Source organism: Xenopus laevis, chromosome 9_10S (genome assembly GCF_017654675.1).
Source record: "Xenopus laevis strain J_2021 chromosome 9_10S, Xenopus_laevis_v10.1, whole genome shotgun sequence".
NCBI classification, from domain to species: Eukaryota; Metazoa; Chordata; class Amphibia; order Anura; family Pipidae; genus Xenopus; species Xenopus laevis.
In genome coordinates this window covers 66,208,896-66,269,843 of record NC_054388.1, presented here as the reverse complement: position 1 = coordinate 66,269,843, position 60,948 = coordinate 66,208,896, and the positions used below count along the sequence as shown (strand labels likewise).

At 38.5% G+C, this 60,948-nt stretch overlaps 1 protein-coding gene across 1 annotated transcript; it reads right to left on the bottom strand.

Annotated features, from left to right (window-relative positions):
- Positions 1-1,221: 1,221 nt before the first annotated feature.
- On the bottom strand, positions 1,222-39,185 carry gad1.1.S (glutamate decarboxylase 1 S homeolog). The gene is made up of 17 exons (XM_018238851.2): positions 38,779-39,185; positions 37,367-37,517; positions 29,995-30,057; positions 23,102-23,257; positions 21,456-21,698; positions 19,783-19,873; positions 14,643-14,755; positions 13,439-13,554; positions 12,764-12,843; positions 12,514-12,568; positions 10,627-10,743; positions 10,448-10,512; positions 7,884-7,962; positions 6,908-7,057; positions 6,689-6,796; positions 6,300-6,389; positions 1,222-5,782 (listed from the first exon to the last, which is right to left on the bottom strand). Exons 2-17 carry the CDS (start codon positions 37,434-37,436, stop codon positions 5,609-5,611), a joined length of 1,770 nt encoding a protein of 589 aa, XP_018094340.1. The 5' UTR covers positions 37,437-37,517; positions 38,779-39,185; the 3' UTR covers positions 1,222-5,608.
- Between the last annotated feature and the right edge of the window lie 21,763 nt (positions 39,186-60,948).

Here is a 60,948-nt window from a genome sequence, read left to right as displayed (position 1 = left end):
TTTACCCAACCTTTGGCCTAGGGGCTACTAACGCCTGCATTTTTACAGTCCCTTCTGCTACTTGGAACAGTGAAACCCTACTATATTTGATAGAGTAAAGAAAAAAACCACCATAGAGTAGTCTGTTTCTTTTTGTACCATAGGTATAATTTTACAGCCCATATAAGACCTTCAGTCACATAGCTTATTCAGTACATAAATTAAACTTTCCATTGGTCCCTCTTTCTTGTCAATCCTTTCCCTACATGACACAGAAGCTTTTTGAGAGATACCACAGACCCAGACCTAAGTCTTCTTAAAGCATTTATCTCTGAAGTATCCCAGAAAAAATGGGATGAGGCGATTTACAACCCCACTTTGAATCAAGTTTATTTAAAGGGGACCCGTCACCCAAACAAAATTATTCCAAATCCTATGTTATCATGTTAGTCAAGCAAAATGAACTTTAATTACACTGTATAAATTATCTGAATATTGTTTCCATCTGTCTGGGAATTCATAATTATAACAAGCAGGCAGGAGCCATTTTGTGGACACTGTTATTAAGGCAAGTCTTGTATCATCTCAGAATCTTGTTTGTGCACCAGGGGACAGGGACCCAATGTCCATCCCCATGGACTGGTTACACAATTAAATCGTTAACAGAGCTGGGGGAATGTGGGGAGAGCAGTGACATCTAGGAAGTGCTGAATGGAAAGTGAAAGTAATTGTTTGCCCCGCCTCTATGCCTAGGCATAGAGGCGGGGTAGGCAATATTTGATTGACAGCTGATATTTTTAAATGAGTTAACAACAGCTATGAATGCTTTAATAAAAAAAAGAAATTGGCTTTCATGTTTAATTTAAAAAGGACTTTTATTATACAGATTTTTATGTCTGGGTGACGGGTCCACTTTAATACAAGAAATACCACTTATTACCCAGATGAAGCTAATTGGCAACATCATTCGGTTTGGGAATGCTAACACTTTACATCGTTTTGCAGGTTCTGAATGGCCTGCCGGGATACCAGGGAATACCCTGGTGGGCAGAATTCACCACAGAGGTCAGTGACTATAAGGTTATATTCTATTGGCTGATTTGTTATCCCAAAATTATGCTTAAAGAATTGTCATAATGATAAACCACGTAAAGAGCCTGTATTAGAGATGCCACCTTCCCTAGTAATAATCCCAGAATACTGGCTTCTTAGAAAACGATCAAATGAAAGTCACAAAGAACATGTTTTTAAGGTAGAATTTTATTAACAAAATTAGAACTGCATTGCATATCTGTAATAATGAAATCTTTTTTTGTCAGTCACAGAATAGCGAGAACCCAATTATCACAAAACAACACATTTTGTCATTTTTTCAAACACACGGTGCCCTGATAAAAAGAAATAAAGCTAAGTGGCTATTGCTACAGTCCCTGACTTTCCTCCTGAGTCAACATCATTTTATTTTTTTTCTTCTTTGTTTATTACTTTACAATTTTGCTTGAGAGGGGAGGGGTAGAGATGATTAGGAGGACCATGTGATAAACCTGATCGGGGCCTGTCCTGGGAAATGGATAAATGAGATTAGGAAATTCTTTAGTGGCTTCAGAGTAAGTTGTGTTCTTAGAGGCACATCTCCTGCTCAGCACAACTGCTACTCATTTCCATCCATGGACAGTATGTTTCTGGCCCCATACAATGCTATGTTGCTTTTTATAGGGCCCTAGAAAACCCAAGAAAGCCTGCAGCCACTGGGTACAAAGATTTACCATCTCCCTGGCTACAGCAAATATGATTGTTTGAATGTTGTCTAAATATATATATATATATTGAATACTGAACAGCACTCACAGCTCTTTTGAATTCTGGATTATTGGTCCCTAGGAACCAGATTTTAAGCCAGGGTTAAGCCAGGCAGTCGTCATCAGAAGGAACTACATGTGGGTACTGCTCATAGATACTTCTATTACTAGCCTAATGGTAATGTGGCATAAATAACCATCATTCCCATGTACTTTTATGTATTGCGATTTGCCAGACATAATGCCTGGCCCTATTCTTCTCTGTTCTCCCCCATCTGCACACAGAATAACCCTTTAGATACCCCTAAGCACACCATTCACAATGAGCACAAAGATCTTAGAATAAGAAGAGAGTTCTGGGTAAAATTTCTAATGTATCAGTAAATGGGGGCATTTAATTATAAATTAATAAATTAATTCCATTGTTTTTTAAGATCTATATATATATAGATATATATATATAGTACATACATATATACTGTGCTTTAAGGAAGCATTTGTTTTAGTCACCAACTTTTTACTCAAAATCTAAATTGTGCTTATTTCTATGGGCTACAAAATCAGCCAACTGAAATCAGAATTCTTGATCTGGAACATGAAACTTCTCACTGAAATCCCACAACTCCCCATGGCATTCCACGAACAACAGGACTCATCAGCTAGCTACCATATCATAATTTGAACATGAGCCCTATTGTGAAATGGATAGATAGACAGATAGATAACTGATAGATACAGTATATACTTTACTTACACCCAGAGGGTCACCAACAACTTTTAACATATTTAGAAATGTGCCTCAGTAACCAGAGGGGAAAACTAATGTCCATAAGTGGTCCAAGGTGGATAAAGGATAACAGTAAGTTAAGTAAGGGTGGAGAAGGCAGTGCATGAGCAGGGTGCAACATATTTAACACAACCTTCGATTCTGAAAGCCATCACTATTTAGAAATCTGGAGACAGTTTAGTAAATTCCTATGAATGCTAAAGGGCAGGAGAACCTTCCATATTGTGCTTGCTGTTGGGAGTGTAAAATTATATAGAAGATGTTTGACTTGAGTCAAACTAATATATTTAGGTTAATTGAACATCCCCACAAAAGGGATAGGTACACATCATAACAATTATTCTTGTGTAAATATGTTTAATAAACACTGACTTTTGAAACTTTTGCCCTTGCAATAAAAAAATACCCTTAAAAGCCTATGACTGTACAATTCTGTACAATTAATGCAACTGTTGAAGACAGAGCAAATGTAATTGCAAGTATGTTTTTTTAGTAGGAATCATACAATGATATACCAATTCAGATACAGCAGAATGGCAATTATCTGTACAAATAAACAATTGGTTTATAATGTTCAATGATGAATATAAAGTGCTTTGCTATAGAATAAAGTAATATTTAATAAATTGTCTCTGTAAGGGCAATGTAATAACTCATAACAACCAATTAGGTGCTTGCTTACAAACAGTATAACCATATCTGCCGCTTGCAATGTTGCAGTGGATTACTAGACCTATGTACCTGTTAGAACATTACCCCTTATTTTACTATGAATTCCCCATCTGTGCCATGAAAACCTTTTTTTTAAACTTTGGGAAATCTAAACTCAGCTCCTTTGCATTGAGCACCATTTATGTAGGGTCAACCAACTGTGAATACTTACTGATCTTTTAGACCAGTGATCCACAAGCAATAATGAGGTTCTATTAAAAACTAAAAGGAAAAAAAATATCCAAATAACCTGGTTTGGAGAATAGTCACAAGTTTGATTTCTGCAAACATACCAGTTTGTACATGTTAAGAAATTACTGAAACATGACCTGCCCAACTTTTTGCCAATGTTTAATGCAAAAGTGAGAGGAATTCTCTACATAATAGAGATGCTATCTGCTACACTTCTACTTGTACCTTTTCTTTAACCTAGAACATTGAACTTCAACTGATAGTAAAATGTTGTTCACAGTCCCCTTCTGTTGTTATTCTCAGTGGCCTTCAAGCAAGGAATCATTTATTAATTCCTGGCAAGGAGACAAGCCATAGAGACGTGAGATACAGATTTACTTCAAGTTAAGCCCTCTGCAAGTTGGCAGTATACAAAAGGTTACCAAATAGCCAATCACTAAACCCATAAACTTTTTGTGCTTGTGTGTCTATAAAAGGTCGGGGACCCCATAGCTAAAAATATTTTGTTGCGCCTGCCTAACCCAATGACATATACTGTTCAGGGCACAGGATGTTGAACCATAGTGCAACTCTGTCCACTGCTAATTCTAAAAATAATGGGGTCACTTTATGATTGGCAGAAGCAAAGGGTTTCCTTGCAAAAATTGACTAATACCATTTTTATGCTGTAAATTTCTAGCATTTGATTGAGTTCTGAACTATATACTCATTTTGATTCTTTATATTTTCTGGAATAACTGTTGAGGGCACTATATTCATATCTACAATTTCTACTATATTTTTCGTTTTTCTTTGGCTCACAAAGACACTTAAATACAATAATCATCATTATTTATAACTTACTTCAGTAATATATACTATGTATTTATATATTATATATAAATAGGGTACAATACAAATGGAAGAAAATACAAGACACCTCTTTAACATGGTAAATCGTTGCATATAAATAAGCAAGTATTTCATATAACTATCATATAACATGTTACTGTAAAACTAGGATGTGTATTCTGCTTTCACAAAGTTGTTCAACAATAATGTGCACACTCTACACAAATAAATCTGTAAAAACACAGCGATAATATACCTGTAACAAAGACTGTGCTTACTACTTACTGGGTAATGTTTTTTTTCAGGCTTGTTATGCTACTGATAAAAGCACTTACATCAGGGTCTACTACTAGTAACTGTATATAGGATTTCTATATAGTGCCAGAAACCCGCAAATATTTGTGCAGATAGTAACTTGTCACTGTGTATGTATGAACATTGACAAAGGTCTATGAGGCCTACTTTGTGGGGATGCTCCCTAATATGATAACATTTTCCCATTCCATCATATATTTTTTAACACAAAATAAATCATACCCTAACCCAATACATCTAACATGTTTACCCCAGTAAGGCTTCCAGAATCATTTGGCAGAGAATTCTGCATGTTCTACAGTTAGGATAAATCTGTGATTGTGTATATATACACTGTTGTTGATGGTGTTTATATTTATAATGAACAACAAATCATTATAAAGTGCCATCAAACAGGAATCTACCATTTGTCAGCTAAAACGTGGTGTGTGAGAAACCTTACTTATTGATTATTGTTTGGAACAGACTTTCCATACCGTTGAACCCATGATTCCGAATACTAAGCCGCCATTATTTGCTGCTTTAGACAACTTCTTAACTTGCCTATACCCTGTACATATATATTATATCTGCACACACGCATACACACACACACACATACATACAGTTACACTGTACAACATTCAGGTACATAATGTAGATTGCTAAGCCTTTGAAAGCCAGTGAGTAGTGCAACACACTGCTGTGAGATGTGTCATCAAGACACATTGGCCTTCAGAAGGCCAAAAATACTAATTTAAGGTTCATCTTACACATGAGTTAATATAGTCTTTGTATATGATCTACATATATATTCCAGCAGCTTAAATCATTTAAGGTGCTAGAAGGGAATTGTGCAAGTATTAAGGAAATGTCCTTAAAACTCGACTCTGTACATTGCACAACCCATTTTTTCCTCAAGTGGTTTATCCAGCAATAGAACACTAATAATCCTCCTCTGTGTTTTGGGAAGTTCCACCAGCACAGTAGGGGTTCATGGCACACAACACAACTATTACAATTCTTGACCCAATCTTTCGATTTCTTCTACAAGAAAGTCGATGTCTGACTTGGTAGCTGCTGGGTTTGAGATGACCATTCGGAAGAAATTGACTTTATCTCCATGTGGCTGGTATCCCACCATTGTTGTGCCAGATTCCATCATTAAAGCCTTGATTTTAGGAGCAACCTGTAAAGATACGCATTAATAAACACAGTGGTTAGATTTTGTATACTGGTAGTAACATTAAAAATTTAAAAAAATTGTGTGCATGGCCGGCAAAGCATTAGTGAGAACATTTGACAATGAGTTCTATCATAGCTTCAAATGTTTATAATAATGTTCAGTAGATGGTTTATTTTGTACAAGGTCTGAGTCAGCATGATGTAGCTGGTAATAGGACTCTGAAGTACTTCTTTTACTAAAGGTGGATATATAATCTGTGTAATTATGTAATTATGATTCTTTAAAAAAATGTTTTCATTTCAACTGAAATCGATTGAGTGTGGCAGCCCCATCTGCAAGCTTTACTGGGGGGTACTAAAGATACCAGCATAATGGTAGTGATTTACGGTAGCCTTGCTGTTGGCTCTAGCAGCCTAAAACAAGATCTTCACAAGATCAACCAGGACATAAAATGTTTTTTTATAAAACTGTTTTGATGCAGTTGTAAGATGACTTTTGGATTAGAAACAAGATGGCATACCCTGTGCAGCTTCTCCTGTCTTTCTTCACTATTGGGCATTCCCCTTAGACTTGGAGGGATGTACCAGAAACAGACATTTGTATGTTCAGGCTGGAGAGACAAAAAAAACAGACATTTTAAGTATTAGTTGTGTTAAGGCCACCAGATCATAATACCATCGGGTTTACCTTTATGTTAATTTTCTATGAGTGTTAGACTATTTGGCAGTGGTTAGACTGCACATAGAACCTTGGGCCATGATATGGTAAGGAGGGTGCTTGGTCTTAGTGAGTAATAACTTATGAACAAAACAGTCTACAGGCATGTTAATAGTAGAAGCAACACATCTAAATAAATTTACTAATTTAACATTTGCAGCAAACAAGAGGAACTTAATTAAAATTACATACCTCTCCCTTAAGGACCATTTCAAAGCCGTCCCGGTTATAGATCTTAGAGTAGAGATAGTCTGCAAGCTCCAAGCACTTATTGATCTGAGCTTCAAATCCAACAGTGCCCTTTAAAAATAGATTGGCATGGGTAGAGTAATTAATGAAACAACAATAGATATTTGCAATGTGTTTCTTTTTAACACATATAAGAAACACATATATAACACCAGCATTTACCTTGGCTTTCCACATCAGCCAGAACTTGAATATGTCTACATGTCGACCACACTGTATTGCTTTATCTCCTGTGTCATATGATATATCATATTGTTTGTCTTGTTGGAACAGGTACCCTGCGCACATCTGATTGCAACCTTGTAGTATGCCCTGGTTTGAAAGAAACAAATGTTTTACATAGGAAAACAGGTTAACACAGCACAGATATGTCACAGTATTCATTCTACTGTTTAGCTACACGGCACAGTAACTGAGCCATCGGGTCAGATATTGTATCTTTCCAGTATCTACATAAGTAATACAAGCTGAAAGAAAGTAATGAACAAGAAAAGAGAAATTGGGGTTGAGAATAATACACAATGAAAGAAGGGGAAGAGTAGAAATGGGAAGGGGTGAGGGAAATTAATTGAACAGGACAAGTGGAAAATTGTGAAAATGGGGTTGAGAAATTGAGGAGAAAAGTAAAAGGAAAAAACAAAGTGGTGCAGAAGATACAATAAGGGAGATAGAAAAAGGAAGAGAAAAAAGGAAGAGAAAAGAGGATTAGGAAAAGAAATTGGAACAGAAGCAGGAAAAGAAATTGGAAAAATAGTAGAAAAATAAATTGAAAGAGCAGAAGAGGATAGGGAAAGGGAATTGAAGTAATAAGGAGGAGATAGAAAAACGGGCAGAATCCTATATTGTTAAAAGTGCTGGTGAAAAAGGTTAGGGATGTTGGGCTAGGTGGGCCTTAAATTAATTAATTCTGACCCTAGGTCTCAAGTTGGAGATGAAGATGTTTTAATGTTAATGGGATTCAAATGGAAATTTTCTCTCCCATATTCCAATAAGAAATACATTTATTTCTCCTGACTGATTTGTGTAAAACCTATTGGAAGATTTTTCTGTATTTAAACTAAAAAATCCAGTTACTTTCAGAAAAACTGCACATTCCTTAGCACTTAAGTTTTCTAACACATTCCAAGCTACAGTTTACCTTTTCTCTTAAGAGAATTGCAGAACATTGGAGTAAGACACCCATCATCTTATGAGGATTCCAAGTGACAGAATTAGCCCTAGAAAATATGAGAATGAGTTGAATTTCTGCTTTTTATTCATGGATTAACTAATGCACCATTAACAATGAACAAAATGAACAGTGTGGCCTTAGCAAGGTTCAAGGAGGTTACATTTACTACCTCAAACACAACATGGGTCATTAAATGCAAGTGATATAGTGAAAGCTTGTTGTTCATTGGTTGCTGAAAGGAGAATGAAACAAATGGCTAGTAATGGTTTATTATGAACTGACTGCCCAAGCCTACAAGTTTAGTATCTCTATAACAGTCATGATCCGTTCATTCATGTTGATGGGATTTTTAGCAGTAATATTGAGGATATAATGGGGATAATACACAAAAAAGATATACAGAGTCCAAAAAAAGCAACAGTGTGAGTAAGTGTAAATGTTCAGTGATAGAGATAATACCATAAGAAATAATCTTAATAATAAATTCCCACACAGTTGTTTTGTTCTGTAAATAATCTTAATTCTGTATATTTAGTGCCTATAAAAGACAAACCTTATTTCTCTGAGTGTACATTATGCCTTTCTTTCTTTATTATTATAGAATTTTCATTTTGTCTTCCTGTCCTCCAGCCTGGGGAGTCTGACATATTTTGAGAAATGCATGTGCAATAGTTGTTATGTGGAGAATTCAGAGGAGCGTACTGTGATTGCATTTTGCCTTCAGCCACGCAACTCTCCAAGTTGCACTTCAACAAACCTTCCCGTGTTCATGGCAATACTTGCTCCCTTGTTTAAAATCGAAAGAGCTTTATGTTTACTGACATTTTTTGTCGAGTTTCAGTGGGGCAAATAATGAGGTCATGCCACATTGTGTTTGCCTCAGGCAATGGAAAAAGCCACTGCCTTGACTTTGGTATGTCATCTACTATCTAATCAATGCAAACTAATTGGAAATGGTTGCATTAAAGATGACAATGTGCATTTTGCAGAATATGAATGCTTAAGAGAGGAGACACTATAACAGAGATGATCATTATCTGGTGGTCCTAGAATGGGGTTCTGAGGGTTGCAGGAGAGGTGCACTGGAATGCATTTAGTTGCATGTAATTAATATGTTTTATCAACATAGTTGTATTCCCTAAAAAGTTGATATCCATAGCCAATTTTAAGATAGAGCAGAAAGGCAACCAGTATCACAGGGGCCTTTTGGTTGTAAATATGCCCAGGACATGTTATCATTGATTTGCCACCTTGGTAGGCTGGCCCCTTGTAGATCCAAGGTATGTCATTTTAAATCAGTCTAAAGGCCCATATTAGGGTAAATTTGGGTGGATGCATGTGTGCTATGTAGCCTGAAGGCCAGTTGGGATGCAAGCCAAGAAACCATATTTTGTTTACTGCATGTAGTAGCAGAGTACTGAAATGAGCCTGCAGCCAGGAAGGAAATCTGTTAATGCAAATTAATGTATAGGAATGTGTAACTGTTATTAGATATATTCAATATGTAGGTGGAGCGTGTCCATCTGTCACCTGAACCAAAGGCTACTATATAGCCCACCCTCCCCACACAAGATTTTGAAATTGAAAAGGCAGACACCAGAAGGAAGAGATAAATATGGGAGGTGCTTACTGTACTTAAAGGGGAACTCCGGCTTCCAAAGCAAAATTTGATAAAGAGGTCCACATAACACAGAAACCCCTAAGATACCCATCACAGTTATCGGTTTCTTCAAAAAGTATGAATAAATGTAATTTTCTATGCTGAAATCCAGCTGTTTTACAGTTCTCTTTCTGCATCATTTGAAATCCTGGCAGGGAAGGAGGGACTAAACAATGATGTTACAAATTGTAACAACTTCTCCACAGTTTACAGACAATGTTATGTTCCTTTTTCTCGTGCACATGTGCAGGGAATTGTGGGTTTGGAGGATGCAGGCTCAGGACAGATGGCTGTTGATACAAAGTAATAGTAATCAGCCAGCTCAGCAAAGTAGTCAGACAGATCAGAAGGAGAGTAGGGGGCTAGGCTTAGTTCCAAACCATAGAAATCATGAAAAGTCTGCATATTTTTCAATTAATGTATATTGCAAAGTTACTTTAAATTATGATTAATTTTCAAAAAGCTAAAGTTATGTTTGTATGGAGTTCCCCTTTAATATCTTTAATAAGCAACATACACATTTTAAATGCCACAGACAGTTTTGTACAGCATCAAGGTCAAACAAATTGGGATTTTGACTAAATGAAACCCAGAACAATGGAAAGAAAGGTAAGGCAGGTAACACACAGCAAATAGGGGATACATTGTTAAAAAAAATGGGGTAAAATGGATGTATGAGAACCTTCTACTATAGTTTCACAACATCAAATTCTGCTTTAGTACATAGGAATGCAAATAAGCAATCACTGGTTGTCTCCAGCGTTTCTGCTTTGCCTGGGGGCCTTCTTTTTATTAACTCAGGTCCACTTGGCAAATTCAATTTGCTCTAAAATTGTTAATGCGCACACTTTATTAATAGTTTAAAACAAACCTCTCTATTCCATTTAATTTATGCTGGTGCCTTCTGGACATAAGCAGTCCACCTCCCCACGCAGCCTGTATCAACAAAGATAAAAGAAAGCATGAGAATGGAAGGACTTTAATTCTCCTTGTAATTCTATAGCTTCAGACAGCAATATAATACCTATATTGCAAACATTGAGTACTTACATCAACATGAAGCCAGAGGTTGTATTTTTCACAGATATCAGCTATCTCAGATATTGGATCAAACGCACCATAGACAGTTGTTCCAGCTGTAGCATTAACATATAGAGGAACATAACCCTGCAAATTAAATCATATATGTCTTTAGTGGGCAGCAGAAGAGGCATACATGGTCATTATATCAAGAGTTTTATAAGCTAAACTTAACAAAACATTTATACACCAAAGGCTCATTTGACTCCATTAAGCACAAATCAGTAACCAAAACTATAGTGGAACATGGCCTACATTGTATGCTTTAATGGGGCATCATAAAAAGTGCATAGCAGCCCCCATATATGTAAATCGCCCAACAAGATCTTGTACTAACCTTTGGCTAGTGGTGGGAGCTGGTAAAAGCATAGTCCAGGTGTTTTACATTCAAGTCTATAGGAGGCTGCTTCAGATGCATCATATTTTTGGACTACTATAAGTCATGTTGCCAGAAGCAGCCCTTTATGCTATTTCCCTTGGAACTAGCAGTGGGTTAAAGTACTGCTATGTCACATACTAAGTAGAACCCAGCTATACTTGTTTATATTATATATATATTCTATCTATCTATCTATCTATCTATCTATCTATCTATCTATCTATCTATCTAGCTATCTAGCTATCTATCTATCTATCTATCATCTATCTATCTATCTATCTATCTATCTATCTATCTATCTATCTATCTAGCTATCTAGCTATCTAGCTAACTATCTATCTATCTGTCTATCTGTCTATATATATACACACAGTCCAAGTATTGCACTCTGTTACCTTCCTGGGTGCACTACAAATATATTAGAGGGGATCAGAACTCCAGTTTCTTCATTTAAAGTGATTTATTTTAGGACATGCTGTATCCAATGTTTTGGTCTCTATTGGGATCCATATATATATATATATATATATATATATATATATATATATATATATATATATATATATATATATATATATATTCATCTAAAGGAGTGTTTTGTAGTACAAAAACATGTACAGACTATATGTGTATATGCAAAACAGTATTCATCATAAGTGATAAGAGCATGTCAATACTACTATACCACTATCCTATTGCTCAGTTGCAGTTGAATGTTTATTTACTGCCTTGTGTATTCCTTATACTATAACAGTGACTAATATAACCATATATTAAGGACATTGAAATGAGCCAGGGGGGGGGTCTAAAGTGAAAGTAAATAAAAGATATAGATATAGGTAATCTATTGGGGACAAGAACAATAAAATTAACATTTGTGAACTTTTTACTATTATGTTTAAATGTTATAATACAGTAGTTATTACATTTAATATTTTAATTTTAAAATTAATATTTTAATTTTATAATAATCATTACAATTATTAATGATTTTATAAATAATATTATAATAAAATTTGAATTTCTGCTTTTACTTATTCTCTACAAATATAACTATGCCCATTTAGTCCTGCAAGACATTGTACTCATAACAGAGAACATAACTATTGGGATTAATAATGCTGCTGCAGCATGAGTTGCCCATTTCTTTTTATGTAGTTAAGATTACCATTGGCCCTCTAGCCCTCAAGGTTTGGGCCACCTAGTTAGGAGAGCTGGCAAAGCAATAGTAAAATTCTATGGAAGGTATACATCCCATTTAAATTAGGATTATCTCCTTCTTACTTTATTCTTATTCCTATTTTGGATCATATATGGTTGTATCTAGGCAATTAAACCAGTGTCTGGAAATGCATTGTTATTCAACAGAACATGTAAACAGTGACAACACTCCTATAATTTCAGTGCAAATTGCCTTAAATGTTTCATGTGATAAAGAGCATTTCAGAGACAATAAAAACGATTTCCCTGCTACGAACCTTTTGCTTTGCTTCAAGGATTTTTGCTTCCAAATCAGCAGGAATTAGCTTCCCCCTGTAATTAGTGCAGGAACAGACAGGTGTGAAATAAAATAAATAACAAAAAGAGCATGCCTGGCAGTAGAGCCAGTTTAATGGGGTCTTTTAAATAGCCCATTAGTGATGTGACACTTGGCGCGAAGACCCTCCCTCAGCACAACAAACCAAATTTAACACATGGATACCTTTCATATATCAGAGGAATCCTCACCTTTCATCGCTCTTTACCAGGATTACATTTTCACTTCCAAACCCTAATGCAGCACCAGTTTTCTTTATGGAATAGTGGCTCTTGAAAAGAAGCAAAAAGGGAAAATGATGAGAGCATGTTGAAATATAAACTATTACACATTTATAGCTTAAGGGAATAATGTCCTTATGTGCCAATGGCTATTTGCAATGCTCAAAAATATATTTTAAAGGGCCACTACAATTGTCCTGCAGAATTGTGTCATACCAGAGAATACTGCTGCTGCTATTGTTCTATTATACAGTATCTCTCTGTATGGGCTACGAGAAAACAAAGAGTGCTGTGCTGGTTACTGCTACGACAAGAGTATTACATGGCGGGCCCCAGAAATTGCCTTGAGAGATCTTGTGACCAGACCACCTGATAACAATGGAGATTTTTGGAAGACATGAACAAAAAGGTGATTCTCGCTGCTCATCTCCTAGAATGAAGGTCAAATTGTGCTCATCCAACTCAGCTTGTATAACTATCAGACCTTCCACTACCAAGAAATTGGCTTAATTCTGATGAAGTTATATATAAAAAAAGAAGATATTATGACCAGTTTCTGATCAAACCATAGTGACATGCAGACGTTTTCGCTTTTCAGCCCTATATATACTTTCAAAGGACAGGGTAATATTGACCTGAACTCACATTTTCAGAGGTAAAGAGGACCAATCTGGGGGCTGCCGCCATGCCTTTGGTCTTCACTTCGGGAAAGTATTTGTAGCGGGCAGCCATAATGCTGTACATGTTGGAGATAGCACCACCTGCAAACAAATTGCAAGGAAAATACTAAGCAACGTTGCCTTTAAATATAAATGGAACAGCTGTCACCTACCGTTACAAACCTTGCTCTACTCTAAGTTCTAGAACTATGATTCATGTGATATATATAGCATGTGGCTACAGAGGGATAAATTAAGTGTAATCTTTCAACTTTATCTCCTAGTGCAAATGGAATATACCTTATATGGTACTAAAGATGGGATAAGATAGTTGGATATCCCTGCTGTATTAAAAAAAGAATTATGTTCTTTGTAGTATTATCTACATTTTAACAGACCTATGGTTTTTAGGAGTCTACTATCCACTGATCTTCAGCAATTTGTTGGGTACAATCAAAGCTCCATTGTGTGTATTATTAACACTAGCCAGGAAATGTTTTTGTTATACTGGAAAGGAACTGCATGTTACAAAGGTACACTGGCCTTATTTATAAGCCACTGTTAATGAAAGCTTGCACAGTTCTTTTTAGTTTTATCTTCAATGCCTGTGCTAGCCAGCAGATGGAAGCCAAGTGCCCCCAATGTATTATCACAACTGACTAGTCAGTCTGATTGTACCCATTCTCTAATGATAATGGCACAAGGGTGTTTTGGGTGCTTTAAATGCTTCATTTATATATAAATAACACAGCATTAAAGACCCTCAAATAAGCCCCATAGACTGACATCACACCTATAACAGTGTTTGTGAGGTTATAGCTGCTTGAAAAAGTGTCTGAGTGTGTCCTGGATGAGACATTAAATGGCTGTAGAGGGGGCCTTAACAAAATGTTTTGGGCTACTTAAAGCCAAATCAACCTCCCCCTAAAAATGGTTGAGATATACTCTTTGACTATCCCCAGTCAGTGCAAACTAACATTAGCAACTTGTAGGGTTGAACAAACATCAGAACCATCTGAGTGGTCATAATTCAAGTTTATTTGTCCTTTGTCTTCCGCAAATGTTAGATTTTTAGCCATTTCAATGAAAATTGCTAACTGGAAAATATCAGGTTAGGTCCCATAGTCACATAAGGGAACTCTAGGTTCATTCAGTGCTGTCTTCTACCTTTCAACCCACAGTGAACTCACCTGGAGAAAATATTCCATCTCCGTCTTTTTCTGTCCAGCCAATTATTTCTCTCATTTTCCGAAGTGTAATCTGCTCCATGAGGACGAAAACTGGTGCGATCTCATATGTAAACCTTGGGAAAGGTAATATGCAGTGTAAGGAACTGGATTTCTATCATTTAATGGGAAAGCTCTGTGCTGGTTACATTGCATTACTTTGTATTTGTGCTCTTTCAGAGATAAGTCTGTGCTGTTAAATGGCAAACTTGACTGAATAAATCCAATAAAGGCAATTTTTTTAAAAAAAAATTAAAAAATCTATCTTTTTACATTTTTATTAAACAAGTAATTAAGCATCAGGTAATTAAATATTTTGTTTGCAATGTGCTATTTGGTGCTGTTTATCTGAGATCAGTAGTCACCTATAGGACCATACACTTGGATGAGTGACTCTTTGACAGTAGAAAGATGTGGAGCTTTCAATCAGCTCGCTCCCAAGTTCCCAAAGTGCAGAATAAACCTGGATCCTCTTGGAGCACTATAGTAGGGCGACTACTGACAAAATATTTTGTAACTCTTGTCATAGTGGATTCTAACATAACTATTCCCCAGAGGGAATGGAGATTTGAGAAGGCATGGTGAGAATGAGTGGAGATAAGGTATAGAGAAAAGAGCTCAGTAAATGATTAAGGAAGATGCAAATGAGGGAAACTGTGTTGAGGTGCCTTGTTTTTCTTGCAGTTCATGTGTGTGTTGAGATGTGCCTATTTAAATGTAGATTGTAGACCTACTGGTGTATAGACAATCTCGAGGTGCCAGTATCCTCCTGAAACCCTAGTTTTAGTTATATGATTCCCACTGACTTGGAAACAGTTGTCATATATTTGATGCATCTAGGGCAAGTACACATACCATTAATTGGACTTATATCTTTTGCTGTTCTATACTTTAGAGCAGTGATCTCCAGCCAGTTGCTTGGGAGCAGAATGTTGCTCACCAACCCCATGGATAATTTTTGAATCTCGGGCTTGGAGGCAAGTTTTGGTTGGCTACCAAATGGCCAATCAAATAACTTATTTTTCAACACCCATGAATATTTTCATACTTTTGTTGCTACCCAAATCATTTACATCTGTATGTTGCTCTCTGGTAAAAAAAAAATAAAAGGTCAGGGACCCCCCCCCCCTTAAAGGTTGTGCATAAAATCAGTCAGATCTAATGAATTTAGATTGCGGCAGAGTGCTGTGTGGGTTCTGATTCTTGGGTATCGGTTGAATGTGAGTCCTGCCTACTATACAATTTACTATTTACTACCAAAAGCATGATTACCATGTCATTTTGGCTTGGAGATTTTGCACTGTAACCAGACATCAACAATCTTATGAACAAATGAACAGCAAGCCAAGGCAGCTGGGTGAGTACAGAGGAGGTACAATTCTCACTGGAGGATACTCAAGGCCAATGTCCGTAGTTAAGTATCACTGTTGTTGAAGGCTTGAATATAGTTGTTTATTTAGGTAAATGTTTTAATACATTCAGCACCTTTTCTAGTTTATGAATTAAATATTCTAATGATGATGAAAAGTCAAAACAGCGCTGAAACCACCACAAGTACAAGATAATTGCCAAGACATGACATTATCCATATGCTAGAAAGCAAAATGCCATTTAAATATAAAATGATGCCCTGGAGGAAGGGTTGGCATTTTCTGTCTTATATAATAACCTTATGCTTACAATGTTTATTCTTTGTTAAGTGGTTTGTGCTGATATCGTAAAGATGTAGTATTGCTTACTAAAGTATAGAAAATATTTCATAGCTTTTTTAAAGGTGTTCTGCCTTGTGCAAAAACACTGTAGCCTTTCCCAGCATACAGGTGAAAAGAAGTACTGCATATGAACCGTCTATAAAAGTTAATTTTAACTACAATAGAAACTTGTGCCAGGCATGTCAGACACATTGTTGAACTGAACATCACATGTTGTTGCGTAAAGGTATATTGATGACATTTTTTATATTATAGGAACAAATACAGATGCACAGAGACATTAAAAGACATCAGCCAGAGGCAAAGCAATTTTCTACAACAGTTGTAAATAGTATATATTCCCCAAGGATATGATAGTATATAGGGGGATATTTTCTCTAATAAAAATTGACATTTCCAGAACATGTTCAGAGTACAATTTACAGCTCATTCTCAGCTTTATACCATCTATTATGTGCATAAAGTTAAAAAATTGTTGGTTAACAGCATTCACCAATGAGAATGTTGCTTACCACCACAATGTCAGCCAACTAGGCATATTCGAATTAATTCTTCTGTGCTTAATGCTTCCAACTATAGTTGCAGTAACAACATGGAGCCAAAGTTAATCCGATCACCTGGGATTCTCCCCCTTTTTAATTATCCTATATTTATTTACCATGTTTCTAGTACATTTCAAAACCATCTCCCCATATAATGGACCTTTCTGTCCCATAATGGATATTGGGAGGAACAGATATGTGATCATAATATTGATGAGATGGCATATGTAAAATTTCCCTGTTCCATGAAACCCACTAAATAACTGCAATGTAACATTTTAGAAGGCAAGTCTGGATCAGTAGCCAGAAGGCGCGTAAGTATATACGTAACAAACAACATGAACTTAATTAGAATTATTGAATTTAAAAAATCCAAATGCAATTATTTATGTAGCCTTTTCTCTGCAAACAACCCCCAAGGACAACTTTGTTTCAACAATATCGTTAAGTCAATACTTGTCCAGACTAATTATAAATGATGATTTTCTAATTACCCAGACATAAAAACACAGTGTGAGTGCAGTCAACTGAGTGATTCAGCTAATGGCAATAGAGGACTCCTGAAGTCTTAGAAATAAGGATTGTCATGTTCTACATTTCAGATGAAAGGCGAGTCTGTGTCATTGATGGGGGTTTCACCCTCCCTTCATAAGGATGATACTGATTAATGGAGGGTGAACCCCCCCCCGAAACGTTGATGCACATGGTGTGACAATAAAAGGGGTAAGCCCCCCCCACCTGCAACAATATTGGTGTCGTGCAACTCTTCTTCAAAATTCAAATTGTGTGACTGATGGTGCCGACCGTCTGGAGGGATCAGCACCACCAGGCGGGAGGATAATAGGAGAGGAAAGGGGGTGCGGGCGTGCGGCAATGGGCAAATATACAACTTGTACTTATTGACTGGGCAGAGCCAGGCTAGACAACCCAGGTGACCATGTTGCCCCCCACCCCCCTGTGCATGTGAGTGTGTACACATGAACACGCACACAACACTATTTGGAGTGGAACCTGCTCAGCACTTTCTCAGCTGGACTAAGGGTAGGCAACAGGAAAGGTACTTGCCTAGCACCCCCAAGCTTTGTGCCCTAGGCACTTGCCTCCTCTGCCTACCCCTAGTTCCAGCCCTGATGCTGGGGCACGTATCAACTAGAACAGATGAATACTATATGACCTTTATTACGTTATGTACTCTGTTGGTAATGAAAATAATTAATGCTTATAATTTATATTGAAATGAAAGCTTAATTTGTTATTAATGCATCAGCTACTTGATCTGGACCTTCCAGCCTACTGCTTCCTATCTGTTGTTAAACTACCACCAGCAATCTCCAACAGCCAATGAAATGGCACAAGAACGTTAAAGCTGGAGGCAGTAGATCACTTTAACAGATACATTTGTCTTTATTTCTGGCTGACAGGTTACAGCATTTATATGCGTCAGACATTCTGGATTCTGTTATTTGCTATTGATGTGCGGTTATGGCTAATGTCAAAATTCACCCATACAGAAAAGTGCCTTGTATTCGTATTTTATATGGGATTTTTTTTAGCTGGATTGTATGCAGATCAATAGATAATTTAAAATAGCCAACAGCTGTGTTGTTAGAGTAACTGAGCAGCCTGGGAATGTACAGCATCTGAGATTAGAACATATTTTATTGTCTGTGTATAGGGGGAAAAATCTGTTTTCTAAGAATTCCTCAGGCACCATTGGATTTGGCAGGGGAGTAGCAGTACTGGCATCAGAACCAGTGGTACCACAGGGCCCAGGAATATACTGTAGAATCCCCTCAACTAAGCAATTTTATAGTATGTATGCAATGATTACATGATTTGCTACCAAAGAGTACCCTAACTAGGCAATGTCATAAGAGATGCAACTTGCGATAGGTCTAGCAACCCATTAGCAAATAACATTTACTAGTCATCTATTTGAAAGCTAGGATGTGTTACTAGAAATTAAAACACAGTAAATATAAGAAATGCTATATCATAAAATATCTATGTCTTTTGTTCCCTAATAGAGGCAACAAGATATTTTTAACCTCCAAGCTGCCACTCTACCTGCATTAGATATTCTGAGCCTACAACCTCACCCTTCTTTCCTTTGCATGATAAGACAGCTGTGCAAATATTTTGTCTCCATGTTTACCCTATGGGTGTGCCCTTGATGATTTTAGCTGCCTGTTTCAGCAGAGCTGAGTGATGTCACAACAAGCTCATCAGCCAGTACTAGGATAACATGAACCGATGGGTTAGAACGTGATCTATTCTGTCACCAAGCAATGGAAAACAATAATAATGAAGGATATGACAGGTGCTCATTCATAATGATGAGCACATCAATGGGGACAGCATCAGTCTCTATATCATTAGATACATAAGGCATGCATATTGTAACTAGCAATGTTAGTATGCATGGGGTAATGATTTAGTTATACTAAGGTTCCCGTATTGGTTCGTATTCCGAGAAAAGTCTAGTGATGCCAAACTCTGCAGAAAAAAACATTAATTCAAAAACACTCACTCTTATTTCAGATGACAAAGTCAAAAAAATATTTGGTCCGGCCAATGCCTTTATTGATAATTGCCTGGATTCCGCCAGTGCAATGCAAGAAAAATGGCAATGTGAATTTGCAAATTGCAAGGGTAAGGGAAATCTATTGTGTTATTCCTACATTCTGCCTTGTAAAAAGTCCAGTTTGTGCCTGTATTGCTTCTGTATTTGTAAAGATCTGGTACATGTGCTCCTGGACCCAACATATAGTGTGGTTAGTCTCTACCCTCTTCTATTCACGTGCATGTTTTTTTAGTTCTGTAATGGAAATATCATTGTTTTCTACTCACATGTTAGTGTTGGCAGTTGATGTCAGCCATTCCCCAGCCAAGCCAATAATGTCCAATCCTGTTGAGAGTTGATTGAAAAAACGAGGATGTCCTACAAAATGATGACATACATGTATTGTGACAATCCACACATTAGTTGTTTAGAAGGACAATATTATTTATTTGTTTTTTACAGCCACAATGCTGAGGCTATTTATGCCAAAATATGTGCCAAATCCCTGTATGCTAATGGGGCTCCGGTATTTATATTCAGTGCAATGTCTTGATGGAACAGAAGTTGCTAGTTCCATACAGGAGATACCCACAAGTCTTTTTGATGCCACCCAAATGAGTGTAACTCCTACCACCTACCACTTGGTTAATCACTACCACCAGGTTGGTTGATGCCCTTCCATACATATAAATGAGTAGTACGACTCAGTGTGTCTGGAAAGGCAGTCAGCTATGTGATAGGACTGCAAGATATTTGTAAAAAGTGAAGACTCATGTTCTTTGTTATATGTCATTTTAGGCTCAAATTCACTGTTTTTTCGCAGCAGATTTACGGTGGCCATACTCAGAGCAATAAGGCTGAAACAGGCCAAACCCATTTATCACTTCCTCTATAGCCAAAATACATAATCATAGGCCTCAAACACCTGAACAGTTGACAACACAGACCAGTAGGATTCACTGAGCTACAGAGAAAAGTATCCATGTAATGAGGAATAGCCTGGCCTCTGTTTAGTAATGAAATGTTTGCATATATATTTGGGATTACACAACAATTCCCTCTCACATTTAAATAAATGCTATTTCAGATTTAGCATCCCATTCGTAAATTTCTTTATGTACTGATGGAGCTGTGGCCCATGACTTTATTCCGTGAATGAATTCCAATCTGCCCATAAAAGGCCATAAAAGCCTACGCCATTATATTATGTGCTGCATGGTTTTTATGGCAAGATAAAAAATAGCCATTTGGCAACCAAACAAGGAGAGCTCAGCTGTTTTTGAGTAGAGTATTCATGGAATTAATGGCCCTCTAGAAGATGGAATCCAGTAGAGTGGGTAATTTCATATAGAATATGTTTATAGTCTTTATTGTTCCCAAGAGGTTCTATAGCAGTTAAAATCAGTCAATTAAACAAGCTTGTATGGTTTATTAGATAGCCAGGTTGTAGCCCGACAACAGGAATACCTAACTGTGTAGCCTTCCAGCTTTTGCTGGATCTCAGGGGAAGCTGAAAGGAAGTATGGTGTAAGAGATCCCAGATATACACTGAAATTGTGAGCCCCTTTTCTCTAAACCTTTACTCAGTCTGGCCTATTAATACTTATACTTTCTACAGAGTAAGTATTATATGTTTAAGATTCAAAGTGTTATTTCAATTCTGTCAGTACAGGCCCAATGGTTCTATTGTCGGTGCATTTATATTACATTTATATCTTGGTTCCCCAGTTAGAAACTGGAGTACACATGTTGTCAACACTGTAAGTCTTGATAACAGTCTTTCCTCCCTTAAGGATCATTGCCCGTTAAATGATTTCTCATGTTGGACTTATCATTCTGAAACCATTTTCATTAAGAAATGTAGATTAAACATTTTGAGCATGTATGTATTAAAAATGTGTCTGTCTCAGGCTACATGAGGCAAAATGTGAGCAACACGAGGAAATGTGTTGGCTGATACCTGTTCTCACTCCATACTTGAGGGTATCCCTACAATCCACCAAGATTTGCTCCAAGGACTCTGGGTTGTCAGACAGCTCCAGATTGAAGCCTTCAATGCCCTCTAGAAGTTGGTGAGGATGGTGAAAGTCGAGGACTTTGGTGGATCTATCAAATGTTTTCCTTACGTAGTTTAGGAGAATGTCAACCACCTCCAGTAGGAACTGCATAGTGAACTCTTCCCCATTCTTAGCGGGCAGTAAATCTGCAGAAATAAAATGAACAATTAGCTTACTGGTCTGTAAGAGATGAAGCGGAAGATAGATGAGTGGGAGCGTGGGTGCCTGCCATCTCAGGATCTGTATAAATGTCTGGAGCCACTAGAATACAAATGTCTAAGACACAATCCTAGGTGCACTGTCGCTCATCACTTTGACAGCTGCTTGCTTCCTTATTAGCACACTCCCATCTCCTTATCTGTGTGATGTGCTCTCCTTCTGCTCTTTGCCTTAACAACTATAAAGTTATTACTTGCTCATTCACCAGAGCAGTGCAAAGCACTAAGTTCAAAATAGCACAAAAATTACTGGGGGTCATTCATAAAGTTTGCGCAGCGCATATTTTTCGCAAATGGTTTTATTGCGCATGTATTGCAAATGTATTGCACTGCTGTTTGCAATTCTGTTTGCACCCTCTTATTCAGCTTTATAAATATAACCATGCTTAGGGCAAATATATTCACTTTGCGACCCAATCTGCCCTGCGCGATGTTTATAAATGACCCCCCCCTATGTTTCCTAGAGTTCCATCGTAATAGCATACACCCACAATACTGAGTCAGTTGTGTGTGTAGATATAATGCTAAGAGGTAAAATTTGCTTAATGTAATAAAATTTCAGGGCTGCATTGAGTTAGGACCCTGTACTTTGAATGTTGTGTGCAATTCATTAAAGCAGGCTGAGCCAGAATAGTCAGCAGTTGCAATGAGTGTGTACAGTTGGGAATAACATTTAATTGTGTGAAATTTTGTGATTGGCATTTGTGTTCATAAATAAGCTCCTGTGTTTTATATTTAGTTGCAAGCTCTTTGTGTATAAGTGACATCCAAACAGAAATCAGTTCTACTATCAGACATGAAAAGAAATAGTGGCAAGCATTTATATTTGTATGTTTTGGTGGAACAGTGCAGTTGCTCCTCTTAGAGCCAAAACATGTAGCAGCAGTTTAAAAAAGTACATTTTATTAATATGGTTGACTTCTTTTCTGGTTTGGTGGGAGTGCAGATAAGGGGACATGGGGTAAGATGAGGGAGAACACAAAATGATAAGTAAAAGCTAAATAGAGTCACTGTTATGCCAAATTGAAAGCATGGTATGTTGTTTCATCTCTAGTCGCCCCATAGAAGAGGCGATTAGTCGACGGGCGACTAAATCTCCCCAAATCTCCAGGTGTGACATTAAACCTACAAATGCTGCTTTGGAAATAGCTGCAGATATAACTATCTGGGATGGCCAGGGATATCATACTGAGATAACTCTGGCTACATTCCCTATCTATTTGAGCACTTTGTTTGGTTAAACTACAACTTGTAGCATCCTATAGCTCTTTTACCCTGATCCTCTCACTAGTGAATACAACCCAAAGAACAAAGGAAGTTGTTGTTCTTACCTCTAGCAAAGAGATTGGAGAAGTCTGTCTCAGCATGGCGAAACCGGGAATCCTCAATATTTTCACACACCAAGAGATTTTTGGAAGCATGCCTCTCTTTGAAGGAACTCACAATCCTGCCTTTGTCATCCAAACTGTTATTCCTCTGCAGGAAGCCTACATTGTTGCAATGAGAACAAGTCATTGGCAGGGTGTTTTCTTTCCTGAGCATGGTCAGGCTATCAAGCAATAGATCAGATGGAGATCTTAGCTCACTAATACAACCTTCTAATGAGGCCAGTGGAAAGACTATTTATATGACATGGCCTGCCTTTGGGAGTTTGTGTTGTGAGTGACATCAGGAGACACCCACTCTGGTAATGGAAAGCAGCCATGCAAGTTAAAAACCTAATGTCCATCAATTGATGCAGAGGTAACCACTTATTGAGTTGATCACACAGATTCCACTCCACTAATCAACTGCTGCGAATGAACGAGCCATTAGGAATGTGTCAATGGATTTTAACTGCCTACAGGCACAGTCTGTTGACTGAGCAAACAGATAGAGAAGGGATGTATGATTAATACCAGGCAGGCCCGGACTGGCAATCTGTGGGTTCTGGCAAATGCCAGAGGGGCTGCTATAAGGTGCCATAGAAAGTCAGTATTTAGTGGGCAGGTGGGGCTGTTTGGGCAGGCCCGGACTGGCAATCTGTGAGTTCTGGCAAATGCCAGAGGGGCTGCTATAAGGTGCCATAGAAAGTCGGTATTTAGTGGGCTGGTGGGGGCTGATTGGGCCTCTGTGTACCTGAAATGCCAGGGCCTATTTTAATTCTCAGTCCAGACCTGTGTTTGGGTCTCTGTGTACCTGAAATGCCAGGGCCTATTTTAATTCTCAGTCCGGGCCTGAAACCAGGACCTCTTTCACTAAATCTCCTGTTGCTAATGTTCAGGGAAGGGACAGTATACACAGTCACCTTAACATACAGTCTCTTTCCCCAAATCATCTGTTGTGTCTACAAATGTCCAAAATGCCAGCACATAGGTAAGTATTTTTGTTTTAGAGGGTACATTTCAGGGATACTCTATGGGTGCCAGAAAACCCCCTTTGAATTGAATTTATAGGAGCAGCAGGCAGAACAAGGAATTCATATTTTGTCCATTATGACCTTTAGTGAGACACTTTGACCTTCAAGCTTCGAAATGTGACTGCGAACAATACATGTCTGTTCAAGGATGAAATCCCTTTTTCTTACAAAATCCTTCTCCATTAATGTTTATACCGACATTAGTGCTATTTCTAGTTACTTGAGGATAATTAGTGCATATTAAAAGCGTAAATGCTTGTGCTTTGTATCTAGCCAGCAAATAATCACATTTTGCTCTGTTCCCATGGGAACCCCTTCCCGGTGGAATGGAGAACGTGCTGGTGTGCATGCAAATGCCTGCGTGTGACTGTGTATATACTGACACACACATACATGCATATTCCTATATTTATATATTTGTGTTTGTGCAGAAACATGTAATGTGACAGATAGGATTAGTAATAATTGAGTAAAGGGTTAAATGCAGGGAAGCTATAGTTGTTGTGATGATTTTCCACAATTATAGTGAGTAGATAACAGGACTACGTCACTGGTGTAGGTGCCAAATTGCACCAGTGCAGTAACCTGTGGCAACCAAATATTTGCCCTCATTTTCTAACTTGGAGTAGAGTGATAGTAACTCATTTCTGGACTTGGTACAGGTGTTGGTAAGCAGGACAGCCATCAGATATGCACAGGGGTAGTGCTGTCATAAAGCCATGGCAGAGAGAGGCCCTGAGATTGACAATAGTAGGTAGTGGGTAGTGGGCATGGTTTATTGGGTGGATAATAGGTGAAGTTTTAAAATAATGGCCGGGCAGATCAGGGGCATCAGTCATGTGTGTGAAGGACTTTTCCCCTTTCGTTGGGACCTCATTTTACTTTTTGACAGGATCCTCCAGCCAGGGTAGCCAATGGTGGAGGGCCCTGCTATCTTTATAGAACTACTAATGGAAGCCCTGTTGGTGACCTATGCATTCCTGGGGCCCTAAAATACTTAATACTGATAGTATGACAAAGCCTCGAAGCCTTATACGTGTATGGGGCACAGGTGAGAAAAATGGGTTTCTGAGGGCAGCCTTGCATGTGGTGCTGATCTGGGTGGCACAGTCTGCAGATATGATCTTATACTGTATGCTATGGATACCACTTCTTCCAGCTGATAACAGGGTACTTTTTATTTTGGTCAGGAGGCTGGAAATAGCCTGTGAAAACACTAGCAGAATATCTGAAGCCAGCCTGAAATCCTATGTATTTATCTCAATAGGGAGATGTGCTTATTGTACCTGGCAGCAGATGTGCAGTTTATTAGGAGAATATGGGACAGTGACACAAGGCTGGCTGCCCATTTTTCTTTCTCATTGGTGAACAGACAGCAGGTTTTCTGACAATTACACTCACAAGGCAAAGATTTTTGCCTCTGGAGTTGGAAGGGTTAATGTGTGTATGTGGGTGCCCAGTGCTGGCTTTAGAGAGGTGTCTTGCTGTGTTCGTATCCTCTCTGGAGTCTAAGAGGTTATTGGTTTTGCCTGCTCCAAAGATCCAGTACTCAAGCATGTCTCTAATCCCCCCCAGTCCTAAGCTCTGCTGTGCCTGTACCTACCTCCCAGCACACAGACTCAGTAGGGGTGGGGAGGGATCTCTCAAGCCTTACTAGTATATCTGGAAGGCATGATCTCTGGGCCATCACATTATCAGTTCTGCCTACCTAATAAATTAAAAGATGATGAAAAGGCCCATGCGCCAGACACCGCAGGCTCTGGTACAGTACCGGGCTATTAAACCCCAACCAGATGCTATTTATAGGCCAAACCACTGCACCTAGCAGAACCTGGGTTCTGAAACTCTGACACATACTTTACTGACACCTACCTTACTGACACCTACCTTACTGACGCCTTCCTTACTGACACCTACCTTACTGATGCCTTCCTTACTGACGCCTACCTTACTGACAACTACCTTACTCTACCTTACTGCCTCTTACCTTACTCTACCTTACTGACACCTACCTTACTGACGCCTACCTTACTGACGCCTACCTTACTGACGCCTACCTTACTGACGCCTACTTTACTCTACCTTACTGACACCTACCTTACTGACGCTTTCCTTACTGACGCCTACCTTACTGACACCTACCTTACTCTACCTTACTGACGCCTACCTTACTGACGCCTAACTTACTCTACCTTACTGACGCCTAACTTACTCTACCTTACTGACGCCTAACTTACTCTACCTTACTGACATCTACCTTACTCTACCTTACTGACGCCTACCTTACTGACGCCTAACTTACTCTACCTTACTGACGCCTAACTTACTCTACCTTACTGACATCTACCTTACTCTACCTTACTGATGCCTTCCTTACTGACGCCTACCTTACTGACAACTACCTTACTCTACCTTACTGCCTCTTACCTTACTCTACCTTACTGACACCTACCTTACTGACGGCCTACCTTACTGACACCTACCTTACTCTACCTTACTGACGCCTACCTTACTGACGCCTAACTTACTCTACCTTACTGACGCCTAACTTACTCTACCTTACTGACATCTACCTTACTCTACCTTACTGATGCCTTCCTTACTGACGCCTACCTTACTGACAACTACCTTACTCTACCTTACTGCCTCTTACCTTACTCTACCTTACTGACACCTACCTTACTGACGCCTACCTTACTGACGCCTACCTTACTGACGCCTACCTTACTGACGCCTACTTTACTCTACCTTACTGACACCTACCTTACTGACGCTTTCCTTACTGACGCCTACCTTACTGACACCTACCTTACTATACCTTACTGACGCCTACCTTACTGACGCCTAACTTACTCTACCTTACTGACGCCTAACTTACTCTACCTTACTGACACCTAACTTACTCTACCTTACTGACATCTACCTTACTCTACCTTACTGACACCTACCTTACTGACGCCTACCTTACTGACGCCTACCTTACTGACGCCTACTTTACTCTACCTTACTGACACCTACCTTACTGACGCTTTCCTTACTGACGCCTACCTTACTGACACCTACCTTACTCTACCTTACTGACGCCTACCTTACTGACGCCTAACTTACTCTACCTTACTGACATCTACCTTACTCTACCTTACTGACGCCTTCCTTACTGATGCCTACCTTACTGACACCTACCTTATTCTACCTTATTGACACCTTCCTTACTGACGCCTACCTTACTCTACCTTACTGACACCTACCTTACTCTACCTTACTGACACCTTCCTTACTGACGCCTAATTTACTGACACATACAGCTCCAGCATGGTATAAGCTGGCACCTAATATCTGTTGATTTAACTAATACTTTCCCAGAATGCTGGGACTTCTTACATTTACATGGCTGGCCTGGTCCAACCCGCAGCTCTTCAGCTCTTATTCAACTACAACTGGTCGCACTTTCTTAATTATGAGAATGTCTAAACAACAGATAAACACACACACATTTGCACAAACACACACACAAACACACAGCGAGGCCCTAACAGATTTCCAATACAGATAAAGGGGATGTGGTCATTACAATCCCAATTACCCCCCTTAGCCATTATCAGTTCATCCCAATAAATATCTCATTATGGGACATGAGTAGATTTGTGTGTGTCCCAGTGGATCCCTTGGAAAGTCTATCTCACCAGAACAGGTCTCTCAAGCCCCCTCTCTAATGTGCTGCCATCAATCTTCCTTCCCATGGGATCTGTATTTTCCAGGCAGATAAGCTCGAGAGAATGTAGAGCAGCAATCCCCCCCTCCCCAATCGTATCTCCCACTGACACCAGCTCCCTGGGGGAAGGCGGGGCATTTTACCTGATTCATTATTAACCCGATCACTGCTGAAGACCACAGTGGGGTTGGGATCATAAAACAGACAGTTACTGAGCTGGCAGTCAGTTATCTTATTCTCCATCATTGTCCGGAGTTAGAGCCGGAGGCACAGGGGCTACAGAAAGGTCGGGCCCTCCCGTGTGGTATTATTGGCATAAATGTGATCTGTCCAATAACTGCCGTCCTCCACTGCGGTCTGCGGACCCCCTGTACCTGACATATATGTTGAAGCAATCTAGCCCTCTTACCGAGTGTAATGCATTTTAAAAGAATCGCATGCGACTTAAGATAACATCTTCACAAAACGAAACACTCGATGCTAATTTTACTGATAATAACAACAACAGATAATTGATTTGGATCTGCAGTCTGGGACTTTTCGTTTATTTGTTATTTTCCGCAATTGATTATATGATAGAGAAGAATAATGTGAAAATTTGTTTGCCTCTGATACAAGTAAAACCTGATCGCTTGCAAACCTCTCTGCTCTTTCTCGGGTTTGATAACTGCGACTTTCGTTGAATTCGTATTTTCTGCTGCTGATTAAACCACAGAGAATAAAGCGAGTGAACGAGACCCCAAATCGCTCGTTTGCCCAATCGCTTCCAAATCTCTCTGCTCTTTTTTTTCTTTCGTTTCAAATCACACCAAGCGATAGCAAATAATCGCCTGCATCTCATACAAATCAATCAGACACATTCCGTGTATAGAAAAGAGATGAACAACTGGTAAAATCGAATTGTCCCGTTTGATCAGTAATTTTCGTTGCACTGCTTTATTTAGAGCTGACAAATGTATAAGTGATTCTAATTAATATCAAGGAAAAACTATATTAGCAAGAAATATCCTATCACTGTTACTAGTCTGCAAATAAAGGTAATGTAACATTCTAACTATGCTGAGCCCTGTATCGGGTGATCTCTTGGTTGGGGCCCCTACAGGGAGCTCTGGGAGTGGGGGGCCATTATATAAAATTGGCACCTTAAATAAAAGCCATAGCTGCTCAATGAAATTCATCCTCTGTGTTGTGTATAGAATTGTGTGTATATATATATATATATATATATATATATATATATATATATATATATATATATATATATATATATATACATATCGATCATATCATCTATCTATCAATTATCTATCTATCTATCTATCTATCTATCTATCTATCTATCATCTATCTAATCTCTCTATCATCTATCTATCTATCTATCTATCTATCTATCTATCTATCATCTATCTATCTATCTATCTATCTATCTATCTATCTATCTATCTATCTATCTATTATCTATCTATCTATCTATCTATCTATCTATCTATCTATCTATCTAATCTATCTCTATCTCTATCTCTATCTGTCTCTCTATTTAACATGGTATGTGACACATTCAGTAAGGGGGCTTTATTACTTAATAGAACCGTTTGGAACGTAAACTTTTAATGTTATAGATGTAATGATAACAATAAGCAAGTATTAATAATAAGCGAGTATACATCAAATACAACACACAATTCTGAAATATTTTTCCAACTTCCCATCTGCAGAAGGGACAAAAACCGAAATGGAAAAAAATTCAGATGCAAATGATTCATAGTGATTTCTAATGCAACGTTTTACTGTGTATTTCAACCCAATCCATTCAGTTGAATCAGATTGACAATATTTATATACAAAATATTTTGTGCCCACCAGGTGGCAATAGAGCCCTGTCAGACTGAGATTGTGTGCTTAGGTGTGATTTATTTAATGGCTGTAGTATCATTGTATGCAAGCAATTAATAATGTTTGCTTTATACTGTAAACCACCATTTGGCCGTATAGCATTACACTGTTGATTCTGGTTGGATCACTACCCACCCCAGCCACAGGCTTATATTACATATTAGTCACTTGCAATGATTGCTAGAAACAGTTGAAATAAATCATTCAGGTTTGGTACCTACCAGAGATCTTTAGTCCAAGCTTTTTCGTGCATCCATGTGCCACCCCACACCATGTGTCGTAGGCTGGAAATGGAAATAGTTTATTCAGAAGGAGAACACATTTCCTCAACTGGCAATTTATACTTGTTTTATAGACAGTGCAAGAAGGATGTGTTTAATGGTGATGGGGCCTCACCAAGAAACATATTCTGTATATAGTAGAACAGTCAACCCTACAACATACCATCTCTCCCTACTATACCTGCTATCCCACAGCCACAGTCCCTTCCCAGAGACTATTATCCCACTGCTACTATAGGCACGATCTCTCCATACTATACCTGCTCTCCGACAGCCGCTGTCCCTTTCCAGAGACTGCTACTATAGGCACCATCTCTCCCTACTATACCTGCTATCCCACAGTCACACTCCCTTCCCAGAGACTATTATCCCACTGCTACTATAGGCACCATCTCTCCCTACTATACCTGCTATCCCACAGCCACAGTCCCTTCCCAGAGACTATTATTATCCCCATTAATATTGTGCTGCTGAACAAGTCAAAAGCTGAATCTTCGATGTTGTTGAACTTTGCTTGTTGCTAACAACTGCTAATGTGCTGGGCCCCATAGCCCACAGCAGTTAGACCTGTTTGAATTAATTTATTTATAATAATGAATTATCATTTATTACCAGTGATGGGCGAATATGTGCTTTTTTGCAGAAAAATCCGCGAATTTACTGTGAAATTCATGAAACGGCGAAAAATATGCGAATTGCACTGAAGTCAATGGGCGTCAAAATTATTGTGACGCACGTCAATTTTGATACATGCGACTATTTGGTCCAAATGTATTAAAGCCACTGGGCGTCCACAAATTAGTGTCTGGCGAATTTATTCACCCAACACTACTTATTACATATTTGGCTAAATAAGGTATTATTACTATATTTTTTAAAAAAAATATGCATAATTCATGAATATATATAGCTTGTGGCCCTCAAGCTGCCTTTGAATACTTTATAATCTCACAGACAATACATCTAAAAGACAGAGAGGAAATGAGTGGCACATCTTTGGTACATCTGGCACAGTATATCAGAGATAATGCTTCAGATCTTCTAAAAGTCAGTAAATGTTGGAGCTGGGGGAAGTGCATTATCTGGATTGGCTTCTCTGCATTTTCTTAGTGTTAAAATCTGAAATAATAACGTGGAACTATCTTCCCATCAGTGTAGCCCATCTGGCCCCAGACAGTTTAGATTTCTTGGGACCCTGCCAGCAAAATAACAGCTACAAATAATTTGCCATGAAAATGGGGGTCATGGAGGAGATCAGGAATTAATTGGCTGGGAAATAGCATTTGGCGTCATGATCAGCTCTGCTGCTCAGATACATGTGGCTTGGCTGAAGGATTAAGACTGACTCTTCATATGCACATCCCAGCTTTCCCTTCCAGTCCCTTCCATTGTCTTCTCATTAACTGTGTCATTCCTGGAGGGATCCTAGGGAGGTCTCCGTTCCTATACAAAGTCCAAAAACTGTATTTTGCACAGTGAAAGACTCCATTCTAAGCAACTTTTCAATATACATTGACTGCACATTTCCAATTTATGTGTACATGTAACAACAACTAATAGTAGTATTTGTTTATTCCTTGTTGTTGTGACTCTTAAAACAATGTAGCAGATGCCAAGTTACGTTGTTGCAGGAGTTAGAGGGCATAACTCTTCAACCATAAAAAGAACCTCTAAAACCATTGGAAAGTCTCACAAGTCATTTAAACACAAGAGCTAACCATTTCTCTTCTGGGGAAATCCATTACAAATCCATACAAGGCAGAGTTCCATAATATAAGGTATATATTGTAATTTATCATTGTAAACCACAGACTCCTACACTACATCTTCATAGACCACAGTCCATAGACACCCCAGTCTATCTACATAATGTATTTCATTTCTATTATGCATATAATCCCTTAGTTTTTCTAGAAGTTATTGTTCCCTGAATGTGGGACTGGAAAGTTGAAATCAGGCATGGCCAGTTAGGGTGAGATTTAGAGACAAATCCTAATTTATGAGCTTGTATAGCAATGAAGCTACAGAAAGGGGACTTTTTTTATGTCTTTGTTTTGTGCTATGAGGGAAGGGGAAAGCGGATAAAAGGCAGTGCCCCAAACATTGGCTTTGTATCATAGATCCCTATAATAAGGCATAAACACCACCAGTCTTTAGTAAGCACACCCAGTCTTTTTTGAAAGCATACACATCCCCAATATATAGGAATTGTCTGAGCCCAATTTAATGGTAGTACATGTGTAGCCAAAGGGAGTAAGGATCCGTGATTTGTGACCTTGTGATCTGCAGGTGAATGGTCAGCTTCTTTCAGCCTCTATAAGTACAGGAAACCAACATCATGTACAAATAGCCTGTATACCACCATCTCTTACTTTAAAGGGGAACTTTTCCCAATTTTATGATGCTAATAACCTATAACTCTAAGCAACTTTTCAATACAGATGCTAAATGTTTAATTTATTTGTAAACATAATTGCTATTGAAAGAAGCCATTTTCTCTCCCCTTCTATTCTCTGCAATGGTGGTTCTGATTCTTGAAACATCCAGCCAATAACAGACCTGCAAAGAAGCAGTCATTACATTGTAAAAACTGGAGTCTTGACTGGAGAAAGCAAACTTCTGCTACATTGTTTCAAGGTTCAGAAGCAGATTCACAAAAAGACAACATATACTGCCTTCAGTCACAATTACATTAATAACTTAAAATCCCTTACAATTTTTGAAAATACATTTTTATTGGAAAAGTGCTTAAAGGTAAGGGTAAAGCTTAAAGGAAAAGTTTCTCTCATTATGCAAGATAAGACAAATAGGGTGCAGTTCTCCTATAAGCTATAAAATCATCAATTTCCTTTGTCATAGGCACCCCCACCATCTGTTAGGCACTGACACTAAAATATTTCTTTATTCCATATCTCACTATTGCTCATAGATACCTCATTTCACACTATTAGAAATCATACAGAGTATATAACCTCTCTCCATTCTTTCTCTAACATCTGTGCATAAGGGGTCAAACTGCTGTTGTGGTGTAAATGTGTAGGTCAAAACACTGCAGAATGACTTGCTACAGGTATGTCATAATGCCAAGCTCAGTGATGTTTTTGGCTGGTGCCTACAAATCTTTGTTCTCCCAGAAGCTGTGTGATGGGGAAGAGTAGGACAGAATTAAAATGGACATATTGGGAGAGAGCGAGAGATGTATATGTGTTTGTCGGGGAAGAGGGTATGGCATGAAATCAGATTGAGGGGAGGGGAGAGGAAAAAGAGGCATTATCTTGAAAAGAAGGGATAAAAGAAAGGAGATAAAGTGATAGGAACAGAGGGGAGGGGATACAAGATTTTTTTTTCTTTCAGAAACATGTTTGTTAGAAAAACACAAATAGAAATATATTGGAAGCAGGGGCAAAGAAGAGAAAGAAACAAAAGACAGCCATTAAAGTGGGGAGAGGAGGGGAAGAGAAAGAGAAAAGAGGGTGAGACGGAGGGTGTAATTTGGATGAAGAAAGAAAGAAAAGGTAAGGGGAATGATTGGGAGAGAGAGGGGGGAGGAGTGGAGAAGATGAGTAGAAGGGAGGAGTTAGGGGAAAAAATAAATCCATTTACTCAATTTTTTTTTCTTTCAGAAACATGTTTGTTAATAGAAAAACACAAATACCACGTAATGCTAATATGGATTTTTATGTCCATTTTCTATGAAGATAGCTAGTCATTATGTCCTGGGGTGTTCCATGCTGGATGAATACCGGTCAGACGGACCAGTCCACTACATTCTGCTCTCTAATGCCCAAGGGTCTGTATGGTGCCACTGGCACAACCTCAACTCAGGGTAACAAATTGCTCTGAATAACAGTGGTATATGGGGTCAGGCATATCGCTTGACTTTCCCAGAAAGTGGGCTAGCAGTCACTACACCTAGAGATGATACATAGATAATAGATAGACCTCATTTACATTATATGGATAGACCCATGACAGATGACTTATATTGCAAATATAACTTAATTACAAATATTCTAGATTAAAAAAAATGGCTAATATATAATGGCTAATGTAGCTAAAATTGGAATAAAGAAAACATATAATATTTGCAATACAGATAGACAGTTTGATAATATGTAGGAAATATATACATAAGTATATAGAAAAACAGCTACATCAATGATCAGTAGCACAGTCAGATATTTAGATAGCTCAACTAACAGACAAATATATAATTGACATAGGTAGCTATAGATAGATAGATAGATACTACGTATATGGATATCGTTTTTAAAAAGATAGCTAAATACAATTATGAATATATTAGATACATGATAAAGATGAATAGATGATAATGATAGGTGAATGATAGATAGATAGATAGAGAGATAGAGAGAGAGAGAGAGAGAGAGAGAGAGAGAGAGAGAGAGAGAGAGAGAGAGAGAGACAGACAGACAGACAGATAGATAGATACTAGGTAGAAATATAGACATATATAAATATATAGAAATCCAGATGAACAAATTAACAATAGATCAGACAAATAAAAGACATGACAGGTGATCTATAGTTAGATGACAAAAGGACAAACTCTGATTTAAATGACAAATATAGATACTTACATGACATATACATAACATAATATAGCAAACATATGATGCAGATTACATGATTAAATTAAATCGATTAAATACATAAATAGACATTTTAACATAGCAATTCATGATACAGAATACATATAGGGAGAGGTATGTAACATAAATATATATAGAAATACAACTAAATCAATGATGAACAGCTTAAATAGCTCAGACACAGACAAACAGACATATGGATAACAAATATGAATAGATGATATACCAACAGATAATAGATAAATAGATAAAAACTAGGTGTATATGCTGTAGGCATACATTATATACAGCAAGCTACATCAGTGATCCATATATTTAAGACATAATATAGAGGTATATACTGGGTAGAAATATACATAATTATGGGTTAACAAAATCAAATTTCATTAGGTCAGACAAATAATAATAGATAGATGATGGATAGATTAATAGATAGAGACAGATGATGATAGATGGATAGTAGATAGGTAGATTATAGCTAGGTAGGTGTTAAATAGATATAGATAGATAAACCTGATTTAAATTATATAGATAGATCCATAACAGATGATTTATAAGTGTTGCAAATGTTACAAATTAAATTATAAATATTAAATATATATATATAGATATATAATGGGTAATGTAGCTAAACTAAACACACATACCTACAGATAGAGAGTAGGTAGGAAATATACACATAAATAAGTATGTATAAAAACAGCTTCTGCTACATCATTGATCAGTAGATCAGACAGACAGATATTTAGATAGCTCAACAAATAGACATATAGATAACTGACATGGGTAGCTATAGATAGTTGCTAGGTACATCGACATAAGTTAAAATAAAACATAACTAAATTGATTATCAGTATATTAGATACATGATAGTTATATATACATAATGACAGCTGGATACTAGATTGATAAATAGGTGATATATAGATAGATAAATTGATACTAGGAAGAAAATAAAAACATATAGAAATCCAGATAAACAAATTATTGATAGAATAGACATGACAGATGATATATAGATTGATAACAGACAGACAGTTGCTTGAAAAGATATAGAAAAACCCTGATTTAAATGACAAATATAGATACATGCATGACACATAATCTATAATTATAGCAAACACATGAAACAGATTAAACGATTAAATAGAAAAAATATGGTTTTAATAAACATACATATAGATATTTTCTAATGTAGTTAATCATGATACAAAATACTTATAGGGAGATCGAGGTAGATAATACACACACACACACACATATATATATATATATATATATATATATATACTGTATATATAGAAAGACAACTAAATCAGTGCTGAATACTAAAATGGATACTGGGTAAAATGTAGATAAAAATAAAGTCAACAGAATCAAATATAATTAGATGAGACAAATAATAATAGATAGATGATAAATAAGATAGAGACTAATAATGATAGGCAGATAAGTAGGAATGTAGGTAGATAGGTAGAGAAAATCATTTTTATCTATTCCTTATGCTCCCTGCATTGACTTATACAGCAGGACTGAAGCAATATATTTCTTAAGCAGTAACCAGAGGTAAATCAATTTCCCTAAATCAAACAAATGCAAAGGAACTGTTCCCAAAGATTGTATAGAGACAATATGGGAGGAAGAGTATCGGATGGCAGACAGGTATGTGTGCGGGTAAAAGGGTCTCCCCCCCCCACACTGGGTTGGGTTGAGACAGAAGTCACATGGGCGGGGGGTATTGGGGCTCAGGGCTAAATAAATGACCCCAGAAAACAGAATTAAATCAGATATGTGAATTCAGGCAACTCTGCATCCCTCATTCTATAACCAGCAGGGACAGGCAGAAAGCATTCTGGGTATCTGATTAAATCCACAGCTGATTACTCCCCCCCACCAAGACCGTACATTCCCATTATACACTATACCCACCCCTATCAATGACATTCTATGAACTATTTTCTAGCTCAAGTGATTAGATTGGTATTCACCAGCACAACACAAACTTTTAATAAGAAGACCAATAAACAAGTCACCAGGTAAAATCTCGTCAGGTCCCATTGACTAAAGGCTAAAGGTTTTTATTGGCTAATGAAGTCTATTCAGATTAATGCCATGTATTAGGAACACAGTGCAATGTCCAGAGAGCTCAAGGCAAATGCCTTTATCGTCTCTTTCTCTGATTTGTGAGTTTGATCCCCCCCATTCTATTTCGTTCCGGAATGATCACAATAATGACTCTCTGTTCATGCATCAGAGCCCCTGCATCCTCCCCAGACTCACAGCCACTCTCCCTTCCCTCTCTTTGTCTATGGCCATCATGTCATCCACCTTCCCCCTTTTCTACAGAGTAGCTTAAATTGGTCAGGCAGAGCTGGGGTGAATTTAACCCCCCACACACCCCAGCCTCCTCTTATTGCCAAGTACAATGCTGTCCACTTACATCTAATTTAGTCCCCAGTAGCTATAATTACTAACAAAATACTACATAAAAGGAGTTAATTACAACGACTGCAATTCAAATCACCAGCAACAGCCTTTCAGTCGGCTGACAGATTTTGCCTTTTATTTGTTTTCCTTTAAATATTATTCCACCCTCCAAACATACAGCTCCCCGCACAGGAAAGGGAACATTTTATTTTATTGCATTTCTCCTTGTTCTGCTAAACTGGCAGGACAAATACAAAAAAATGGTTTCCTACTTGTGGGTCGTAGATTGATTGGATTGGTGTCCTGGTTGGTATCCGATGATGAAGGTGAAGATGATGCCATCTCTCCAGAGACAATCCTTTTGGGCTAATGATTTTGCCTAATTTTCACAATCCCCTTTGAAGACTGGATAGGGAGATCCACCTCAAATACAGAAGGAAAGTCATTGTTAAGATCAAGAAAGCACAGACTCAATAAATCCAATTTAACAGAAGATGCCAATGGCAAGTCTGTGTCCTGGTGGCAATGACCTAGATCCCAATTCTGCTGCGAGCACTTGGCTAATAATAGGAGAACTTCCTGGGCCATCTCTGGCCATAAGGGCTCCGAGGAGGCAAAAGTCGTTTGAAGTGACATTATTTCCAGGCTTTTGCCTAAGCGATTTGTCCTGCGTAGAACAGACTGGCTCAGCGGAGCATGCAATCTCCAGTAATTGTATCAACGGGCACTGAGCTCTCTCATAATGACTTGTGTCAGGGGGGAATAGCACAGGGATGGGGGACAGAGATTAGCACACCAAATTATTTCAACACAAAGAATACAAAGAGTTCTGAAAATACTGGCTTTGTAAATATGCCTTTTGTGTTTCTCATCCCCATAAAATTGTACTTGTGTGTGCTGGGCTGCAATGAAGGTAAGTAGGATGTACAATATAGATATGAAAGGCTATTTGTATGAAAAAGAAGAAAACTATTTAAAGTTTTTAAATGCATACCAAGCAAGAGCTGTCTATCTATCTATCTATCTATCTATCTATCTATCTATCTATCTATCTATCTATCTATCTATCTATTTGTCTGTCTGTATTCTACTTTATTTCTTTCTACATAATACAAAGACATTGATATATAAAATGTGTGTGAGCATTTCTCTGCTGCTGTAAAATAAACAAGAACCCTCACTGATTCATTAGGCTTGTGTGTTTCTGTGTGCCTAATTGATAACTAAATACATTTCTTGAATGTCGGCGCATGGATCAGGTTAGCGTCACCTTCTGCAGGTTTTCTTTTTCTTCCAATGAAATCAAATATTCATTAGAAATGAATAGATCAAAGAAAAGATAAGTGTGGTTTATGGGCACCGCTGAGAGCAAGGTGAGCTCTGTATCTCCTTGAATGAGATACCATGGGATGGTGACCAAGGGATGGTGTAACAGGTTATATTCTCACTTGTGAAAAGATTCCTAGCTTATCCTGATTTCTTTCTTTCTTTCTTTCTTTTTCTTTCTTTCTTTCTTTCTTTCTTTCTTTCTTTCTTTCTTTCTTTCTTTCTTTCTTTCTTTCTTTCTTTCTTTCTTTCTTTCTTTCTTTCTTTCTCTATTTGTCTTTCATTATATCATATATTGGTCTGACTATCTGTCTGCCTGTCTGTCTATCTATACAAGCAAATAATTAAAGCAGCTTACCTACTACTGTACCTGGAGGGTCCCAAATCCAGAGCACTTTAGTCCAACTGACTGGAGTGTAGACCTAGCAGCTTTGCCAGATAAACTCCTCTTTATACAAATTCCAGAAAGGAAAGATGTTTGAATGTCAATGGGGGCACAGGAAGGGATAAGGGATGCCCTGTCTCCTCCACAAGTGCTTGGATATGCTATTTTGAAGGCAGGCAGGAGAGGCAGTTGATGTGTGCGCACAGGTTTGAGTCACTGACGCCTCCTCTAGTCCACACAGTGAGTAGGGAGCACATCACTTGCTGAACAGCTCGTGTGTCCAGCCACAGGCTAACGTGACTGACTTTTCACTGTTCCTTTATGCCTGCAGGTGGTAGAGCAGTACATATGGAACACTGGGGCTGTACATTATACAACCATCACACACATTTCCCATGGAAAAGCCCTCATCTATTATCCCCCACCCCCCAGAGAGTTTCAGATTGGGGGGGAGGGAGAGATATAGTTGTACAGTTATTCCCCTGCTACAGGGGTTAATCAACACTTATAGTTATATGACTGCATGAAACAATAGTGTTGTGATTGTATAACATTCATTAATTATTCTTGGCAGCTTTCAGTCATTCCTGATCTCGTCGTTGCTTTCATTTTAGCATTTTCATGCCATTATTGACATCATTCATTTCTTAAAGTTTGTCTCCCTACAATTCGACCCATTTGTTTTTATCTTATTTCATTCAATTTATTGTTTTAGTACCTGGAAAAGGTGTGTCCAACGTAAACTGTTTAGTACAGTCTACAAATATTCCGGGTGTCCTTTAAATGTCATTAAATCCTTCATGCAATTTTATCTGGATGACGGATGTTGCTTGTTTTGGACACTAGAGGGCAACGCAGTACAAGCAAATAAATCCATATCACGAACAATGAGACTTTTGCAATAAAAAAAAAAAATCGTTTTTGAAATGAATATGTAAGTTTGGGGGAAAAACAAGATTGATTTCTTTAAAGGTTTTATTTAAAGGTGGCATAGACTTTGGGGTGGTATCGTCATTTGCTAAAATAAAGGTAAATATCCAACAAACCAAATACACAACTTTTATCTTAAATCCTAGGATTTTATTGACATTTCTGAATTTTTCTCTTCATTAAAGTAAAAACTGATGTCAGATATGGGTGACATAAGAGAAAGCATCCCCAATACAGAGCAATATTCATACTTCTGTCTGTTCAGCACCACAGACAGCGACAGTTGCAGCCTGTCTGAATGTGTAACACTGCTGCTGGGAGCGATGTACTAAAAAGAGAAAAAAAACCCACTGAGAACATTAAGTGGGTTCTTCTTGAAATGGCATCTTGTAATACACATGGAAGTACGGTCTAATATAGTGCAGACTTGTTGTATCCAGTTCTCTGGTATCATGTCTATCCTATTTTGACCCATGAGAGCATTGGAATGTGTCATCAAGCAACCACCCAACCTTCTCCACTTCACCCTTTACCTCCTCCTCTGTTTCCTCTTCTCCTTAGTGCCTCCTACTCTTCCATCTCTTCTCATTTCCCCCATCTCAATCACTATCTTCTCTACAACCCTTCTTGTCCCATCACTCTTGTCTAGTTATAATTTACATAATTCCTTATTCATTCTAACTTCTCGATTCCCCTCCTCATTCCCTTCACTGTTGCTAGTAATCCCTATACCTCTGTCATACACTTCTCCCTACTATCTTCTCCAGTCCCACTTCTTACTCGTTTGTCTCCAGTTTTTCTTACTATCTTATGTATTCATCTTCTTCCCTTCACACCTGCCTACTCTTCCCATATCATCTCTCCCTTACTTTCTCCAGTCCAACTTCTCTATTCCTTCTCTTTCTGTCTCAATTCACTTTATTTTAATGCCTTGGTTCCTTTCTTCTCCTGTCTCGTCTCCTGTTCTTCTGCACTTTATATATTTACTCCTTTTTTTCTGTCTGCTTGTTCTAAGGACTCGTGCCAGTCTCTGTTCCCATCTTCACTCTTCCCACTCCTGCTTCCCTGGTTAGCCTTTCTCATTTGTTGCTTAGGTTAGCATTTTGCTGCTTTGGTGGTTTCACAACATTCTTTGTGTGTTTAGACAGATGTACCCATGTAATGAAGTGTTGTACACAATCTCACTGAGCTGTTTCATGGCAGGAGGTCTGTTTAAACCTGACACCATTACTTCCTCTCCTGAGTTTGCTTCTGAACCCTAAAATGCCCTGCCTATTGTCATACTTCTTCATTTTGATGGTTTTTACCAAATAGCTTTAAAGTGCATTAGTGGAGAATGGTGGGACACCTAGTCCTAGGGGGATAGGATATGTAGCTGTTGCTTTCACACATACCCATTTTACTTTTCAACCAATTTCCATGTAATTAGAAATGTAAAACTCTTCTTTCAGTTATCTCCTAAAGATTATACTGCAAATTCTAAGCTTTCTTAAAGGAACAGTTCAGTGTGACAAAACAAACTAGCTAAATAGATAGGCTGTGCAAAAGAAAAAATATTTCTAATATAGCTAGTTAGCCTGGAAATAATAAGCATGCAGAGCCAATTGTAATCCCACAGGTCACTGGAGTGGCTTTCAATGAGAAGGCTACATCGATCAAATTGGAGATATGATCTCTCAGCAGATGTTATCAATGCATATCCAGTTATATTGTCCTGCTGATTTATTCTTCATGTGCTTGTTTTAGACAATTTGATAAATCAGTCTCATAATAACACAACATTTAGTGATACTATCACACATATCACCATAACATGTTTCATAAATACACTCCAAAATGCTTTGCCAAAAGATAGCAAACTTAGAAATAACACTGTACACTGGGGGAGGGAAGTTTAAAACCCAATGCAGCATGGACTGTCTAAACAAAATATATAGCAGGGGCACTTGTATGTGACCCCCGGGTCAGGAGAACAATTAAGGTAGGCCTAAACTGGTAGTAGGTTAGTCTCATATTCCTGTTACTCAGCATAACCATGGTAGCTTCCAATTTAGCTAGAGATATAGTAAAGAAGGATTTCATAAATCAGGCTTTCCCACTTGCAGAACTTTTAGTTGTTGGTGGGAAACTGGGAACCGCAGTTAAACAACATCATGAGGGAAAAAAATTGGCCTTTGTGCATTTTTTGGTTTTTACAGGGAACACCTATCACTATAAAGTGGCTATAAGAGTTGAGTTCTTTTTCATTTTACTCTTGATAATATGATGGAGATACATGAAGTTGTAATCCAGCAACATTTAACTGCCATGGAAGGTTTATGTCCCCTTTAAACATATTCTAGTGTTTCTTTATACTGAGTGTTCAGTTATCTATAGTTGTATGCCTTTTGTTGCTCAGAGAGGTGACTGGCACCTTTAAGGAAATTAGATCTGCTTAATTATTTAATAGGTGCATTTGAACACTAGGTTCTCTGTTATCAGTACCAGGGTTTAAATGCTGTGATGCTACACTGGAGAGAGAACAGGAGGCAGGAAACACATCCTCTGTGTCAGCAGGAACAGATAACCTCTGTAATGGCTAGTGGTGTTCCAGGAATGTCTATTATCACCTAATTACTATTCCTTTCCTTTCAATGTATGCATTCTGTAGATAAGCATTATTCTTTCATCCTTCATTTCATGAAGGCTATTCGGGCAATTGATTTAATTAGGTTTGGCACATAAAGAAGGTATGTGCTCTCATCAGATATGATGTAATTGTTTTATTTTACAGTATGTGATCTCATTGTTTGATCGTATATAAGACTTCATAAATGCAAACTTCTTCAAGGGGTAGGAAGAATACTGAATGACACATTGCCAGTTAGTTATCCAGCTAGGTTTGCTGCTTTGCATATGAGAAGTCCATCTCATCTCTTATGCCACCATAGCCAGATTTCTGTTTTTACCCCTCTCCGTTTGCTTATCCTTCACAGTTTCCTTTCCTACCCCCCATCTCTGTAATTTGCCTGTGCCATAATGGCCTGAAAAGCAGTTGCTGTTACTATTTTTCTCTAAAGTAAGCCAATTGTCACCTTACTCCCATTATCCCTCTTCGAATCGGCATAAAAGTAGAATGGGGGGGGCATGTACATGGCCTGCATTCAGCCCAGGACCAAATAGTTCTGTCATTGCTCTCCATTTTCACAAGTCTGTGTACATATCTACCCTCAGAGTGCTGCCATAAGAAAAATTGGAACCCCCATACATCAAAATGATCTGGTGCAGGGCCCTTTGTAAGCAACACCAAAGCAAAGGTATTTCCTTGCCTACTTATGAGTGGCAGATTCCAGTATTGCTGCATGATGAAAATACCTCTACAGTAGTCCTGTTGGTGAGTCTATCTCTGTCTCTTCCTTTATTACCTTTAGCTTTCACCATGCTGGTTTCAAGACATGAAATGTTATGCTAAAAAAGGGTATTTGCCTGTATGTATAGCTAGGGGAGACAAAATATGCCTCCATAGCAAAAATAAGAATAAGGGCATGCAGCAGAGGATAACTAATTTTGGAAATGGGGGAGGTTCCAATTCCAGAAAATATCTTTAATGTGATATGCAAAGCAGCTCACAGTTTAAGTAGTTATTCATTGGACCAGTTCCTTTTTTTTCTTCCCACCCTTCCTGTGCCATCCGGTCTGTGCCCACCACTAAATCTAGACAGGGGTAATGGTGTATTGGGACCATGGAGGGGCCAACTTTACCTTGGGTGACAAATCTACACGACTAAGCTCTGCTTCCTAGAACTGCTATTTAATGGTACCTACATCATCCATATATCATCAGGAAATACTTGGCTGATAAAGAGACATGTTGAGCTTATTATAGGAAAAAGTCATAGATCCATTAGTTGTTAGATAACTAACATGCATGTGTTCATTACAATGGCTCACTTTTGTTCAGCCCAAGCTGCCATTTCACAGCGGTTCTGTAAACAATTCAAAGGACAAATTCTTATGCCATGAAAGATATATCATTGATGATTTTGAAATAAATATAAGTACTGATAGTGGAGAATGTTATTAGGTGTATCATTATAAAAAGAAAGCCTGAATGTAAAATATGTGCCATTTATATATGTAAAATATTTAAGGTGCTAAATTGAATGTTAAAGTTGTATGAAAAAAAAGACATGTTATTTAGGCCCACAAGGGGGCACTATGTATCAATGTTGATAGCTTGTTCTGCAAGGCAGATAATATATCCCCATGGGTGTCTTTTCTGCCACTAGAACCTAAAAGTGCTGAATCTGTGTTGCTGTCACATCACACAGTGTAAGCTGCAGACAAAAGATTTCGGCATTCTTGTGGGCAGAAACTATAATCAGGGTCATGCTATTTTCCTGACTAATCTGCTGTAATGATTACGGTTTGTTATAATGGCAGATCTACTGCTGAGACAATTGCTGAACTGAGTCACAGAGTCATCACAGAATATCACGTGCTTAGCACTAATGTTCCACTCAGCTCAGTCCTTGAGGAGCACTCACAGGACAAGGCTTTGGGATCCCTCTAATTATCAATTAATTAAACAATTAACTTCATCTTGCAAAGCAAAATGTTTCTGAATGTACTGTCCTGAAAACATAATCTGGTGGCATCACTGGAGGCAACAAATTTAGTCTGTAATTCTGGTGGAAAAGATCAGAACAACTCAGTTACTATCTGGTTTAGTCCTGGCTTTCATTTAGGTGTCCACACTCAGGCCATTAGCCCATCCTTCAGGTGACAGACCCAATGGTGACATCACAAGTTGGTTTAATGGCCACGTTGAATTATTCTGATTTACCCAAGAGCCGATGAGATCCCAAGAGAAGTATGGCCCTATCCCAATTAAGGCTGGCCAATGGCTACCATATTGTTTTAATGTTTACACAAGTTTACCTATTGAAGCTGGGCATTTGTGCAGTTCAAAAATCAGCAAAGTTCTATATTGCACATATTACTCACCCATAGTGTTGCAGGGGATGCCTGGGGCAGAGGAAACATATTGTATAATATTCAGAAGAATAGTATCCCAAGGCCTATGTTCAGACAATCAGTGAATCTACCTTTTGTTCTCCTTTAACTTTTAGACAGCTATTTTGCAGAGCCACGTGCACAGATTTGTGGAAGTTTTATATCCTCTGTAAAGGTGACAAACCCCTTCAAACCTGGTCAGGTGAAAATCCTGCTAACCTGTGCTACGTACATAAATCATGCATCTACTCTACACTCTAAATTCCCAAAGTAGGCATTCTGTATATTTTGAAGCCTGCCAGCCCAACTATTCTCCATGGCCAATTAAGGAAAAAAACAAAGGGCTGAACTTAATTTTCAATCTGAATTAACTATGAAACTATTTAAATGTAGCCAATGCTTTTGGAGATCCTTAGTATACCTCAAAAGTTATAAGAAGTTAATTTGGCCCCAGTAGTTGATATCAGCTGCCATGTTTCATTGGCCCTACCTATTCAAAGGGTGTACAGTTTATACATGGTTTTAAAGTGAATGTAAACCTCACATAAAACTCTCCCAATTCACTCCCCTCTACAATATATATTTTTAGCTGATGTTGAGGTTTGAGGTATTCTTCATGCCTCTGTGACAGAGAGAAGCAGGGCTGGAACTAGGGGTAGGCAGAGCAGGCACATACCTCTACTCTACATACCTTTCACTGCTGCCTACCCCAGTCTGGTCTGCAGAGTCCTGCAGTGCTCTTTGTACTTATTTGCACACGTACGTGGGGTGGGGGATGTGTATGTGAGAGGGTTGACTTGGCCGGCCAGTGTGCATGTGGTGGAGCGCAGGACCGCCATCAGAAATCGTAGGGCCCCATACGACAAAATTTCCTGGGTTCCCTGGGCTGCGCCCACCGCAAGCGCCACCTACAGGTCCGCCTACCCCACCCCATAGGTCCGCCCCCCACCACACAGTCACCACACAGTAAAAAAACAAAAAAAATATTGTTGGCTCGAGTTCCCACATGTTATTAAAAAATAAAAAGATACTGGTGCCCCCCATAAAAAAAACATTTGTGGCCAGGCCCCCGCATTAAAAAATATTGGTAGCTAGGACCCCACATGAGAAAAAAAAATTGGTGGCCAGGGCCCCTTAAACATCCATGCCTTCCCAAAGTCAGCAGCTCTCAGAAAGATGGGGGGCCGGCTAATCAAGTAAGTGTGGCGTGGCAGGGCCCCCTTACCCTCGGGGCCCCCTACAACTTTCCCCCCTGTCCCCCCCTGATGGCGGCCCTGGGTGGAGGGGGAGACATGGCTGGCAAGGGCAAATAATGTCTTGAGCTGTATTCGTGGGAGGAATGTGTTATTCATCCACTGTATAGCGCACTGGTAAGGCCCCATCTAGAATATACAGTTTTTGTCTCCAGCACTCAAACAGGACATTAGTGATTAGAGAGTGTCCAGAGAAGGACAACTAAGCTGGTAAAAAGTATGGAAAATGTTATCTATGAGGAAAGACTGGTCAAGTTGGGGATGTTCACGCTGGAGAAGAGGTGCTTGAGGGGTGAAATGATAACTATGTATAAATATATAAGGGGATCATATAATAATCTCTCTTATGCTTTATTTACCAATAGGTAAGAAGAAAGGAGGTTCCATCTAAATATTCAGAAGGTTTTTTTTTACAATGAGAGCTGTAAAGATGTGTAATTCTCTCCCTGAATCAGTTGTACTGGCTGAAATATAAGATAGCTTTAAGAAGGGCTTGGATGGCTTTTTAGTAAGGGAGGGAATACAGGGTTATGGAAGCAGGTAGTACAAGTTGATCCAGGGACCAGTCCCATTGCCATCCTGGAGTCAGGAAAGATATTTTCTCCCTCTGAGGCAAATCGGAGAGGCTTCAAATGTTTTTTTGTCTTCCTCTGGATAAACTAGAAGTTAGGCAGGTTGTACATAGACTTAAAATGTTGAACTTGATGGATGTGTGTCTTTTTTTAACCTAACTTACTATGTTACTTTGATATTTCAAAACTACAGCTCGGCACATGCTGTAATGTAACCTTGGTGTAAAAAGTGCAAACATAGTTCATAAGGGGTGCAGTTAGACTAATTTCCATACTCCTTAGTCACTTGGCCTAAAGGTAAAAAAAATAAAAGGGTTGCCACAGGGTCTGTATTTTACCGGCCTAAAAATGATGCTTTGGCTTAGTGTAAATAGGGAAAAAAATTCAAATATATAGGAAGGCTGGTATTTTTTCTATAAAAGGTGTAGTTTGGACTCACTTTCACCGAAAAGCCAAGGCGAGCCCTTTATCCCTGGCCCTGACCTCCCTGGCCAAAAGGACGGGGTCCTTTTATCCAGCTCCCTCTAGCCCAAAAGCATACTGTATAAGGGAGAAGGAAACAAAAATAGTATCTGAGAAGGTCCCCATCATTTGCGCCCTCAGCAGTGCCTGGTTTCAGGGAGATACTGAGCCTAATGGCCAAGCGACTCATGCAAGACCCAGAAGTCATTGTGTCACATCCTGCCATTGAAGAATACATAATAGCCTCATGCACTTAATAGAGCTTATGGGTAAGATCTTTCATGAAACGTGTAAGGCTGTCATATACTGTACATTGGTTTGAACAAAGATTTACAGTTATTTTACTTAGCATGTTTGTTGGAATCTAAGAGTCCCTGCAAAAAACTTTGATAGTGTTGATTTGCCCATGTGATGCCAACCCTGTGGACCCCTGGTGGTCACTTACAATAATATGCTTCGGCCACTTCTCCTGACAATATAAACAATCAATAACAAATACAATGTGATTCTTAATCACATTAAAAAAGCCATAAGGTTTTTCTTTAAGCGAAAGTTACTGGGGTTCATTTATAAAGTTTGCGCAGCGCATACTTATTCACAAATGGTTGTATTGCCCATGCTTTCCCGAACACTGACATATTGCACTGCTCTGCCCATCTTTCTGTTTTTTTCGCACTGTAAATACATTTTCGCAAATGGCTCGCAAATGAGACAGGTGTTTGCATGAGTGTGCCCACTGTGCGAGGTTGTTGTGCGCGAAAATAATGTTAACAGTAACAAATTCGAAATTCGAGAAACTGTTTTGCGAATATTTTCTCCACCACCAAAGTTGTGCACATAAATATTCGCAATTTGTGATTTTTGACATATTTAAAAAGGTCTTATAGACATTCGCATTTTGAAAAAAATAATCACAATTCTGTTTGCACACTCTTATTCAGCTTCATAAATGTAACCATGCACAGGGCAAATATATTCACTGTGCGAACCAATCTGCCCTGCGCAAAGCTTTATAAATGAGCCCCATTGTCTGACTACAGAGCTATGTTGATTCTTTTTCTTGCTGAACAGTACAGTGTTTAATGGGATTTTAATCATCAGTGCTAATATCTGAGGCTCCATTAATTCCATCTCCTCCATATGGATATTTTAAAGCCAAACCTTGAACTTTAAATTTGACTTCAGTATTTAATTTTTTAATTCTATTATCCAAATCCTTAAAGGGAAATCCCCGTTGGATATTTTAAACAGAAAAGCTAGTGACTGAAAATGTATTAAAATGATCCTCTGAGCTCTAAACTAGGATAATCTATAGTGGGAGACCATAATAGGAAGAATCTGAGTTTCTGCCTGTGCCCTATCTGTTAGGAATTTAGTGGATAGAAATGCACAGAGATCTTTTTTTACTCAGTTTGTTAATCCATTTACATACAAATGATATTTTTCTTCATGCTCCAGGAGAAGTGATTACCCATTGTAAATTGTTTCTCTTTAAGACTATCTGTGTTGATGGGAATATATCTTTCATGCGCAACCTTTGCAAGTGTCTTCTAGAGGTTACAGTCTATAACGTTGCAGGGGTCATTTATGATGAAAAAAACTGGTGCTGTATTATGGCCTTATGTACCAGGGGCTGAGTACAGACAGTGGTGCTGCTGACATGAGGTGAGCTGAGAAAAAAGCCAAAAGCTGCTCCTGATAACTTCAAGAACCAAAATTCAGATTTTTAAATTGCTCTCTGATGTAGTATTAATAGCTTTCCATGCATATGAGAAACAGTTTTTAAAAACAAATACTAAACATTGGTTTTAAGTCATTACATGCCGCAGATCCTCAATCTTATTGCAAAGTTACCGCAAACGTTATGTTGTGGGGTTTAGGTTCTCTTCAAATGCCTTTCATTAGTATCTTCTGATCCATAATGGCCATGGCACACAAGGCTGATTCCTCCTTGGGATAGGGCTATGCACCCACTAATGTTTTTACCTTTATTCAAGTGCAGTGTGATTTATTATTTTATTACATGTAGGGTCAGTTTGGGATCACGCTGGCCAGATTAAAGCTATAACACCAATGCTGTATCTGATGTACTCAAGTAAGGGTCCTACTACTGCAGTGCTGAGCCCTGCATCTCCTGCCACATGTAACTATGGCCTGTGACAGGGGTCAGTGCAGGGATCCATTCCAGCAAATGCCCACTGGCACTGCCTTATTGCAGCAGATGGGGGATGCCTAGTTCTAGTTCTGCTGAATGTAGACAAATCTGATTTTATAATTGGAATGAAGGTGCAGAATTTAGAAAAATGCAGGGCAGGGCAGGGCACAAAGTGCAGACATGGTGGATTGTGCCTATTTTTTGCACATTGCACTCTGCCCTGCTCTTATTAAATTACCCCCAAATATCTCTTTTAGAACTGCAACACCCTTGCAACCGTAAAAACACCAAACATACGTATCATTCTTCACTGTACTTATCTTCAGCTCTATCATCCCCATCATGCTCTTGTTCCCACTCTTTTTAGTTGTCAATAATACAAACTATTTATTTTCAGTTGAGAGAGAAAACTTAAAACTTTTAGATTCACAGTATTAAGGAGTCATTATAGGGCAGTGGGTCTGATCCCATACAAAGCAGTGGCAGACCACAGGGATACCAGGAAAACTCCCGGTGGGCCGAGACGTCAGTGGGCCCTTATGCTTCTAACCATTTAGCTTATTTCATGTTCATTCCGTATTTCTTTATGGGGAAGAAAATCAGGAAATTAAAGAATATAATAGATATAAGAAGAATATAAGTAGATATAAAAGACTAGGAGAATAAAGAGGTTGATTGAGGAGAGGAGGAATAATAGTTTGTAAAGTGGGCCCACTGACTAAGGTTTTCTGGTGGGCCCCTGGCATCCCAGTCCGACACTGATACAAAGCATAGAGTGTTCAGAGGAGCAATGCAGTGCACTTAGCTCTTACAAAGCATTGCACCATGTGTGTGGCATTAGAGTGGAATGCAGACTAGTAGTGTGCCCTCCAGCAAGAAATGTTATTAAAGTGAGCTTGGTGAGATGCCTTTGAAACCCAGATTTCTATTTTGTTTCTGTCTGATTTTGTAATTTTAAATTAAGCTCAGAGTCTGAAATAGAGTTTTCATTTGTCTGATGTGTTTATTCCTCTTAACTCCAGGAGATGGAAGAGAGATGTTCAACAAGCAGGCATCAGAGGAGATTGTCAAAAACACAATCATATTAGTCCACATAGAGGAGCTGCGCTGGAGCTACTGACAGCAACGTTTTAGCTGGTATAATGCATTTAGATTTGTGCCTGTTGTCATCAAACAGATCTCTATACACAGAGCCAGGACTGGATAAAGCTCATAAACCTTAAATTCTGCTTATGTGCCTGAAAAGAGAGATTCCGTATGTCCTTTAGCTAGCCATCATTTTTCACCAAATTAGTGATCATTCATGCTGAAAATCAGATGCCATTAAATGGCTTGAGATCACTCTGGTCAGTACAAGTGTGAGTCTGAGGGTCTTTGGCTGACCAAGATGTAGATATGGCTGGATGAATGGCAAGAGAGACAGTCAATTAAATCACTGAGATGTGTGATCATCTTACCTATTCCGCTTCTGCTCTTTGGCCCATCTATTTGACAGTATGTTCTTCAGTCTGATATGGTTCAGCAGAACTTATTACAGAAATGCATATACTGTAAAATAATCTATAAATTGAGTATTACTAGCATGTACATCCTTTTGCTTAGGTACACTTTTGCTTTGGCACAGCAGCATGATACAGGACAGAGTTGGGTTTATCTGGAGCAGGGAAGAGATTGCTAATGGAGTATGGGAAGACAGGTGGGAATTATAGAAGGGACACATTCTCTCTTATTAATGACTGAATGTATCTAACATGACAGAGAATAATGTTCTGTGTGTGTAACATGGTTGGAGTTCAGCAGTCCATAAACACATAAGTAGCTGGTCAGGCTGTACAAGTGTAGGAACATGTACATCAGGGAGGCCAAGACACAGTAAGAGTCGATTTTAACAGGTTCAAAGTCAAAGGTGAAAAACTTATATTTAATTAAGATAACAAGTACCTTTATATACGTAAATATTAATCATCATTTTCTAAAGGGATTGCATGACTGTGTTACTACTGAAAAAAGATAGAGGAAGGGCAATAAATGTGTATTTAGTTTTATCTAGGTTGGACTTAAAAATGCCCTAAAGATCATGGTGAGTGGACAGCATTAGCACAGCAATTATGCAGAACGTCAAGTCACTCGAGAAACTAACTGCATGAGAACATCAAAACAAAAATATGTCTGGTACCAATATCATATGAACTTGGTGCTTTAGAGCATTGCTTAGTAAGGGAAGTAACACCAAGAAATTCAATTAAATAGTATGTGACAGAATAAAGAAATTATATGTTGTTGGGGAGGATGGAGAAAGTGGGAAAGGGACTGTAGTAAGTTATCAGCTGTATCTTTTAATAAAATATTTCATGAATTAACATTGCACAGTATGATCTAATTGTTCATCATTTTGCTTCTGTTTAGAGACTAGATACATGAACATCAGGGATGAGCTACCCATTCTTTTTAATTCTTTCTTTTACCTTTGCATTATGTTTGCATGGAGTGAGGGAAAGGTAGAGAGGGTTAAAAGTTTGTGGGGTCTAGAAGGCATGATGGGGATTGAAAATTACTTAGATGAAACTGAAATGTACAGGGCTTCTTTTATATTGGTAAATAGGTGTTCCCTTGTCCATCACTGTTCGTTTTGTTGGATATTGCAAAGTGCCCTTATATCTGGTTTCATGTAAATGCTTACAAAATGGGAAAAATTCTCTTTACATTAAATTAGAGAAATCATTGAACAGAAAAAGTTTTAACTCTATTTACCCTGTAAGCAATCATAGTTTTTTCTTTGTCTTAGTAGTTATATGTGATTTAAGATGTTTTGAGGGTTTGTGTTGTCTCAGGTCCTGTTCTGTGACATCATATCTTATGGTTTGACTATCTGCCCAGATTTGACCAGTCGCACATGTGCAGCAAGGCACCAGACTTGGATTGTGTGTAACTTTAGGGCTACATCAGGAATACAGAAGAGCCAAGGATGTTTGCGACTGCAACTTTGGGCAGTTTGGAAAATCTGGTTGGGCCAGGCCTACAGGTCTTCTTAGTTCCCCACTAAGCACTTTCCTGAAGCAATAAAAATGATCATTCTTTCTTTTGAATTAGGAGCAGGTTTTGAGGACTAGACTAGGCATGTTTGAGGACTAGAATCTATAGCAAATGCAGACTGAGTGTGGTACTTCTGCTACATGCATAACACTGCTGTTTGTTACTGTGTTCTCACAGCATTTTTAAATAGTATCCTTTGTATCTGATCTGTTATCACAATGGGCTGAGGTGAAAGATGAAGGGAGCTCAAGTGAGCTCAAACTGCTATACATATTGTGTTGGTCCCTTCTGTACTAACTACAGACCTTAGGAGCAGGCCATACACTAACTACATATTCTGGCCAATAAAGCAAGATATAGATTTAAATATAATCAAATTATTTTCATTAAAGGTTTGAACAGTGTTACTGGCCAGTGCCCCCTAAATCTGTCACTAATGAAATCTTTTAGTGTTGTGCATTTCAATGGATTTGCACCAACAAACAGAAAATGAAGATGAATTGTGGCACAAAAGAACTGGCAAACAAGCAGATGTCATGAAAGAAACAATACTGCTAATCTTCTGAACCATATCTCCTTGAATTAAAGAGGAACTCTATAAAAGTTGTGGTATACAGGTGAGGGACAGTCACTATGTGTAGGTATTATACTAGTTATGTACAGTATATATATATATATATATATATATATATATACAGTATATACTTAAAGGAGAAGGAAAGTCTGGTTGCACTTGGGGGTGCCAAATGTTAGGCACCCCCAAGTGATCGTATTGACTTACCTGAAACCCCGACCCAGGGTTTTTCTAGCAAGCACCACGGAGAGATCTTCTTCCAGCTTCTTCTTTCTTCAAATTTCCCGGGGCAAACGCATGTGCAGAACAAAATAGCTGATTTTTAATTAAAGTTTGGCTTTTTGTTCTACTGCGCATGCGCAACCGTGTGAAGAAAGAGGTAGCAGGAAAAAGATCTCTCTGTGGTGCTAACTGGTATAACCCTGGGCCGGTGCAGTTTTCGTTGTGTCCAGGGCGCCGAACGCTGGCAAATTTTCACTAGTGTTGCTTCGGCAATCAAAGTAAAGATGTGCTAGCATTCAATTGCCAGCGCAACTTCGTTAGAGGTCTTCGCTTAGGCTAATTTGCATATGGCGGGAAATTATAAAGTTGAATGGACATATATGTTGCAGCCAATACATTAAACAAGTCCAGGGAACCATAATAAAGAAAATAGAGTTGTTATAATGCCCTACACATGAGCCCACTGTATGGTTGATGTTCCATATGTAAAAATTTTAAGGACTTTTGCAGACTATCACTCTGAAAAAGGAAAAGCGCCATCGTTTTTTGGGACTTCGAAACTTTTTCCACTAAAAATATGATGTAAGTAACAGAGGATTGAGGAAGATATGTGCACTCCAATGCACTTCGCCTGGTCTGAGCTGGCGAAGGCAAGTCTGGCGAAAAAGGTAATGTTCAGTAAAATCCGCATCTTAGTGAATTTGCAGAGTAAAAATTCGCTTGGCGAAATATAGTTAACTTTATTTCCCTTTGTCTTATGTATATGGTTCACATTCTCATTTGTGTATCAGGGATGAGCAGTTGGAAGGACTTACTTACTGTTTTCCCACAATAGAAGAGGTTTATTTCTACCTCCACCATGCTTTGTTTTGATATCATGCATTGCTCCATGATACATATGAAGCTGGAAAGAGATGTGATAATGGGGTGGGTTTTGGGGCATGGTGATCCATGTGAACCAAAAATAAAAGCTTACTCCATCTGTAGTGCTTACTGTATCTGCTTTCCAGAATATGTGCCCACCCTGAAGCCCGTGATATGCAGCAGAAAAGACACATTGTTCCCCTGTAACTGCTCATCATGTTGTGCTGAAGAATGAAATTCCAGCTTTAAAACTATTTTGCATTTACTTGGGTCATTTTCCTTAATGGCTGCATTAAAAAATTATAGCAAAATTCAAACGAGAAACTGAGAACAAATTGTAAAACATTAACCCAAATAGACACAGATTAGGATATTAATGACAATATGTACTGTGTGCACTTAAAGCTGTTCTTCATGCTCCTTTCCCAGCTATTTCATTTCTGGAGTTTGAAAATAGATTTTTAATTAACGTGAATGTTTTACTCACTAGCATTAAGTTTGAAGGGAACAGCCGGATTAGATAATTTGCATATGGAGGGAACGCAAGCTGATTTCCTTGTACTTCATTTGCTGGGCTCTGAAGCCAAACTATGAATGCATCCAGTTTGCACACAAACTAAGGCTAATGGCACACTGGGCTGAAAATCGTTCTGCTGAAATACGTAGAATCGGCCCCTATGTTGGCATTTTGCCTCCTGTCTTGCCTGCATCTGGAACCATTGTGTCTGCCTGGGTGCAGGCACATTCTGTAGGTTTCAGTGCGAGAATGCGTTTCTGCACCAAAATAAGCCATGTGTGACTGCACCTGGGCTGACACAATTCTTTTGGTGCAGGCAGGACAGGAGGCTAATGCCAGCATAGGTAAAATAGAAAATGCCAAGATAAAAAAAGTTATTTCAATTGGGGATATAGATCAATTTTTTTTAATTGGATTGATCTCACCATATTCTCTGTTCAGGTTTTTCATCGAGGGCACAACCGGGTTTGCAGTGGGGGACGCCCTAATACATCTCCTAGGAAATTGGCTTTCTATCTATAGCCATTCATCTATCTGCCTGTGAATCCACTAAGTAAAACACTCTACGTATTTTACAGTGTTTTAGAGAATTATATGTAAGCAATAAATTGTATATTTTGTAACATACTGGCCTCAAAATCCACCTACTATCTGTTTTTCTTTATATTGAATTGTATCCTCAATAGGACCTTTGGGATTTAAGGTGTGTTCTTGACCAGTAAAATAACTTTCCCTTTTTTGTCACAAGACTTCTATTTATATAATTTATGTGAAAGTATGGAGAGGTGTGTGTATGGATGCTGGGTTTTCATTTGGAGGGGTTGAACTTGATGGATTTGCCTTTTTTCAACCCGATTTAACGATATTAGCCTTAAGCTGGCCATACACAGACCAATAAAATCAACAGCTTATTGGCCTGTGTATGGGGTGTAAATTGGGGAGATATCAGGCAGGTTTCTCATCTCATCAAGTAAAGGCTGCTTCAGCTTGTTGATGCAGTTCTTGCTTAACATCAACACATTGACACCAATGACTGGATCAGCCAATTAGCAATGAGCATAGGTGGCCAAATCTAGCAGAAATTCTGCTTGCCAAACTAGCAGTTCTCGCCATTATTTGATCAATGCAGGGTTCTTGCAAGAGAGTGATAGTTGAGCTATGAGTCTATGAAGTAGAGAAAACCAAGAACTAATGATTTCCTTGGATCTGGGGTGCAATACATTTGTGTTTCAGCATGAAAATAGGACCCATGTGTGCACTGACAGGTTGATGCTGGGGTAGAGGACAGCAGACTGTGTAGATTTACCATCACCATCTGGCACTCAGAATGTGCAAGGCTGGATGCCCAAGAGAAATGGCTGCTTATAGTAGATATAAAGTAAGGGGCTCTTGCGCACCTGTTCGTTGGGTAAAGCCAATACTTTTTGTAAAATAAAATTTTTCTTTTATTTACAAACTGGGGCCATTAAACCGGCACCATTATTTAGCACCTTGTATTTAATTTGGACAATTTTGGCTGTAAAGATCATCCATAGTTAAAGGCCTCATGCAAATAGGTGCGAACCAACATGGTGTTATCTAAATATTTGAAACTTAAGGCATATTTATCCTGATACTCTGGGTCGGACTGGGCCAGCGGGGCACCGCACATCAGCACCCAGATTTGCAGGATTCATCCTGCCGCAACCTCCCTTTTGCAGGCGGTCGAGGCAAAACATAGCGTTCATGCACCGGTGGCAGGTGGGCTCCAGGGTCCCCAGTCCGACCCAGCTGATTTTTGCCAGAGCAACATACTGCTTGCCAGAAATACATTCATTTTTTTGGCTATTCTTTTATATAATCCGGTAAACAGCAAATTAACAGCAGTCTTATGACAGTGTCTGTCTGCAATGAAAAGTGCTCCATGAAAGATAATGAATGGCTGTTAAAGGGTTCCAAACACTATTTTGAAACTTTTGCTATGCTGTCCTTAGGATCTATAATCTTGCAATGGCAATTCTTTTTCCAAAATACCCTATTTTTGAGGCTACAACCCAAAGTCCAGTGTTGGACTGGGCTTTGAGAAAACCCAATGGGCCCTGCTGCCACAAGCCTGCTGCCTTTCTTAGACTGGGAGTAGGGTTGCCACCTGATCAGTATTTTACTGGCCTGGTCGGTAAAAATATTGGTTGATGCCAGTGTTATTTATAGGGAAAAACCACAAAAATATAGGAAGGTAAGTATTTTTTTCCTGGGTGGCAACCCTAACTGGGAGATCAGTTTGCAGTGAAAGTTTTTTACTTGTGGAGGCACATAGCAGGATGTGCGTGAGTTTGTAATGGTAGGGCCATCTGCGGCTGGGGTTGTGGGCCCCTGAAGTGGTGGCCTCCAGTGGTCCCTGGACATCCCAGTCTGATACTAGGCTTGAGTATCCAAAAGATGTGTTGCTGTTTTTTCTATGAAAGGGTGCAGCTGTCCGCTATTAGACACTAGTGAGTGGGCTTCAGTTGCTTCAAAATTAGGGCAACCTAAAAAATTAGCAAATCTTATGGATGGCATCAGTGGTGAAGCAGACCAATCAACCAGGCAAGGAGGGAAGAATGATCCTGGAGATGCAGGTCATGACCAAGGTGGGCCAGAAATATTCTTTGCAGGGGGCTCTGTTTAACAGAAGAAATGTAAGGACAATATACATATATAGTATACAATGATTTTGCCTTGATTAAGAGATGCTGCGTTCAAAGGTTATTTAGTTGAGCTGCACATCAAACATTTTCCATAACATTTTATCACAGAACAGGCTACATTTTCTAATGACGATTAAAGGGATTCTGTCATCATTTTTATGATGTAGTTTTTATTTCTAAATTACACTGTTTGCACTGCAAATAATTCACTCTACAATATAAAATTTCAGATTTCATAATTAAATATAAAACAACCTATTTGCTCTTTTGAGAAATGGATTTCAGTGCAGAATTCTATTTTTTTCCCATGACAGTATCCCTTTAAGAAGGTGACTACAAGGGCACAACTGACTTGGCACCTGAAATTATGCTTGAATTGCTCCATTGTTGGTAAAAACATGGTGATTTGTGCCTGAAATTGCACTTTGCACACTGCAGCTGTGGTTGTATGTGACCGCTGGGAGCTCCATTACATCAGTAGGCTCACTAATTCATCAAAAGGACACAATAGACTATGTTGCAACTACACAGAAGTGTGATTGGAGACAAGTATCCAGTAACTGATGTAAGTTCAGGGTTTCTAGTGTTTCCAATAACCTGTTAAAAAATCCCCTACTACACAAACAGCAGGCCCTGTTTATATGTGGGTCCTCTTTTGGCTTTTCATAGTGGGAGTTCTATACAATAAACTGATATACTGTACTTGGGAAACCTGGGAGAAATTGAGATTATTATATACCTCCCGTGCCTTCCACATACAGTTTGGGACATTTGGCCCGGCCCTGTGTACTTTATAACTTTGAAAATATTAATAAAAATATGATTAAAGGTTGTCATTGGGGTATTCCCTTTTTTAACACAAAAGCAAATTCTCTTCATATGAGATTCATCCGGTTCCAGTCACGTTTCACCAGCCAGACATTAGGGGATTAACAGTGCTTTCCATCTAATGTACACATTGTATACTGATGTGGCTGCCTTGCACTGAACTTTCTTTCATACAGTTTCATCTTTCGTCCTTCTTCTTTTTTGCAATAGCAGAAATTGCATTTGTAGAAAACAAATATGGATTAAACAGCAAGCCTCATTAAAAGCAGATTTTATCTGTTAGCGTTTGTCTTTGATGAACCGGCACAGCATCATAATGTTTTAATCATATGCGGGTTTATAATAGGGCTTTAAATTGAACCAGAGTTAGTTAGCTTACTTATCCAAGTACCCAACTGTACTACATCTGAGAAATCTGCTATCCATGTGCGTGAAATATATATCAAAGTGTATTTAATGAAGTCTCTAAAACATGCAACTTTTATGGTATTTCAATTGCCAGTTGTCATTAACCCTTAATGCATAAAAGGATAGAGATGGTTCATCAAAGGATTAAGATAGGGGGAATATGATTAGAAAGAATGAGGGATAGAATGGTGAGAATATAAAGGATTAGAAGATTAGAATGGCTAGAAAGTAGGGATAGAATGATTCCCATGTATAAAAATACATGGCAAAAGTGTTTATAATGGTTTCTTTTCTTATATTGGCTGTTTCTTTTTAAAATCTAAATATTAATTATCTATAATACTAATTAACAGTTAAAGAATATGTAAAACTGTTGATGACTTTCTGGAATGTGTTATAAAACGCCAGGGGATCATATTAGGGCAAGGAACGAAAAATGCCCTTCACCAGAGGCTTGAAGTCATGACCCATGGACCTGTAAGTGACACAATGAGAGAATAAACTAGCTGTATAACTTGTAACTCTGCAGCTCATAGGGACAAGTACCAGCAAACCCAACAACATTCCTTATGAATTCTGGGAGTTGTAGTTCACATCTGCAGGGCTCCTGGTCTAAAACACATAGGGGCAAATTTACTAAAGGGTGAAGTGACTAATGAGAGCAAAAATTCTGATTTACTAACGGTCACTGGCATAAGTTCGCTAGCGAAGGAGATAAGACTCTAGCGGTACTTTGCTCCTTAACACCTGCCGAATGCAAATTAGGCAATGCTAGTGCAACTTCGCTTCACTTGGCGCAGTAACACTAGCGCAACTTCGCCAGAGTTTGGTGCCCTGGATGCAACTTCGGATTTTAAAGAATCAGTGTTGTCCTGGCAAATCTATGCCTGGCAAAATGTTGCACTGTAAGCGAAGCCTTCGCTGGAGAATATTCTGAGGTTAGTGAATTTGTCCCATAGACACAGAGCTAGCTATAACATACATTGTTTGCTCCAGTGGCTAGTGATGGGAAGTACATGTTTGAGGTGCAGCTACAACTTGTGCTGCATGGTTTAAATTTCCAAGTGGTTAGGTCTGTATAGAGCTGAGCTATAAATGGAAGAACAGAACAATTTTCACATGTCAAGCTATTCCCCCCACCCTCCCTGTGGAAAAAAGAGTTAATGAATCATTCATAACTGGCCAATTAGTGCCTCAGTATCTTGCTTTAAAAATTAATAACACAGACTTATTTAATCAAGGATTGTTACTATAGGGAATGCAAATATATCTTTATTATTAAAGTCCCATATGGTTAATAGTGTTGGCCCGAGCTACTATATGCTTACTGGTTATTGCAGAGGGGAATACAGAGCATGTATTACATATAATACACACAGAGATCACTCATCAAGAATTGTGGCTGAAACACTACCAAGAATGGCAAAGTCACCATATTTTTCTCATGGTGCTTAACTACCGCCGTAAGCTGCCTGATATATGGGCCTTAAAGGGATACTGTCATGGGAAAACATATTATTTTTAAAACACACCAGTTAATAGTTCTGCTCCAGCAGACTTCTGCACTGAAAATGGATTTTCAAAAGAGCAAACTGTTTTTTTAAAATGTTATTTGGAAATCTGACATGGGGCTAGACATATTATCCCAGGTGCCCCGTGTCATGTGACTTGTGCTCTGATAAACTTCAGCCACTCTTTACTGCTGTACTGCAAGTTCCCCCCCAGCAACCCATCAGCAGAACAAAGGGAAGGTAAACAGATAACAACTGCCTGGTACATATAAGAACATCACTCAATAGTAAAAATCCATGTCCCTTCCTTCAGTTACATTAAGTAGGAGAAACAACAGCCTGTCAGAAAGTAGTTCCAAAGTGCAGCACTGGTTCTTTCTGAAAGCACATGACCAGGCAAAATGAACTGAGATGGCTGCCTACACACCAATGTTACAACTAAAAAAAATACACTTGTTGGGTTAGGAATTCAATTTTACATGGTAGAGTGAATTATTTGCAGTGTAGTTTTTAGGAATAAAAACTACACCATAAAAATCATGACAGAATCCCTGTAAGCCACAGGTTTATTAGCTGGTGTTCTTTGAGAGAGGAGCACAAGAATTCAGATGGAAGAACTTACTAATGACAATCACTGGGAAGACTTTGTTACTTATGAACGATGAGTCCAAAAGTTAACTGGTCATACAAGTATTCTGTTAGCAAGCAGCCAATCACCTGGCCAGCCCAGCAGCAAGAAGGATTTTTGTGTGCTTTGTGACAGGGGCCGCCAGTGAAAGGCTTTCTTTCAACCAAATGCAACATTGCTGTAATTACAGTAGCTGCGATCTGAAACATAACAACATACACGTTGCAATTGTGTTACTGCACTCTCTGTAATTCCACTGTCTCCTGTGGTGGTTAGCCAGCAATGTAATAAGATGATAGAACATAGCATCTTCCATTTGTAGGGTCTTTGACCCAAGCTGTGTCATGGAGTCTCAGGGTCCCATGCAATAATATAAAGAAAGCCTTTTTTTAGGGAGGGGTTGGAGTTAGTTAGTGCAACAGTTGGCTGGACCCATTAACATAACATATTATACAAACATAAACTGTAATAGTAATGGGGCCCCCTGACACAGTTTTGCAAACAAGAAAGTCAGTTTGTTTATAA

Coding starts and splice junctions, on each gene's coding strand:
- gad1.1.S (XM_018238851.2), bottom strand. CDS start 37,436: ATGGCATCATCTTCACCTTCATCATCGGATACCAACCAGGACACCAAT. Junction 30,058..37,366: donor AATCAATCTACGACCCACAA/GTAGGAAACCAT, acceptor TTCCATTTCCAG/CCTACGACACATGGTGTGGG. Junction 6,797..6,907: donor GGCTGATGTGGAAAGCCAAG/GTAAATGCTGGT, acceptor CTATTTTTAAAG/GGCACTGTTGGATTTGAAGC.